The sequence below is a fragment of the Nicotiana attenuata genome, unplaced genomic scaffold, assembly GCF_001879085.1.
Source record: "Nicotiana attenuata strain UT unplaced genomic scaffold, NIATTr2, whole genome shotgun sequence".
In the NCBI taxonomy this organism is placed as follows: Eukaryota; Viridiplantae; Streptophyta; class Magnoliopsida; order Solanales; family Solanaceae; genus Nicotiana; species Nicotiana attenuata.
In genome coordinates, this window is record NW_017672429.1 from 57,504 (window position 1) to 129,592 (window position 72,089).

Here is a 72,089-nt window from a genome sequence, read left to right on the forward strand (position 1 = left end):
TCGTCCTCTCTCGAATCACTTAACATTCGACCTCGCTCGAATCACTTAACATTCTACATCGCTCGAATTACTTAACATTCAACCTCGCTCGAATCACTTAACATTCGACCTCGCTCGAATTACTTAACATTCGACCTCGCTCGAATCGCTTTACACTCTACCTTGCTCGAGTTACTAAGATCTACGATCGATTGTGCCAAAACATTACACACAAGCGGCCGAAAAGCAAACAAAAATAACAATTCGGAGGTACACATCAAAACGATAATCATTCCATTACAACTATTATATTACCAAAACTTTTTACAAAGGGCTCAAAGACGCCCTCACAAAAATAGCAAGGCAAAACTAAATAAATACAACAGCCCTAAGCTGCATCATCCCCCGCGGCATACTCCTCGTTATACCAAGAATAAGAGGCGAGCTTGTCCGCATCATCATCGACTTCGTCCCCGCCAGGCATACCGGGATCATAACCACAGGTTTCACGGGCTGCACGTGCTTTAACACGAACACCCTCGAGTTCTGCCTCGGAAACCTTCCTGTTAGCCTTCAGGGACTTGTACACATCAAGCTGAGCCTCGGCATGAACCCACATCTCTTACAACTCCCGCGACACGACGGGATCAATAGAAGTATGAGACGTGGATGGTTGCAACTACCATCGCACTTCCTCTGCCTTCAAAGCAACAACATGTTCGGTCAATTCGGACAACTACTCCTCCAGATCTTGGATCCTCTCTTCTAACCTCACCACCTTGAGCGCCGACGTCTCCACCTCATTATCCCATTCATATCTACAAACACGGAGGGCATCTTCCAGGGCTGCTACTTGAGATATAGCGGCCACCCTGTCCTTTTCGGCACGAGCCAATTCATCAGCCTTAACGCTCAACTCACCCCTCAGATCGACAGCCTCCGCTTCCCTTCGCCCAAGCTCAGTAGTTAAGGTGGTAACCCGCGCCTGAAGATCGGCGTTCTCGGCCATCACCCCCTTGCTCACCTCGAGCTCATCATCCTTGGCCTTAAGAGCTGCCTCAAGTTCACTGCATTGACCAATGGCCTTCATCATCTCATCATCCCGCTCTTTCAGCTCTTCGACTTTCTACGCCAACTCTTCCTCGTTCTGCTTAAGCCCGACGCGAAACAGCTGAAAATCGCTATCTTGAGTGAAGACATCGGCCAACGTATGGTGATTGGTGCGGTACTCTTTTTACTTGGAGGCAACCTTCTTAAAAATGGTCGTCCTTCGCTCATCCCTCCGGTCGCGCTCGATCTCCATAATGAGAGTCTGACATGTAGAGGAAAGAAAGTCAGCATAAGTAGATTATGCATGTGAAACAATCCTAACAGGAAAAGAAAAAACACTTACTCGCAAAGCTATGCCAGAAATACTCCGCGATAGGTCCGCGTCACTCATCGCCTGAAGCGTCGCGTTCTCAGAAGCGGCACAAGGGAGCAAAGGCTGACACAGCCTGCTCAGAGTTCGTCAAAGATCGTAACCCACGGGAATGATTACGTGTCGTTTAGGACCCTCCGTCCTCACCTCCACGCGGGTATTTCTCTCCAAAAAGGCCCGCACCTCTTCGGGACCGATGTCCGAGCCTGAACCATCATCCTCCCCAAGCACCGGTCCATCTCCTCAGGCAGCCGACGACGCGCCACCTTCAGCAGCCCATACAGGTTCCCCGCCTTGGCATGTCCCCTCGGCCCTAGGGGACCTCCCTGCCATAATAGCATCCACCATAAAAATGGCCCCTGCATCCAACATAGGCTAGTACGCCACTCTCGAAGTAACGACCTTCTTCTTTTCAACGCCGGTGGTGACGGTCTTCCCGAGATCCACCCTCCTCCTCTTTCTCGATGGCGACTCCTCCCCGTTTGAGGACTCATCTACGAGGTGGTAGACAGGCCAGAAAGAGATCTCGTCCCGTACAGTGACATTCTGAGGAAGGGGGTCCCTTGTTGATAAAGTTTGAGTGCGACCTCCGCGAGCGGACTCGGCCAAAGTAAATTGCATCCCTGCCGATGCAACTGCCTAGCGAAATGCCGGCACTAGAGCTTTCTTTTTGGAAACCCGGCGACTTGTCACCACAAAGGTCGTATGAATAAATGACGGCAAGCAGCTGAAGATCGAAACAAAAGTAATACTTACTAGACGGAACCTTTGGTCGAAAGCGTTTGTAGAAAACCGCACAATCTCGAATCCCTACCATGTGAGGTAACACGGGAGCCACCTAATCCTCAATGTCGACGATAGGAAAGGGTGTACGCCTCTCAGCTACACAGAAAAATCACAGATGAATAAAAATCAAAAAGGATGAAAGTAGATAACAAGTGTATGCCATCGACACCTACGATTATGATTCCACTGCTCAGGAAATCCAGCAGGGTCCGACACCAAGTGCTCCATTTTGATAAAAAGTATTTGTGCCAAAACTTCCGGCTCGCCCTGTCATCCATTCCAACTATCAGCCCCCTTCTCCCGCGATGTCGCAAATGTATCATGGTGCCTCAGTGAAAGCTTGGTGAAAACAAATGTAATAGATGGTGGATGTCGACCTCACAACCAGCTAACTCCGCGTACTTTGTCAGCATCAGAAAACTTTTATACAAATACGGAGACAGTTGTGCCGGGCAGACGTTGTAAAATCGACAGAACTCCTCCGCCAGTGGAAGAAGAGGGAGAGTATAACCAATTATGAAAGGATAAACAAAAAAAAGAACAGCACCCAGGTCTATGGACCTCTACGATGTCGCCCCCAGCTGGAACCATCTCGACGTGAGACGGAATACGGTATGTAGATCGGAGTTCACCTATATGAGGCGGCCCGATTTCGGAGACCATTGAAACGGGAGAAGGAGCGGGTTCCTAATGGAAATCGCTTCTAGATAAGGGGTTTCTGGGAAGTATCTCTTCTACGGTAGGAAAACTCTCACCCTCCTCAGCCACGATATCCTCACCACCGGAAGGAGGAGCCACCGACAACAGAGTGGCGTCAGAAACTTCGTCATGTATGTGAAGGGTTCGGGACATCTCGACAACTAAAGGTGTGCTATTAAACCTAAAGAAAGAGGTGATGACTAAACAGGAAGGTGAGAAACAGAATCGCAGAAACAGAGCTGATAACGAGAACTGACAAATAAGATCGAAGAAAGATAATGTACATGCAAGGAAGGAAATGGCGGAAACTTCTGAAAAAACAAAACCCTCATCTATTATAGGGCTGGATGGCGCGAGAATTGAAGCGAAGCATTGTCAATGGCACTAAAACCAAAGCGACAAGCACACAGACGGTGTCTCGAGAAGATGCGTAATGATGATGCGAGTGGCAGTGACATCACATCATGGTAACCATGCCAATCATGACTCCTCTATTTGTGTCGTTCTCTCGATCTTTGTCGACCCGGTGTGATTTAATAGCCAAATTCTCCCACGACGAAAACGAATGATGTCCACTTATCGAGGACGTGCAGGGCTACGACCTCAACAAGCGGAGGGACTAACTGTATAGGTCCAAATTTGGTATCTACGGTAACGGATAAGCAAGACAAAGGACGGGGTAGACCACGACAGAACGACTGAAGGTCGTTCTCATAAAGGCTGATGAGAAGCGGGCAGCTAAGATAGGATAGTAACGGTAACTTAAGTTTAGAAGTGCACATACAGAATATTCCTTTGGATATTCTTTATGCTGTACCTTTTAGGATTTTTGGGGAATGTCCCTTATAAATAGGAAGATATAGGGAACAAAAGGGGGATCTTCCTTTTCGAACTGGAACATATTGTAAAAGTTGAAAGAAGAATATACGAAAGAGTTGTCTTATTCATTTATTCAAGCACATGTTGTCCAACCTTTATCCATAAATCTCAAGATCCCATATACATTTTTGGGACCTCTCGCTTTTCCATGCCGCCGTCAGAGAAAAGGAACATCCCAATCATTGGGTGATAGTTCCTTTCACATTACTCCCTTCGGTCCACAATAAGTGACCAATTTGCTTTTTTATTCTGGTCCAAAATAAGTGCCCATTTATATAACCAAGAAATAATTTAATTTGTTATTACAGAATTACCCTTAACATATCCCTAAAAAGTTTACTTACTCCTCACATTAAATATTTAATTAAGGGTAGTTTAGTCATACTAGGAATTTTTGAATAGAATTTAGTATTTTCTTAATGGGCGTGCCAAAAGCAAATTGGTCACTTATTGTGGACCGGAGGGAGTATAATATGTGTCATTGTTTATATTTATTATACATTTATGCTTTTGTCAATCATAACAAATTAAGTCCACTATTTAATGCTCATAAACTCTACTCGTTATACAAAAGCTTTATTTTATTTTATGTAGAATTTGTTAAGTTCAACTGAGATTCACCATTTAACTCATCATTAATTGTTTTAGCATTTATTTGCTCAAACAGTTTGGTTAGCTTAATGTTTTGGAAAATAGTTTCTTCATGAATTCATTTTCCTCCAATTGGAGAAAAATATTTTTCCTATCAAGAGAAAGGAAAATATTTTCCAAAACTCTTTTTCAACTTCCCCACCCTATTCCCCATCCCCACCAACCCACCCCAAACGCCCACCTACCCATCCCACCCCTCCCTACACACCCAAATAGAAATATTATTAATAATACTTTCTTTTCATATTATAGATAGAGTACTTTTTTTTCATTTCAACAAATGAGTATTTCTTTTCATGATATAATTATTTTTTAAAATTTAACAAGAAAGTATTTCTTTTCATGATGTAGGAAAAGTATTTTCTTTTATTTCAACAAAATGATGTAGTGAAAAGTATTTTCTTTCATTTCAACAAAAATAATATTTTCTTTTCAGGATGTAGAAAAATATCTTTTTTTTATTTTAACAAATAGTATTTTCTTTTCATGATGTAGAAAAAGTATTTTCTTTTATTTCAATAAAATGAGTACTGTATTTTCAACCAAAAAAAATATCTTTTTTTAAATTATAGGGCACAAATTCTAATATTATTTTTGCTTAGAAAAGTAAAGCAACACATTAGTTCCTTTGTGTTTGTGAGAATTTTTATAAGAATAATTAAATTCTTGAAAAAATAGAGTCCTGAAGATGTTGGGTATTTGGGGCGGGGGGTGAGAATAGTAGCATAAAAATTATTTTTCAAAAAATTATTTTTTATCGAAAACTTATTTTTTATCTCTAACCAAGCACTAGAAAAGATTTTCTGGAAAAAGTTTATCACTCATCAACCAAACAAGGGAAAGTAACTGATAAAATCACTCATTTTCATGAAAATATTTTTTAGGAAAACATTTTCCATGAAAGACATTTTTGTTTATCCGTAAAATTTTACAGTTGAATTTATACGTGGTTTATAGACAAGTGAATTAATTTGATCCCAAAATAATGAATAAACTATACAAAAATATAATACTTAGCCTCGGGATGGAGATAAAATAGCAGAAATCGTAATTCCGGGAGCAAGGCTTTTGGGGAGAATAATAATGATATAAATGAGCAAGAAGATAAAGATATATTGAGCTTTTAACAGAGTGTAGCATATGTTTCTCATAAAATTGATACCTTACAATGATGGTAGAGCTCACTATTTATAATTGTACCTAGGGAACAAGTTCCTAGGATTAAGCTCCTCTTAAATAATAATTATGAGGGTCATTGAAGAGTGTGTAACGGTAGGCAGTAAATGCCTTATTCTTTGCAACACACCGTGCACTTAATACTATATGATATCCTTCATTAAATGCCACCAGGTGGTAGACATTTACTTCACCTTTACGAATACCATTATCTCTAATAACAAGCGAGATCACCGCTCTCGGACCCGATTGTCTTCTGTCTCCGGCTCCACGCATCACTTTCTCATGCAAACATTAAATATGAACATATTTTACTCCATACAATTTTCTTTCATACCTAACACACCCAAGTGGATTTCTAAACTGCTAATTTAAAATTCAGGACATAAGATGCGAATTTCTGGATACAATTTTTGAACTTAGGACACAAGGTCCTGGAGTTTGAACTTTGAGATTGAGCGGATTAAATAATATTTAAATATAGTATAAATTGTGAATATATTTTAAACGACATACTTAAAAGTGACTATTGGTGTCATTCCGAACTGCACAAACGGTCTTCTTTTTTTCCAGCATTCAAATGTTATCCCTATTAGCTCAATAAGTTAAGTCTGCATGTGATAAGATATTCATGTAGCTACTTTAATAGGCAAAACTAGGGGTGTTCAAAACCGATCCGAAACCGAAAACCAAACCGAATCGAAGCTTAATGGTTTACCGGTAAAGGGTTAACGGCTTAACGGACGGGGAACAGATTGAATTTTTTTTATTAACGACTTATCGGTTTGGGGGCGGATTATTCAATTTTCTTAACGGATAATCCATTAACCCGTTAAGAATATATATATATATATATATATATATATATATATATATATATATATATATATATATATAAAATTTATTTTTATTTATATATATTAAATATAAAAAAACAAAAACCTTGACCCTTCTGTAATTCTGTTCCAGTAGACATGTACTCTGTCTGTCTCTATTCTCTAAGACTAACGCACCTAAACCTAATTCCTAAATAATCAAAAAGACAAAATCATAGAAACCCTAACACCTAAACCAGCAGCCACCGCCCACCAGTCCTCGTCATCGTCGACTTCCACCAGCCACCAGTCTCCCTCTCGTCGTCTCGCCTCTCCCTCTCGCGGCTTCTTCTCTTCTTATCCAGGTACTCTTAGTTACTACTACTAGTTTGCTTAAGCCATGAATATGGCACAATGATCTCTGCTTATTGCTATTCCTTCTCAGAAGTTGATCCTTATTATTTCGAGCCTTGTGTACCATTAGATTTGCTATATTGGTGCAATGGTTAAATAGGAATTCAGACCCACCATGGAACCTATATATGTAGCTGAAGGAATTTTTGCTAATATTAGAGGTCAAATCAGATCAATTGGGGAGTTCAGCATTCAGACATATAAAGACTAAAATCATAATCATTCCGGCATCGCAATACTACAAAAGGCCTATTCAAGAAATGTGGAATTTTTTCTCCAACTAATTGTTTGGTAAACATCAGTTAGTTTTATTTATTTCTTTTGAGAGATTATTGGCGGAGAATCTTCAAAAAAACTCTCTCTTTTGTCAAGGTGAACGATTTAGTGAAGAATTTCTCTTGTCTAACTTATTTTCTTACTAGGTTGTTTCTTCTTTTCTTTTTTGATGTACTCCCTGTAGATGTATATTGTACAGTATTGTAAGGGGAAAGCCTCTCTTATTTACCTTCTAGGTTCTTTTGTGAATGGAGGAGTCCTCCAATATTAGATCTTTGCTAGCTAGATAATTTACGGGTCATTTGATACAATGGTAAAATAATAAGAATATCTCATAGTGATAGTTAAATTAATTAATCAAGCTAAATATTGATCCTTAATAACTGTGTTTTCATCGTTTAGTTCATTGCTAGAACATGCTCTAGTTTTGTTTAAGGAAGGGCAAGAACTTGATGTCTTTATTCTCATTCCTTTTCTTTTCTTGTTGCAGTGACTCATACATGGCTAAAAATATACAAAGTGATAAGGTGATGATGGGTGAAAGTGGGGATTCTAATTCAAATGCAATAAGTCAAGCTCAAACAACGGAGTCAAATATAACCAAAAAAGGAGAAAAAGGTTTGTTGTGTGGGATCATTTTACAGAAATTATTACTTCGAAATGAAAAATTAAAACAACCTATTAGTGTTGAGAAAGATCTTGATAAAATCGAGCAGCTTGAATAAGGTAATTATATTGTTACTATATTTGTTGTATATAAGTGTTGTTGATATGCTTAAATTTATCGCACGACTCATTATTTTAATTTTTTTCTTCAGATTTAGCCAGCAATGGAAAAGACCCTTCCGTAATTGACGTGTAGTGTTAACATATTTGATAAGAATTCAAATTTAACCCATCGAGGCTTCAAGTATTTGTTCTTTTGTATCATTATTTGGTTACTTTGCCCTGTAGTCTTGGTTGGTTCTTCTTTTTCAGCCATTCCAGATCACTATGTAGTTTTAGAGGTGAGTTTAGAGTCAAATACTACAAGAGAATCAAAGTAGTTGAAATGACACTCTTTTGGGCAATCACATGGCAAATACAGAGGAAGACAAGTAGAAGTTGCATCATAATAAGTAGCAATTTACAAGGCAGAAAGTGCAAAATGCCAATAGGTCATATACATGTAAATGGAAAGTGCCTTTGAAAAAAACTACTGATCAAACTATGGACATGTGACATTTGTCCTCTCAAACCTTCAATTTTTATGCTTATTGGCCTTCAAGTTGGATATGATAGCAATGTAGTTTCTCTATCTGATATATTTAGCTGGTATTCTCTTAGGTAAGAGCTTTGTAGTAATAGTTTACACTACATGTGAGCTGATCCAGATACAGCAAATAATAGTTGACAAAAAAGTTTCAGCTTTTCCTTTTTATATTTATGGATCTTTGTACCTGTAGTGAAGCATGTATGTGCCGGTTGAAGTTTTGAATTTTTTTTTTCTAGAATATGCACTCTGTTTATCAATAGTTGCACACTTTACGTCTCTCAAAATTACTAAGTATCTTTTGGTTACCTACAAGTATCTTTTGGTTACCTACAAGATCATCTAGTAGTAATGCAGTTGTAATCTATTGCAATGTTTGTGAGCACGTGATTTTTGCCCTACATGAATTACTCCCATAGATTCAAAACAAAATAATTTCTTTCAGTGTTCGCAATTTTGTGGATTTTCGTGGCATTTTCTCTTAATTGTTTACATTTATTGGTGCATGTTTGTTTAATTTAAATCATGAAATAATACAAAAAATACTATACATTGCATTTAGGATTTATTTCAACATTTTTAAGGTAATTAGTAAATTAGTTGCTTTATTAAAATAAAATTCACAAAAGTTGGCTTACTTTTGCATTTTTAGCCTTTTAGCTTTAAATTGGTAATTTTCTCTTTTAATTTAAGAGTAATTAATTTTTGTAAATATTATAGTAGATAATTAGCCTAATTTTAAAGATTAGATCCATTTAGGAGTTAATTTGGGGTTGCAATTAATTATAAAAAAGAAAAAAAGAAGAAGAGAGGAATAATAGAACAAAAGAAAAGGAAAGGGAATTTGTTCTTAAAAAAACCTATTTGGGCCAAGACCAACAAAAGAATCCCCAGCCCAATTCGAATCCCCCTTTTTTTCCTTCCTATACCATATATGAAAGTTTATGACCAAAAATGTGCATATTTTGTATATTACCCGCCCAGTCCACATTTTACCTACAAAATTTGTACCATTCGAAAATCAGGCATTAATGGATCAGAATATTCCTTAAAAACGCGCTAAAATTAAGGAGAGATTCTTGGTGATAATTGATTCTACATTAAATTCAATCTTTAAAAATGGGAAAGGAGATTTCATATATCCGATTTTTTCTCCAGAACTATAATTCAAATTCTGAAGAAAAAAAAAACGAACAGATATTGAACTACTAACAGCTACAAAAACTACGAAAATATTCAACTACTAACAGCTTCTAAGATTTACCAATTAAATGGACATAAAGTGGAGAGTTCAAAGGCAGATCATTGACAATAACTTAAAGAAGGGAGAAAAAAACAAAAAGGAGAAAAAAACGAAAATGAGAAGAAAAAAATAACAGCAATAGGTCTTCTTAGTTTTATGATATTATCTACAAATTTACTACATATATCTACAATTTGACTATAATTTCTTTATTTGGTGCAGGAAAAAAATATTTTAATATTCAGTGTCTCCAGATTGTAGATAAATTGTAGGCAAATTGTAGTTTACTTATAGTTTGTAGTTAATTTGTAGATAAATTGTAGATAAAATGTAGATATATTGTAGATACTATATTTTTAATATTGTAAATTTTTTTTCTTTGTGTTTGTTCTGAAAATGTAGGTGAGGGCTTCAACAGATCATATACGTACTGTGTTGGATGGTGTGAAGCGGTACATTGTGTGTCTAGAAAACAAGAAATGTAGTTGTGGCCAATTCCAACTTGAAGAACTTCCATGTGTAAATTGTTTCCAGATTGTAGTTATAATGTAGGTTAAATGTAGTTAATTTATAGTTTTTGTAAAATTTTGCAGACAATTTGCAGATTAATTGTGGATGTCACATTTCTACAATTTGCTCTTCATCTACAAAATTTCTACAAAAAACTACAAATATTTACCTAGTTTTTTGGGTGATTATATTTTTTTCAAAATTGAAGTGTTTGGCCAAGGTTTTAGAAGAAAAAACAATATTTTTGAGGAGAAGCAGAAGCAATTTTGGAACAGAAAAAATAGCTTTCCGAAAAATAATTAGAATTAGTTTTTAAAAGCCTGCCCAAATACTAATCGATGGTCAAAATGCTTTTCAAATTAATTAATTAAAAAATAATTATTTTTCACCTAAAGTATTTTTAATAAAAATACTTTTAAAAAAAAACTAATTTCGGTCGACATGAGAAAGTAATTAAAAATCAATAACAAAATAAGCCAAATGAAAGTGCAAAACAGAAAAGAAGAAGAAAATAGAGTAAAAGTTTGAACGCCTAAAGAGAGGAAAGGAAGGAGGGTGCAAAGAAAACTTGTCAAGGTTGGTCTACAAACGTTCGTTCTATGGTTAATTCTGTTTTGTTCATTTTGCACTTGTTTAAGCGTCATTATGGATGATTTTCCCGTTCTCTGTTACTGTAAGTAGCTCCGTAATGTTGATTGAACGAGCAGTAATTTTTCTTTTACACTGTTTCGTCTTCACTAAAGGAATTCTGTGATAATCTTCCACGAGTTTCGTTTTGATAATTATTTGGAATGGAAGATATGTAGTTTCTGTAATTCGGTTAGTCATTGCGTTTTAAAACACTAGTGTGATTGTGTATACGTCCGCGTAACACAATTACACTTCTAAAAACAAAACCGGAGTATGCGTTCGCGCAACTTCGGCCCAAATTTTCTTAAATAAAATAAAGCGTTGTTAATTGTGGACACGTTCGCGTGACATGATTTTTGACCCGCCAAACAAATGGGTATACATACGCGTAACCCATTTCAAGATAATTTTTCTTATTTAAAAGCGGTAAGAAGTAAATGCATGTAGGTTCTAAATGAGTAGTTAGACAATTTAATAAGTCAAGTATGATCAAAACGACCGTGCTAGAACCACGGAACTCGGGAGTGCCTAACACCTTCTCCCGGGTTAACAGAATTCCTTACCCGGATTTCTGTGTTCGCAGACATAAACACAGTCAAATCTTTCCTCGATTCGGGATTCTAAACCGGTGACTTGGGACACCATAAATCTCCCAAGTGGCCACTCTGAATTTTCAATAAATAAAGAATCCCGTATCGATTGTCACTTGAATTGGAAAAAGTAAAAAAGGAGGTGTGACAATGTTGAAATCATATCAGTGAGATTTAATATCTTCAGAAACTATGTTTGTGTTAATATAGGTTTTCAATCCCGATGATTTTCTTGTGTTTTTCATGTAATTGAAATAGGAGAAGAAGAGATGGAAGTTGGAACTGGATGATTTGGAATGGAATAATATCGATTCATACAGAAGAAAAGGTTCTCTTCATACAGAAGAAAAGGTTCTCTATTGATTCAAACACTGTACCTAACCTATGGGATAGGGATCGAGGAAGGGGAAAAATCGAAGATTTCACATGGTACTTTTATCAATCTGATTTATTTCGTACCTTTCGTTCAATGAGAAAATGGGTCAAATTCTACAGGATCAAACCTATGGGACTTAAGGAATGATATAAAAAAAGAGAGGGAAAATATTCATATTAAATAAATATGAAGTAGAAGAACCCAGATTCCAAATGAACAAATTCAAACTTGAAAAGGATCTTCCTTATTCTTGAAGAATGAGGGGCAGACCTGATCAATTCGATCAGGCACTCGCCATCTATTTTCATTGTTCAAATCTTTGACAACACGAAAAAACCATTGTTCAACTCTTTGACAACATGAAAAAACCAAAAGCTCTGCCCTCCCTCTCTATCTATCCAAGGGATGGAAGGGCAGAGGCCTTTGGTGTCCCCTCCAGTCAAGAATTGGGGCCTCACAATCACTAGCCAATATGCTTTTCGGGGGGGAGTTATTGTCTATCGTTGGCCTCTATGGTAGAATCAGTCGGGGGACCTGAGAGGCGGTGGTTTACCCTGCGGCGGATGTCAGCGGTTCGAGTCCGCTTAGTGGGACGCAGAAATAGTTGCAGAAAATAAATGTGTACAATTTTAAAATGGACAGTGTTCATTTTAATACTCTGCTTTGGGATGTTCTGTACAGTGTACAATTGTACACATTTGCATAACACAAGTATTCTTGAGAACAAATGTGTACAATTTTAATACTCTGCTTAATGCTTTGGGACAGTGTTCATTTTAATAAACTGTAGCGTACAATTTAGTGATTTACAAATGTGTTCTGCTTTTTCACTCATTGTTATGTAGGCAGATCATGATGAGATGTTGTTCAGATGTACTATCATGGTGTGTGACTGTGGTTCCATTTCCAGACATATCATATGTAGTTCATTTTTAATCCCCTCTCTTAGTCCTGTTCACTGTTCAGGCAGTTTAGATAAAGGTCAGGAAAAATGTCCCAAAAAGGTTATCTTGCTACTATCTCCAATTCTATTGTCATTTTTTTGTAGCGTACAATATAGGTTGAATTAGGTCGATAAACCGCCCAATAACCGCCCGATAAGAGGTAAACCGATACCAATCCGCCTGATATCTTATCGGGTGGCTAGTGGATTAATACATTTAAAAGCCGATAACCGTTAAGCCAAACCGTTAAGAGTAAATAGCCGCCCAATCCGCCCGATAAGCAGCCCTAGGCAAAACTTATCCCACTAACTTAACGGGGACATAATTTAAAGAGTGATCTTATAAAGGACCATACTGTGCAAATAATATCTTGGAATTTTTGGGATTGAACGTATTATTTCTTTTTTAAAGTTATGAGTTTCTATCTACTATTTTAAATTTTTTAATGAATGTATACATATAAATTTTTACTCCACATTAAAAATTATGGGTTTAATTGAAGTATTGAACCCTTCATTGGCACCCCGTGTTTAGGATATCGAGTTTTTGCTCCCTATAGATTTGAGACATGTAACTTAATTATGAAAGATTCGATAATTTTATTTAATTTTCCCTATGCAGCAAAAAGGAGTACTAGCAAAGACGGATTAAACATGAGCAAAAATTCTTAGCCAAGATAGAGAACTTATGAACATATGCTAACATAGATATTATAATTGATCGAAATTTATCATTAATTTTAGTTGAAAAGCCTATTGCTTTAGTTCTGGGTATTAGACTTAGAGATTGTATATGCGAAGTATATTCTTCGCCAAAATGGCTAGATGAAGCAAAATTTTGAAAACGTATCGCCTTCCACCTCCCCTCCCTCCTCCAAGAAAAGGAAGGAAAAAATTGTCTCGTGATCTGTGTTGATGATTAATTAGAGTTCGTAAGATTAACTGATTAAAAATCGCTGATAAATATTAAGTTTTGAAAACTCTCAAGTGTTGAAATCAATTTACGTGTTAGTGTAAAAATGTTGAAGCTAATGATATTAAGCTTACGTGCAAAGCACGTAGATGTTTAGTCAATTATTCATATGGAGGAACAAAAAGCTCTTGCTGTCGATATTAATATTTCTCTAAGAAATTTAACATATAATTGTCTATGTGTAAACATGTAGCAGCAAATATAGCCTAATATTTGAGATTGTGTGGTCATGTGCTTTATTTAGCTTTTCACGAAACACAGGTGTACCTAAAGTTATTCTTGGCCGTATTTAAATACTTCCGTCGTTCAATATTTAGGGAGGAACATAAAATATAAAAAATAAATAAAACAATAACATAAAAAAAAAATAGATATTAGAAGTGTAATCCGTTGATGCGATTATCAATTAATTATATGTGATTGTTTGTTGCCAGGCAATATTAATTTCATGTTACTTATGAAAATATTAAATATTTTTGAGCTAATTTGTGCTATGTATTACTTTATTAGTTACCTCTATGAGCGGATTATTTTTCTAATATGGGGCATTCTCTCGCTCAAATTTTACAGCAAGGTCACCTAGATCTTTTACCCTTATAAAAGAGTTAGATAGCGTAGTATCCTTAATCTCAAAAATATCTAAAAAAAGAACATAACCAAGTAAATTTGCATATCTCTTGAACTTAGTTTATGGGTCATGTGTCCTGTTTGTTTTTAAATTCGTAGCTGATAAGCAACTTTATGCTATGTACTTGGTATTTTTTTTCCTTTCAATTAATCATTTAATCTCCTTATGAGATTATATTAATAGTTAAATAGCATCATAAAAATCTAAAATCATTTTATCCTGACCATAGCTCTCACAATAATCAGGCTCCCCAAACTCGGATCTAACCATCGACTTCTCAAATAAATTGAGTCTAAGTAATTATAAAAATCACACAAAATAATATTTACAAAATAAAATCTCTTGATAAATTTTTTTATATTAATTTGGTTAAAATTCTATATTAAACCTATACAACATTTAATAAAAAAATAACAAATTTACACATCGTACCGCAAGTCCTCAAACCTTTGGTCAAAGATATCCAGGATCTAATATCTAGCATTAAAAGGAGGTGATTGTACAATAGACGTAATGTCTTCATATTATAAACCTGATATAGAAACAATTTGCTTTTTGTAATCTCAACAATGAACTTGATTATGAAATTATCATAAACAAAATCCTAAAACGAATTTAAATACAAAACTACCTTATCAGAGTCTACCCGTTCATATCCCTTATATATGAAGAGAAACTCAACTTAAAAAGTTGTCATGAATGAAAATCGAAACAAAACCATTATCCAAGCACGAATTGAACATTCTTTCCTTAATAAAAGAATTGTTGGACATCATTGCTGCTTCATTGCACAAGCAGCTTTCTAGAGTTAGATAGCGCAAGCAACGTTCAACATAGTCGCTGAGCGTTAATTATATTTTGTAAGGTTTGAATGATACTATGAGCGACTGCTTTCCTTCCCTTATTAAATAAACAGAAAATTAATTATGAGAGAATTCACGTCATGAAAAAAATAATTAATTTAGCTTGTAGAAACAGTGATATTCCAACAAAAAGGTACCGCTCGTTAAATAATCGCGACCTTGTTATAAAGGCAATAAATGGTTCACGGTGCTCTAGTCCAGGTGAGATTAGTTCACAGTGTTCTAGTCCAAGTGAGATTCTTCTCCCAGATATAGTTTTTGATTTGGTTTCGAAATTAATTCAGATGCCTTGTCTATAGCCTTCTTTCTTTCATGATGCTCTATTCTAGTACAGTTCTTTATCCTAACGTGTGTTATTTCAGTTTTAACCTTTCGTTGTGAGTTCTTGTAAATATTAACATAAAGAGTTAATGGTATAAAAGTCGATTAATATTTTAAGGTTATTTTAGTCGTTCAACATTTAGCGCGGAACATTCGTGCTTGTTATTTCAGTTTTATCCTTTCGTTGTGAGTTCTTATAAATATTAACATAAATAGTTAAGGGTATAAAAGTTGATTAATATTTTAAGGTTATCTTAGTCGTTCAATATTTAGTGCGGAATATTCGTGCTTTTATAATAATAAATAGATATAGATGAAGATAAGACGATAAGATGACCTCCTGTCGGGCATTGCAAAAGAGGGTGATGAGCTGTGCTGGCTAAAATTTAGCTTTAGTCCATTAGTTTTGTTGAATTTAAGTTGTAAATATTGCACGGGGCATCCTATTTGGTCGCCCCCATTTAACTTAAATTCACTTTTTATAAAAGTTTTAACTTGTACCCACTTTTTAAACAACTTGAGGCTTTATAAAAATTGTTCCTGATGATATTTGGGGGTTATGTTACAAATTTGAGCTCATTTGGAGTAGATTTAGGTATTAAATCGTATATTGGATTGTTATAATTTGAAATACAAATTTCTATTTCTGGGCAATTTGCACTTCAACCCTATTTGGCCTTAAGTGCATAAAAACGTTGGTTGCACTTCAGACCTTTTCACTACTAGAAATTCGTGAAAAACCGACCAAAGTAGGTCAGTAATGGCCAATAACCATCCAAAATGCGACAATTAACGCGTGATTGGTAATTTGAAGGTCGGAAGAGCATACCGACCAAAGTTGGCCAGAAATTACCGACCAACTTTGGTCGGTCAATTAAATTAAAAAAATTACCAAAAAAACCGACCAAAGTTGGTCGGTATCTTTATTATGTAATTAAAAAATGCATCATCTAAAAATCGAACAGGGGCCTGTACTGTGGCAGGATACTATTCTACCACTAGAATTTTAGTGCATTTTATTTTAAGACTGTCTTTTATTTCATTTATACTCTTTAATTGTATTTTCGCACGAAAATAACTGACCAGTGTCGGTCGAGTTTATTAAAAAATAAAATTACCGATCGAATTCGGTTGGTTTTTTAAAATGACCGGCCGAATTACCAACCGATTTCGGTAAGTTTTTTTAATATTAATATAATTTATTTTAAATGAAAAACCGACCAAAGTTGGTCGGTTCGTAAAAAAAAAATTAAAATTAAACTATTTTAAACCGACCGACTTTGGTCAGTTTTTTGGCCGTATTTTGACCGACCAAAATAGGACGGTCGACCTTGGTCGGTTTTTGCCGAATTTCTAGTAGTGTTTGGCCTTAAGTGCATATGAAATGTAATTTTTCACTTCAGACTTATGTGCCTTAAGTGTAGCAAAATGTTTGTTTCACTTCAGATATTTTGGCCTTAAGTGCAACTTGAAGTGCAATTTTTCACTTCAGACTTATTGGCCTTAAGTGTTGCAAAACGTTTGTTGCACTTGAGACCTTTTGGCCTTAAGTGCATCTGAAGTGTAACTTTTCACTTCAAACTTATTAGCCTTAAGTGAATGAAGACGTTTGTTTTCAGACTTTTCGGCCTTAACTGTGTCTGAAGTATAATTTTTCACTTCAAACTTATTAGCTTTAAGTGCATGAAACCATTGGTTGCACTTCAGACCTATTTGGCCTTAAGTGCATTTGAAGTGCAATTTTTTCACTTTAGACTAATTTTTTTTAACTTCACACCGGATAAGTCTGAAGTTGATCATAAAGTGGCTACGCTTGCAAACTTTTTTGCAAAGTGGGTATAAGTTCAATTGTGGCCCCAACCGAGAATAGATGTAAAAGCCCCACCTAAGTTAGAAAAGGTCCTGAGTTCAATTCTACTTAATCACTCAAATATTTGCAAAAAAATAGGCGTTAGTTGCGATTCAAACCTCTAACCTGAAAAATCAAGCACATAACCAACACGCCAGAAGACAGTTTGTGTTAAGTGGTGTCATTTTTTTCCTATTTATCCGTTTCTTCACTATATTGATACATATATTTATAAGTAAAATTTCTGACAAATCGGTGTCGCGGGACACCGTTTCGCTTAACATGCGTCCGCCTTTGCGAGAGGACATCTTTACGACTTGGCCGACAAATACTTCTTATATTATGAAAGAAATTTAGAATTAGGGTGATTTACAATTGCTAATTAAAAATTAGTTATAGTTTTAAAATTAGTTGAAATATAGCCAACTTTTTATGCAAAAATAAATTTTGGACAAAAACACCTTTAGTTAAAATCTGAAAAAATCATAACATAATATACTGGAGCTCGAATTTTTTACACGTGAAATTCTAACATAATATGCTGGAATTTTAACATAATCTGCAGGAGTTCTACTGATACAGCATATTAATTATTCTTTTTTTTTTGTGTGTGTGTTTTCGGTTAAGGATATTTTATCTAGATTTTATCTCTGCATCAAATAGTTGCTAATTTTTAATTATTTTGCCAAGCTCACACTATTTTAACTATTTATTATTAATACTCCTACAACTCGTGACAAACTTTGATATAGATTTTTTGTATAATAGCGAGACATATATTATAAACACCAGAAGATGTTCAGTTTGTTACACATAGTAGGAAAATTACCACACATTGGTGGATTATCATAAGTAATTTTTTGATTTCCTAGAGTTCTAAGCATATTACAAACATTAGTTGCTAAAGTTTTTACAAAAAGACAGGCTCCATTTTCTTCCATAGACAGTTGTTGCTTCAAAAAAAGAGGAGGTGTTGCATGGAATTTTGGATTGTGCGGAGAAAGTTGCTTGAAGTTTTCTTTGTTGGCGTCTTTAGCTAGGAGATGCGCCACTTGATTGCCTTCACGGAAGTTATGTCGTAGCAGGAGGTCCTTCTGCTGGTGCATTAATGATCGGCGTGCATAAAAAATGTTAGAACAAACTAAATGGCCATGCTGTATTGCATTGATCGCTTTAGTTGAGTTAGTCTCCACTTCAAGGGGAAAGAGTTGGAGTTTTTCTGCAATTTGGAGATCCTCGCGAATTTCCTGTAACTCAGTATGAAGCGGGGAAATCGTCGTGTGCTGCATCTGGAAGCCAACGATCCACTTACCCATGTGATTTCTAATCACTCCACCTAGACCTGATATTTTTGCACCAACTTTGTATGCACCATCATTGTTGAGTTTATACCAATATTTTTGTGGCTATGCCAAGTTATGTTAGCAGTCATTTTTGATTGAAATGGGCCACCCTTTGAGTTTAGAAAAATGAATTCTCTAGCTTAACCAATCAAAGTTTTCAGTATGAAGGGAAATTGGTGTTGTTGTAATTATTTTTGTTACCGTTAGTCCAAATCTCCCATAAAAGGAAAGTAAATAGGTTGCCTCATTCATTGTTGGAGACTTGGTTATAAGGTTCAATTCTTTTAAATTGATCAGCCAATGGTTATGTCTAATGATATTTTGGACGTTGATGCCTAATGATTTCCAAATATAATAAACTTTAGGGCAAGTTAGGAATATGCGTGTAATATTTTCTTCTTTTCTACGATATATAGTACATTGTAGATCAATATTAATACCAATGTGATGAAGATATTGACGACTAGGGATTCTATCATGGAGACATTGCCAAATGAAGAATTTTATTTTATTTGGGCAGTGTAACTTCCATATCCAGCTTCCATATCAAGAGAAGGGAAAATATTTTCCAAAACCCCTTCTCAATCTTCCCCACCCTATTTCCCATCCCCACAAACCCCCACCAACGCACCCCACACCTAACACCAACCCTCGCCCCACCCCACCCCTTCCACCCTAAATAAAAATATTATTAATAGTACCTTCTTTTCATGTTATAGATAGATTTTTTTTTTAATTTTCAACAAATGAGTATTTTTCATGTTCGATCCTTCTTCGAACCCCGCGTATAATGAGAGCTTAGTGCACCGGGCTGCCTTTAAAAAAAAAGAGTTTATAACTATTACCCTGAGAAATTTGCTCACAAGTATTACAGTAGTAAAGAAGTATCAAATACCTGTGATGACAGGAGATAAGATATTCAATAAAATATTCAATGTGTAGGCACGGTGATTCGAACACTACCATCTAAACAGATAAAATAAAATAAAATAAAATAGTGAGAGGAGCAATATTAATAGAGCAATTTATGCTATATACCAACTAAACCTTCTCTCAAAATAGTTACACTATACACCTAGCCGACCAAAACTATTTATCCGTGTACCCATTTTTCTTATTTATTCTTCTACTCCAACTATGCAGTTTAAAGTTGCCTTGTACTTTTCCTCTATATTTTTCTTCTCCCTTTCTCTTTCTTCACTTTCTCTAATTGGATTATTTACCTCCCTATAATCTCTGATCAATCCACTTTTTCTATCCTCTCTTTTTCATGTATTACAGAAAAACAAAGCTAGAAAGTAAATCTATAAAAAAAATAATTAGGGTTTCAATAGTTTCTTTTCAAAATTCTCAATCTCATTGAGTTCGGTAGATTTTGACTTTCTCTATATGAGATTTTTATTCAACGTCACGCGTGATCCTCGTACTAATCACCTAAAAATACCGGATTACTTAATTGGATGTTGTGTTCAAAGTTGTTTTTTTAGAGATTTCTTATTAAACTCTTTTTCAAACTCCAGATCTGGACTTTTGTGTGTGTTTGAAGACGCACCATTGTTGAACTTGAAACTCTTGAATTTAAAAATCCTTTTTGAAGTTTTGTTGTTTGATTGCATAAGCTCTCATTGAGTTAATTAGATTATGTGACAACTGATATTATTTCAGTTTAATAATTGAATTTAAAAAAATTAAACTCTTTGCGTACAATTGTATACTCTGTTTGTATAGCTATATACTATACTGGTATCATATGTTAGTTGAAACATTTTTTGGTTGTATTAGCTACATTTGATTGGTACACTATTTGATTTTTCTTTAGTAACAGTAGAATAGTATACTATCTTGATTTTTTTTTTTAATTTTCCTTTATGCGTGTGTTTTATGTAATCATTTTAATTTTTTCTTTATGCGTTTGTTTTATATAACAGTATTATAGTACAATATCTTGAAATACATTCTTATATTAATATGTGGTACACTATTTTTTTATTTTTCTCTTTATGCATGTGTATTATGTAATAGTATTATAGTCATATATAGTTGCCTGAATTAATTAGTAGAATTGTATACCCTATTGGTATAATTATATGTCATATTGGTATCATATGGTAGTTGAAATATTTTTGGTTATTTTAGGTACATTTTTAAGTGAATTCTATTCTGAAATGATTAATATGATCATGTTTTGCTGTGTTAGATTTTCTTGTACCTATGGATATAGATTTTATGTATTATGTAATAGCTTTTATAGTTACGTGCAGTTGTTGGAACGACCCCGTACAACTATATATACTATTAGTATAGTTATATACTATATTGGTATCATATGATAGTTGAATTATTTTTTGGTTGTATTAGCTGCATTTAATTGGTACACTATTTGATTTTCTTTTAATATTAGTAATATAGTACAATATCATGAAATACTTTACTTTATTAATATGTGCTACACTTTTTTTTCCTCTTTATGCATGTGTGTTATGTAATAGTAGTATAGTCATATAATTGCCGGAAATTAACCAATAAAGTTGTATACCATGTTGGTATAGTTATATAACACATTGGTATCATATGGTAGTTTGAATATTTTTTTTGTTGTTTTAGCTACATTTTTAAGTGATTACTATTCTGAAATTATTTATATGAACATGATTTGCAGTGCTGGAACTTTTTTGTGTCGATGGACATAGATTATGTGTATTATATAATAACTTTTATAGTTATAGGCAATTGTTGGAACGACCCACAATTATATACCCTGTTAGTATATAGAATGAGCAAGTTGCTTTGCGAATATTTAGCTTGCAATGCGAGCATGTAATTTTCTCATACTTTTATTGCATCCTTTGAAGTTGGTACAGTAGTATAGTCGTAAATAGTTGTAGCAATATTCTAGAGCAATCATATACTCTGTTGATATACATGTATACCATATTGGTATCATATGATACTAGCAGTCTTTTTTGTTGCTTATACTTTTATTGCATTTTTTAATATTTTATTATCATTTCTATTCTAACTAGTATATATGGAGATTTGATGGTCATAGATTATGTTTTTCTGCTCCATAATTGATTGTGTTACTGCTAATGGTAGAGTGTGTACTGATATTTGTCGGGAAGGAGATCAAGGTTTGCATGACAATCACATGTTGAACTTTAGACTCTAATTATGTAATTTATGATGCTCACCAGCAGTCATTGTAATATTCAGTGAATTAGATCAAGTGACAACTGATATATTTCAGTTTAATAATTGAATTTAAAAAATGAGAAAAAAGACAAAAGGTATATTATACTAGTTATATTAAAAAAGGTGAATAAATATTTACTATATTAATTATGTTTTCTTATTGTATAAAAAAAAGAACAATAAAAAATAGTGAGAAAATAAAAATAGATTATAAAGAGAAAAAGAATATGAAAAAAAGAAGTTAAATGTAATTAGAAAAAGAAAAAAGAGAAGAAAAAAAGAAGAAAATGAGGAAAAAGAAAAGGAGAAAAGAAAGAGAAAAAAAAGCATAGAAATAAAGAAGAATTGGAGAAAAAAGAGAAAATTCTCCATGAAAATTATTATGGGTAGGAAATGTAATTAGTTTATGGATAAAAAAACAAATGTATAAACAAAGATAAATAATTTTGTATTTGTGGGTAACTGTATCATTCATCCCTAATAATATAATATAGAGAAGAAAGGAAATATGCAGCTGATTAGGGTCGGCCGGGCCAACTCACACGCTGTTTGGTCGTCTGGTGACGTGGCCTTCCTGGTTGTTAGGCTCGTTAAATCTCAGCATTTCCAAAAGAACCTGAAAGCTTCGATTTAACGGCGTTAAATTGCTCCCGTGTTTCACGTTTACTAAATAGTCCCCGCGTCACAGTGAAAATTTGAAGAAGCAGAGGAAGAAAGACCATATTACCGAAGCTTCCAACAAACAGACTAACTTTATGGGTTTTTAGGAGAGGGAGGAAACAAGAATTCTCTGAAACTATTTTATTTGTTCTTTAATTGTTTCAGATCTCCCTCTCCCAATTCCCAACAAACAGTAGTTCTTGCAACTTGCTCAGTTTTTGTAATTTTTTAGAAGGAACAATTATTCTTTCAGATTCTGTATTTAATGCGTTTTTGACCGTGTATATATATAAAGAAGAAGTTAGAAGAGTAAAGTGAAGCAATTATTCTTACAGATTGAGTATTTGATTGTGTGTATAAATATTGGAGAAGTAAGAAGAAGTGACAGGGAGAGAGGATGGGGTTTTCGGAGAATAGTAGAGGATTAGTTCTAGCAATAGTATCAAGCTTGTTCATTGGAACGAGTTTTATATTGAAAAAGAAAGGTCTCAAACGTGCTGCTGCTGCTGCTGCTGCTGGAACTCGTGCAGGTCTGAAATGCTCTCTCTCCCTCTGTGTGTCTTAGATTTTTACTTCCGTTTATTAGACAACTTACAAATTGAAAAGGCACAATCTGTTCGCTTGCCTGAAGTTGAATTACTTGTGTGGATGCACAAATCCAGTAATTAAAGGTGAAATTGTGTTGTTGACAGTGCTATGTGTGATATTAGTGAAAATATATCAATCAACAGCGCCTTCAATACCAAATTAGTTGGGTTTCAACTGTATGAATCTTCGGTATCCATTCCAGCTTTATTGAGGCCTGTTCAAATAGTCAAAAGATTCATTATAGTCAAATTACTTTAAGCTGACCATTCTGTGAAACTCACATAGGAGAAATTATACTAGTGAAGGAATATACTATTCTCTATTTGGTAAACATTGCAAGTTTATGTATCTAATACCTGGGCATGCTCTTTACATTGTATTTCAACATAGGGGAGAATTGTTCTGTTCAATTTGTTGTATTTATGTTGGTTCTTCTTTGATTCATCAGGTATTATAGGGTGTGTAATTTGTTGTTCATTAATAGGGTCTATAGTCACCATCTGATAGACTATATGCTAAGGGCATGCAGTTACTCAAGAGCTAAGCTTACCAGGATTTTTAATCATTTAGGTGGTGGAAACAATATCCTTCGGGATCAATTTTAGTTCAGGCCTGTGTTGGAATGCATAAATGAAGTGGGAGATGGTCACATGAATAAAGAAGAGAAAATCTAGAAACCCATTATTTGAATGTGGATAGGGAAATGCTAAAATGACTAATATGAGGTCTAAAGGCAATTAATGCATCTCAATGTTTTTCGTGCTGAGTCTGTTGACAACCTTTCTAGCCCCATTAGATCCAGTCTTCTTCTAGTAGCACTTACTAGTTGGGAATTGCCGATTTGGGTTCTTCACATTTAGGTTTCTTCTTCTTCTTCCTGTTGTCATTTTCTTTAATTTAAGCCATGAGTAGGAGATTGACAAGTTCTAGCCGGCTAAAACACTGCAACCCAATGCTTATATTCCAATAGTTTCTATTCTTATTCATGATCTTGCCAACCCATACATAATACTAGAAGAACCATCTTTGGTTGGACATTCTAGTGGGTGCTGAAGCTTTTGTCCCTGAAATACTTGTGAGTTTCACATGGAGTAATCTATGCCAGTACTTCTAGCTGATCATATTTTGCTTATAAGTTAATATAGTTTTTTTATTTTTAGACCGTAGTCTAGTGTGCCAATTATCTGGTTAGTACTTAATTGATAGCAGAACAACAAACATCGTTTTTAGTACCCTTTTTCCTCATTAAATACTCTGTCAACTTCAATTCACCTAGCTAAACAGTTGTTGTAATCTTCACTGCAGGAATTGGAGGTTATACTTATTTGCTTGAACCCCTTTGGTGGTCAGGCATGATCACAAGTAAGTGGATCATGAGATGTCTCCATAAGTTAACCTCTTTCCAGGAATGTGTTACATTGTTCTGGTCTTAATGTCATTTGGATTTGGGTATGCAGTGATTGTTGGGGAGGTTTCCAATTTTGTGGCTTATATTTATGCTCCGGCGGTTCTTGTGACCCCTCTTGGTGCATTGAGTATAATTATCAGGTATGATTTTGAAGTTCTTTTAGCTGTTTTAAAATTCTGATAAGGAACTCCTGCTGATGTTTGCGTAACTAACCTTGGTTAATTTGAATAGTGCTATCTTGGCGCACTTTATGTTGCGGGAACGATTACAACTGTTAGGTGTGGTGGGATGCATATTGTGCATTGTAGGATCTGTGGTAATTGTTGTACATGCACCTCAGGAGCATATGCCGACTTCTGTGCAAGAAATCTGGATTTTGGCAATTCAACCAGGTCTGGACTTTTGGTATTATTCCTGTTTATCTAGCTATAGGTTATAAGATATTTCTCCCTTTTGCAGAGCTTATTACTAATTTCTCCTTGCTTCTTTTGTCAGCAGCATTTTTGATTTATGTAGCAGCAACAATATCCATAGTAGTAGCTTTGATGTTGCATTTTGAGCCTCGTTATGGGCAGACGAACGTACTGGTCTATTTGGGAATATGTTCCTTAATGGGTGCACTTACGGTAATTATTTTTTTATTCTAGTCTACTTCCGTCATCTTCTTTTATTCTTTGTTGGAATGTGTACACTACATTCTTGTTGTTGGACAAGATGCAGTTTTGCACATGTGAACGTTTTGCTAGCCTGTCAGGATGTTTCTGTAGCTTTTTGTTCAAAAAATTATTTCTGCAGGTTGTCAGCATAAAGGCTATTGGAATTGCAATAAAACTTACTTTGGAAGGAATTAGTCAGATTGCCTATCCGCAGACTTGGTTTTTTCTAGCTGTTGCAGTCATCTGTGTCATCACACAGTTGAATTATCTAAACAAGGTAATGTCTATATGGTACTTTCCCAGCTTGACTGAGACTTTCATTAATCCATATGATCATTCATTTACATTACCTTGACTAGCGCGAAGTCCCATTTCTTTCAATAACATGCTTGTCATTTAAGGTGTTAAAATTCAGAATGCGTCTATATTGACGATGACCTAGCAATGCATCCAGGATCAGCTCAGCTCATGCATCATGTGTATATCTGGTGTCAATTCCTCTGAATTTAAATATTAGATCAGTTATTGGATTTATGATCTCCATGTAATGATATCAATTCTTGCACAAGGTGTTTCATGTTAAATGACGATAAAACAGAGAATCAATACTTGATACCAACTATGCTACAATGTTTTCCTGAGGTCTTTAAGTTATGTTTCTGTTTTCTACTTTTGTACAACAACAAAAAAACCCAGTATAATCCCACTAATGGGGTCTGGGGAGGGTAGTGTGTACGCATATTATCCCTACCTTGTGAAGGTAGAGACGCTGTTGCCGATAGACCCTCGGCTCGAAGAAAGCATGGAAAAGAAAAGAAGCAGTAACAATAGCAAGATAGCTGAAACAAAAGAAACAACAGATAGTTTATACTATAAATATTAGAATAAAAGAATGCAATAATTATTATTATTATTATTATTATTATTATTATTATTATTAATAATCTACAACCCTAATTCTCGACCCGTCCTATCAAGGCCTTAAGGGTCATGTACTCGGTAAGCTGAAGATATGTCATATCCAGTCGAATCAATTCTCCCTAGTACTTCTTCAGCCTGCCTCTACCTCTCCTTAGACCCCCCACGACCAATCTCTCACACCTCATCTCAACCTCCTTCCTGCATCTTGTCCGCCACCAAGGCCATTCTCACCTTGTCCCGAATATCCTCATTTTTAATCATATCTCTCCTGGTATGGCCAAACATGGAGTTGCACCAGGGATCAGCTGTTCCTATTTGCCTTGGTGATGGATGAATTGACGTGACACATTCAAAGGGAGGTGCCATGATGCATGTTATTTGCAGATGACATAGTACTGATTAATGAGACACGGGGCAGAGTTAACACTAGGCTGGAGGTTTGGAAGCAAACTCTTAAGTCTAAAGGTTTCAGGTTAAGTAGGACTTAGACAGAATACTTGGAGTGCAGGTTCAGTGACGTGACTCATGAGGCTGACGTGGAGGTGAGGTTTGATACACAAGTCATCCCCAAAAGAGGAAGTTTCAAGTATGGGGAGATTGACGATGATGTCACACTTCCTATCGCATCCGATTTCTTGTGCAATAAGAATATGCCACTGAGACTTAAACGTAAGCTTTATATAGTGGTTGTTAGACCGACTATGTTGTATGGAGCAATGTGTTGGGCAGTCAAGAATTCTCATGTCCTGAATCTTCTCCCATTGTCCTCTCCCGGGTCTTAGCTCCACCATACATGTCCTTAGTCGCCCTAGTGTATGCAATAGGTACCTCTCTAGCCTTCAATCATTTTCGTAGAACCTCCCTTGGGGCCTCGTCGTATGCTTTTTCTAGGTCAACGAACACCATATGAAGATCCTTCTTCCTCTCCTTATACTGCTCCACCAACCTCCTAACGAGATGAATAACTTCTATAGTCGATCACCCTGGCATGAATCCGAACTGGTTTTTAGAAATAGACACACTCCTCCTCACCCTCATCTCCACTATCCTCTCCTAAGCTTTCATAGTGTGGTTCAGCAGCTTAATACCCCTATAGTTGTTGCAATTTTAAATATCGCCCTTGTTCTTGTACAACGGAACCATTGTACTCCACCTCCATTCTTCAGGCATCTTTGCCGTCCTAAGAATGACATTGAACAACCAAATAAGCCACTTCATACCCGCCTTACTCACGCTCTTTCCAAAAATCCACCGGGATCTCGTCCGGCCCAGTCGCTCTTTCCTTACTCATCCTACACATAGCCCCTTCATCCTCCACAACCTTTATATGCCTACAATACCCGAAATCTCTACGACTCTCAGAGTGCTCCAAAGCACCCAGCATAATATTCATGTCTCCCTCTTCTTTCAGGAGCTTATGGGAGTAAGTCTGCTATCTTCGCTTTATGTGTCTCTCCTCCACCAACACTTTGTTTTCAACTTTTGTGATTTGGCAATAAAAGCAGCTTCTAATTTAGATCTTTATGTCACTTAGACAAATAAGTAGAGTACTATGAAACTGAAGGTGTCCATAAATGATGCATTGCTCTACTCCTAAGTTGAGATGAAGGATACTACGGTTCAGTTTCTCGTTTCCTTTGTAGCTCTCTTGCATGCTTGATATGTGAGCAGTTTTAATATCTGCAACGAGTGCTTTGGTTGGTAATCTAGCAAAAGAAATTTTCTACAATAGTTGGTACTGCTTCATATTGAGATTTTCCTTATCAAATGAACCTTGAGATGCTGGTTGACCATTATAAAGTGCAGTTACTAAGAACTGCATGCTATTACGCCTAATCTTAGTTTTGCAGTTTAGCAATACGCATGATTTTTTTTAGGGATAATTTACATTGCTTTTCTTTTGGGTGTTTGAACCATTTTCTGACGTTTATGCATCATTTGGATAGGCACTGGATACATTCAATGCTGCAATTGTTTCTCCAATATATTATGTAATGTTCACCACTTTGACCATCATGGCAAGCGCAATAATGTTCAAGGTATGTTGTCAATTAAGCTATTCTTAATTGTGGTCCTCCTTCAATATGTTTACGGAGTAAAATGCGAACCCATCATTTGCTTTATGATATTGCTCTGCAGGATTGGGCTGGACAAGATGCTAGCAGTATAGTATCTGAGATATGTGGATTTATCACAGTACTTTCAGGAACAGTCGTACTTCATGTGACTAGAGAACAGGAACCAGCAACTACACCAGGTAAAAATTGAAGTTGCAGCATGCACCCCACCTTTAGATGCTGTAGGCCTCTCATATCAATGTATATATCCTTGATATTATGCAAGCTAAAATCTGCCAACACTAAAGAATTGGCTCATTCTATCTGCAACACTTGAAAGCATATTTTGACTTAGGTGTAGTTATCTGATATCTCCTGCTTCAGGTCAATCTGACTTATTTTAGTGTACAAATTTCTCGATACTGCTAAATTTTGTTTTTGTAATTTTCTGATTTCAGCGGAGATAGTAAGTAAACACTGATAAAATAATCGAGCCTGGTATTCTGCTTTATTTTACTCGACTTTTGATAATGATTTTTCTTTTTGTGATGGCCAATGGGGCTAGATCACGAAGGGAGTATGTGTTTTTACAAAGTTGCATATGTGAGATAGTGAGATTAGCTGTTCCTACTTTGCTCAATTCAGGTGTACAGATTCAAATGCCCTTCTGATTTTGGGTACTTGGTGTCCCAAAAGATCACGTGTTTTTACATTGTTGCCCATGTGGCACATAGGTACCTTACATTGGTGTTGGGACTGATGACCTTTTTGAGTTGAGACTGGACTTTACTTTTTAGAAGTGATTCTTTAAAAGCTACTGTACTTTGAAGTCCAAATTGAGGCCTCAATATCATTTTTCTACTCAAATTTTACTACAGGTTTGTGCTTATAATACATTGGTTTATGCAGGAAATATATCGTGGTATGATGGCGAAGATATAAAGGTTATGGAGAATGGACATTACATAATGTTGAATGATTCAAACTATTTCCGCTGAGTTGATCTCGTGGCTATCGATTCTAGATCTTGATCGCAAAAGTTGAAGTTGTATCCGTAACTGATGCTTGATTTATTTTTTTTGTGGAATGAGAATTCTTCTTTAAGCTCAGAAATGTCGAGCTTTACAATTGGGAGGAAAGTTTTCCTACGAGCACAATTTTGGGAAAAGGCTACTAGTCGAGGTCACCTTGTATATGAAGCTTGGAATGGATTCTTGAAGAAGCCTTGACCAAAATGTACACTTGGACATGCTTTTCTTGCAGACCTGCTGTTCGAATGGTGGTGTCATTTCTTTGAGCTTGTTTTGTGGAGTATTTTAGTTGATTCATGTTGTAATTTATTGAGCCATCTTATTGTTGTAACATATTAGTCATTGTTTTAGCTTGAGATTATAACATAGTGCAGAAAGTTGCAGCAGTAAGTTAGGATGGTATTCTTTTGTAAGATAGTAAACCAAGCCTTTGTAAGCATTTGTTTTGGAGACTGACACATTATGTACTTTGTGGAGTTTATAATTTAGAAGTAAGAAGATTGTTAAAGCCGTATTGTTGTAGATGCGTAGCAGCAAAGTGAAGCATTTCGCACTTACCTCAAGCATAAAGATGGACATTAGAACAAGCAATTTGGTTGGGTGGGGGGAGGTGGGGGGTTGGGGGGGGGGGGTGGGAGTTAAAATTCACGAATAGCCACTTTTCAGCTCTTGTTATTTAAAGATAACTGTTGTCATGAAATTTAGCTCCCGTTTGGCCATAAAATTTGGGAGCTTTTTTCCAAATTTTAATTTTAAATATCTTGTGTATAGATTTAGACCATTTTTTGGCAGATTTTTAAAACAAAATCTTCAAATCCCAAAAAGAGTTCTGGAGTAGTTATTGAAGTTTTCTACTCATAAAACATTTAATTTCTTTCAAGTAAAATGCATGTCCAAATGCAATTTTAACTTTCAAAAATTGTATTTCATCTCACCTCAAAAATTCATGTTTCAAGTTCCAATTATGTTCAAACGCTAGCTTAAAATTATGCAAGTGAAATCTAGAATATCGTCATATAATTTCACTTGTGAATTTGAAATTCTAGGACTGGCTAATTTCCAAAAAAACATGACCACAAATGGCCGGTCAGGGCTCTCAATTCAAGCCCATCTGTTTTGCAAGTGGACGGCCCTGGGCCAGTTATGTCTCAACCCAATTGTGCTCTTTCACACTAGGCCCCTACGTTGTTACGCATAATGTGCTACAATATCTAAATACTAATAAAACTGGAAGAATGACACAGTTACCCACAAAAACAAAACTATTTACTCTTGTCTACTCATTTATTTTTCTACCCATAAACTAATTATATTTTCTACCCATAGTAGTTTTTGTGGGGAATTTTTTCTTTATTCTCCAATTCTTTTTATTTTTATGCTTCTTTTTTTTTTCTTTTCTCCTTTTCTTTTTTCTCGTTTTCTCTTATTTTTTTCTTTTTTCATTTTCTAATTTTATTTAACTTCTTTTTTTATATTCTTTTTCTATTCATAATCTAATTTCATTTACTGTTTTCACTATTTTTTAGATCGGAAGAGNCTAATACAACCAAAAAATATTAACTAACATATGATACCAGTATAGTATATAGCTATACCAACAAGGTATACAATTGTACGCAAAGAGTTAAGAAATTTAATTTAATTATTAAACTGAAATAATATCAGTTGTCAACAAATATTTCAAAAAAATTCTAAAGGATCTAATTGTAAGAGTATATCGTTACATTATATAGCATACTATAATTTTTTAATTTTTTTTTGCATTTTCAATTTGCCTCTCACGTTGGGTAAAAGCTTAAAGCAAATTAAAAGGGAAAAGGCAAGTGAATTTACGGGTAATAAGTATACTATTATAGTATATTGTATACTATTACAACATACTGTTACAGTATATTGCATATTATTACAGTATACTATAACAATATATTGTATACTAGAATAGTATACTGTTGCAGTATAACTATATACTCCTATAGTATATTGTATATTGTAGCGGTATACTATTAGGTAACTGTGTTCTTCTTCGATTATTACAATATACCATTGCAGTATATTTTAAACTATAATAGTATACTGTTGCAGTATAGCTATATACTCCTATAACATATTGTATACCGTAGCGGTATACTATTGGGTAGTTGTGTTCTTATTCGATTTTCAGCTGAAAATGTCGATCTCAATCACCTCAAATCAGCTCCAAATGCTATCAAATTTCAGTATGAACTTCTAAAAGGTACTATAAGCAATATTTAACAGCACCCACTTTGAATCAAACAAGAAATCTTCAAAAATAAAATTGAGCTTCAAGCCCAACAATGGTGGATATTCAAATACACATAAAAATTTAGATTTGGGAAGCTTACTCGAAGATACTATAAGCAATATTTTATAGCACCCACATCAAATCAAACAATAAATCTTCAAAATAAAATTACAAAAATTCTGGAGCTTCAAGCTCAACAATGGTGGGTCTTCATACACACATAATATCAAAAATAAAAAGAACAAATATATAATATAAGACGTATATACATACAGAAAAAGTAAAAAAGAAAATAATTGTATAATTAAGTGAAATTCTATATGAATAACATAAAACACAAAAAAGCATTCAATATAGAGAGAGAAAAAAGAGGAGTAATATAGGTTGTTTCACCTTCCTTTCTTGTTTAAATTTTGTTCGTAAATAATTTTATAGATAATAAATGATAATTAATAGTTAGCAGTTGTTGTATTTAGAAGTAAACGTTATTAACAAATAGTAGTATTAATTGATGTAAGTAATAGTAATATTTATTAGAGCCTTTTAGTCTTATATGCAAGTATTGTCGCTTTTATTCCTATTTAAATTTTAGTCATAGAAGATATTATTTATTCTGTGTATATATACATAAATCGCTACCATAACCGAGACGGTCAATTTGATAGAGAAAAAGGCAAGAAGTTAACATCACAGCTTTGGAAAAGGTCCCTCGTGGTTGTGCTCTTTCAGTTTTAATTAGGTGACGACAAGAAAATATGGGACGAAATTAAAACTTTGAAGAAGAAAGCCTGTGCATGCTTGACAGTCTTTTTATATATGTCATTGTTGGCTAAACACGTTAGGGATAAATTAAAAGTGGAGAAAAGTGAAAAAATGTTCTTATCAAGAAAAGGAAGTAAATAAGCCAAATCACAGATCTTCCTAATGTGACTTGGATCCGGTATCAAGAAACCATGTGGGCCGGGTAAATAGTATTAACTGCATAGGTAGGAAAAGTAGATTGTTTAGGTTTGGGTATTTAAGGATAAATAGTTTAGATTTAATGGGTATAAAATGAGATTTATTGGACTACTAGAAAAAAGTTAAATAAGCATTATTCTCATAGTGGACAATCACTACTTCGAGTGCATCATAATTTTCCTTGTAATACTTAGTAGTTGATATTTTAGCACTTAATAATAAGGAACTCTGCATCGGAGTGTTTAGGATAGAGAGAACGTTTTAATAACACTATATAATAAACTATGTTTTGCCGGGTTTTTTAGGAATGAAATTTATAGGAAGATTAGCGGAACTGCCGGGATCAGTACTGCGTATTATTTGTGTATTGTTTGATATTTCTTAAGTTAAAAAATATTTTTTCTAGAAAAAGAGCAACACTCAAAACATTGGAAAAAGCTCGTGTAAATTAATTTAAAGAAAATTAATACGTATACGAGGTCGTACTGCCTTTCCTCTTTACTTATTTTTTTCATTAGACTCTTTTAATTCTTTGTATCCTTTGAAATAAAAAACAACTCTACCCCGGATAGGAATAAAATTTGCATACATACTTGTATTGGGAAAAAATAGATATTACACTTGAAATTAATTGGCTGACATGTCAAGATACATGGATTATTAGAAGAGTGACAGCTGGCAAAGAGTACTTAAAGAGACGCGAGTCTTAACAGGTACGAGAGAAGTACCATGAAGACAAGAAAGAACGGTCACTCGGGCCAGCAAAAAGTACAGATTCGTAATATCTACAATTAATGAGCTTAAATGATAGGAAACGTTATAGAATCTTCACGAAACCGTTACGATTGCTAATTATAATGTTTTATTAATGTCATTAAATGCTCATAATGGCTCTATTATGAGAGGAAAGAAATGTTGTACTTGGAAATAGCTATAAAAGGGAGAGAAGTAACATTTGTATGGACACTGATTATTATTGGAATATACTTATTTACATTGCTTTATATTGTTTACTCGGCTACTTCTCAGTCTAATTTTCCTTTCTCGTTATACAATTATTTCTTTATTTGATTATCAGTAACCCGAGTTCTTCTAAAAATACGCTTTGACCAAAATTCCTATTTTTTGGTTAAACAAATTGGTTCCGTTACCGGGAATCGGATATTCTTTTACTTTCTAAATCAATTCTTTTGTCAAAACAATTATGTCGAACGTTAACGACAACAACCAACAAAATCAACAACAACAGTTGAATCAGCAAAATCAACAAGGAGATGGAACTCCAATCTCCTCACCACGAAACTCTCCTTGACAGTCTCGCGAAGGGACACCTGATAGATCTGAATCGCATATGAATGACCAGCGTGGGGACGGTCAAGATATCGATGCAGCATTGAAACAATTAATTGCAGAACAAGTTAGCAATGCTCTTCAAGCTTTTGTTAGTGGGCTGCCAACCGTATCACCAACTCCACCTCCAAACAACACTGCGACCATAGAGAATCCGCGCTTGGGACTCGTTAATTCAGGCAGCGGAGGAACTCCCAGCGAATCTCGTGATAGAGGGTCAGGTAACCCAGTTAGTTCTGATTTACAAAGTTTAGTACTAACTTTGCAGAAACAGCTCAAGGAACAGAGCGATCGCATAGAGCAAATACCTGGAGTACCGCCCGTAATCAAGGGGATAGATATGGAAAAATACTCTCAACAACCTTGGAAGCCAAGTGCCGCTCCTTTACCAATTTCGAAGAAATTCAAGATGCATGATATCCCGAAGTACGATGGAACAACTGTTCCACGGGATCACATGACTGCATTTACAACTGATGTAAAGGGCAACGATTTGACCAAGCAAGAAATTGAATCGGTGTTGGTCAAAAAATTTGGAGAAACACTCACGAAGAGAGCGTTAACATGGTATTCTATTTTACCTGAAAATTCTATTAATTCTTTTGCTGAGCTTGCATATTCATTTATCAAAGCACACTCGGGAGCTCAAAAAGTTGAAAAAAGAATTGAGGACATTTACAAAATAAAACAAGGAGATACGGAACTGCTCAAGGAATTCGTAGACAGATTCCAGCGTGAAAGGATGATGTTGCCACGTGTACCTGATAATTGGGCGACTATGGCCTTTGCTAATAATCTGAATGAAAAAAGCTCAGAAGCCATGAGAAGACTCAAAAAAAGCTTACGAGAATTCCCTGCAACAACTTGGAATGATGTTTACAATAGATAGAGCACAAAAGCTGCGGATACAAGAAGATACCATCACTCAGTCTTGGAAAGATGAAAGAGTAAGTTCAAGGCGGGTAGAAACTGAAAAAAGGTCTGGTAAAAACAGGTACGAACCTTATATGGGACCAGTAGGAAGGGATTCGCGTTCAAAACAGGAAAACCCAAGGTATGATCCTAGATCAAGGGAGAGAGAATCAGGTTCGTCGTCAAGGTTCGGAAAAGAGCGAAACATGAGAGACATGCGAGACGACGATAGAGGTTCAAAAGCAAAAATTGGTGGTTACAGTTTTAACGTAAGCACATCCGAGTTGGTGGCTATTTTAGGAAGCATGGGAGATAAGGTACGGTGGCCAAAAGAAATGAGATCGAATCCAAACAAGAGGAATCCCGAATTTTGGTGCGAGTTTCACAACGATCACGGTCACAAAACGGCGGATTGCAGATTATTACAAGGTGAAGTTGAACATCTATTAAAGCAAGGATACTTAACAGAATTGTTTAGTGAAAAGGGAAAGCAGGCATATATGAAGAATAGGCAAGAACCGCTGAAACCTCCATCACCAAAACGAACGGTTAACGTCATAAGTGGAGGAGACGAGATCAATGGCGTAACATACACGGCAGCAAAGAAGGTGTCAAAAATCACAGTCACCTACGGGAAGCGAGTCCGTCAAGTCTTGGAAGAAGACAGTATAACATTTGATGATGCAGATGCAAATGGCGTGCTGGCCCCACACAATGATGCACTGGTAATATCTTTACTTGTACACGATACTAATGTAAAACGAGTTTTGATTGATCCAGGTAGTTCTGTGAATATCATTCTGTTGAGAGTGGTGAACGAGATGCAAGCCAATGATAAGTTGATACCCAAGGCACGAACCTTGTCTGGTTTTGACAACTCGAGCGTCGTAACCAAAGGGGAAATAATACTCACCACATTCGCAGAAGAAGTAGTCAAAGACACCAAATTTCAAGTGATAGAAATGGATATGGCTTACAATATGATCCTCGGCAGACCATGGATTCACGAAATGGATGCTGTTCCATCTACCCTACATCAAGTCATCAAGTTTCCTTCACAATAGGGAATACGGCAAATCCGTGGTGACCAACAGGCTTCTCGAAGCATTAACTCCGTGGCAGACTCAAGCGCAAAAAGTGACGAAAAATAGCAATTACAGAATTCAGTTGAGGATGCAGCAACACAAGCCTCAACTGTAGACGGGCAAACAGATGTAGACTCAAGGCCTGATACTATTCAAGAACCAGAAGAAAATGAAAACATAAAAACAACAATCAAGGAATTAGAAGCTGTGGTATTATTTGTACATTGGCCGGACAGAAAAGTCTACATTGGAACCAACCTCAACCCGGAGATGAAACGTAAGTTAATTGAATTTTTAAAAGCTAACGCAGATAGTTTTGCTTGGTCGCATTCAGATATGACAGGTATACCACCGGAGGTAATGACCCACAAACCGAATGAAGATCCAACATACCCACCTGTCAAACAAAAGAAAAGGAAGCAAGGTTCCTTCAAGAATCGGGTGATTCAGGATGAGGTACAAAAGCTTTTAAAAATTGGGTCTATCTGCGAGGTAAAGTATCCAGATTGGTTGGCTAATACTGTAGTAGTACCCAAAAAGAATGGTAAGTGGCGAGTTTGTGTAGACTATACTGATCTAAATAAAGTTTGCCCTAAAGATTCTTTTTCATTACCGCACATAGATCAGCTAATTGATGCTACTGCAGGACATGAATTATTAAGCTTTTTAGATGCCTATTCAGGATATAATCAGATAAAAATGGATCCTCTAGATGAGGAAAAAACTTCCTTTATTACAGACAGGGGGACTTACTGCTATAAAGTTATGCCATTCGGCCTAAAGAATGTTGGGGCCACGTACCAGAGGCTAGTGACCAAAATGTTTCAAGAACATTTAGGAAAAACCATGGAGGTGTATATAGATGATATGCTGGTCAAATCACAACAAGCAGGGGATCATATTCAGCATCTGTCAGATATATTTCAGATTCTTCGCAAATTTAACATGAAGTTAAATCCTGAGAAATGTGCATTTGGCGTGTCATCAGGTAAGTTCTTGGGATTCCTTGTTTCTAACCGTGGCATTGAAGTAAATCCCATGCAGATTAAGGCTATTGAAGAAATTCCGGATATACTTACGAGCAAAAAAGAAGTACAGAGGTTGATAGGAAGAATAACAGCTTTGGGGAGGTTTATTTCCAAGTCATCGGAAAAATGCTTTAAGTTCTTTTCAGCCCTAAAGAAGCAAAATCAATTTGAATGGTCTGAAGAATGTCAACAAGCGCTTAAAAATTTAAAAGCATACTTGTCAAATCCACCATTGCTAGCAAACCAGAAGATGGGAAAAAATTACTCATCTACCTTGCTGTTTCGGAAGTAGCGGTAAGTGTCGTATTAGTTTGAGAGGACCAAGGTAACAATCCCAATTATTATGTTAGCTAAGTCTTATTGGATGCTGAAACTTGATATCCTTATTTAGAAAAACTTGCACTATCATTAATAATGGCATCTAGGAAATTAAGACCTTATTTTCAATGTCATCCTATCTCTATAGTAACTGCCTACCCCTTGCGTAATATATCGCATAAACAAGAGTTATCAGGTAGATTAGCCAAATGGGCTATAGAGTTAAGTGAATAGTGGCCATCACATATCAACCAGCAACTGCATAAAGTCACAGGTTTTTAGCAGATTTTGTGGAAAATTTTAGCCCAGGGATACAGAGTAAGGCAGGAAAAAGAAACTACAAGGTATTAACGAGTCTAATCCAGGTACTTGGACTTTATTTGATCCGATGGCGGCATCAAATGTAAAGGGAGCAGCGTTTAGGCATTGTTCTTGATACACCTGGCGGGAGAAACTATACGCAAGCTTATAAAATGCCATCCTATTACTAATAATGAAGCAGAATAAGAAAGTTGTGATTGCAGGTTTAGAATGGCATGAGAGCTCGGAAATAGAGCAGTGCAGTCGTAATCACAAAGCGATTCGGCAGCTCGTATTTAACAAATGCAGGGACTTATATAGCTAGAGAGCTGAGGAATGCAGACCAATTACCTGAAAAGGCACGGGACTTAAGTTTAGACAATTCCAAACTTGGAAAAGTTACGCAGATACAAAGAAGCAGAATGCGCACGCGCTGCGGACGCTTTGTCGTAATCTTGGCATCGCTGCCAGAAGTAAAACAAATGAAGAAAACGCTTCTGTAATTACATTTGTTCATCTCTGTGCTTGATCAAAGATCAAAAAGCGAGGTAAATTACATAATTTAACTTGGGATTGCGGAAACCGAGAATTGTTAATTTTTTTTGCAGTACGAGAATAGCTACCTGAAGATAAGAAAAGGCTCAGGCACTTTGTCAAGGCTGCTCGTTATTGTTTAGATCGGCAATTTATATCGAAAACGTTTGGGTGGCCCTCTACAAGATGTCTCGGCACCTTCTCCAAACGGAATACATGATGAAAGGAAATACACGAGGGACATTGTGGAAATTACGCTGTGAGGAAGATCTTTGTAAAAACTACTAATTAAGAGCAGGCTTATTACTGCCAAAAATGGAAGCCGAGTGGAAAAATTTTGTGGCTAAATGCTGACACAGTGCACACAGATATCGGTAACAACATGCATCGACCAGCTGATTATTACATTTTTTCGGGTTGTCTGGCACCATTGGCCTTTTGAAGTGGGGGATGGATTATCGTGAGGTCCATACCAACAAGCCAAAGGCAAGTCTGATTTCTATTAAGTACTCATGACTAGTGTTTCTAGAGTGGGCTAGAAGCAGGGGCCTTTTCAGACAGGTACGAGGAAAAGAGGTTGGAGACTTTCATTTTGGCGTAACATCATATGTCGGTTCGCGGTTTCCAAAAGAGATCGTTGGTGATAATGGCCCGCATTTACAGGTGCCACAAATCACAGAATTTTCCAAATTGCAAATTAAAAGGATTGCCTCGACAACTTAATCTCAGTTGGCCAATGGACAAGCCTAACATCAAAAATAAAGTTATTAATCAACAACTATAAAAAAAAGACTAGAAAGAAATCAAAAGGCAAGTGGCCAGAAGTGCTACCTGGAGTCTTGTGGGCTTACACGAACAAGACAACAAAAATAAGTACGGGAGAAACACATTTCTCCACTTGTGTACGGTGCTGAAGCCTTAAATTCGAGTTTGAAATAGGGGAGCAAAGTACGAGATAGCTCAAGCTACTGAGAGGTTAATGAAGGAAGAGATGCGGTAAATCTGGATTTGCTTGAAGAAAAGGAGAGAGAAACTGCCTTAATAAGAAATGGCGGCACTAAAACAAGTTATTGAGCGATATTACAATCGGAAAAGCTCAATCTCAGATACTCAAAGATTGGGGACTACGTACCTCAAGTGAAAGTTTCCAATCCACAAGAGCAAGCCAATGCAGGAAAAGTTGAGTCAAATTGGGAAGGACCTACAAGATTTCGTGTATCGCAGGAAAAATGTGCATATGAGCTTGAAACCATGGATGGCAAGATTTCTAGCCCTCGAGTTGGAATGTTGTTCATCTTGAAGAAGTACTATTTCTTAAGGGTAAGGAAATACCAACGGTCAGGTATCTCCAATTACGATTATTGTTTTTGAATTATTAAAGTTATACTAACAATTTTAGATGATAGGCAAAAAGCTAGGCCACACCAAATGATGAAATTAGACCTGAAAGACACGTGGAAGAAACATAATTCCGGTCTAGGGTTACAACTATTTTGATGGAAATGTAATGGGTTAAGGTCTTCATCTAAATTATACCTCCGAGTCCCGTATGTTTTTTTTTTGCAGGAAAAGGACCGCATGGAAAGAATAATCAAGCGCCCGAGATTTCATACTTCAAAGCTCAAACACTTGGGGGACTTATAACATACATATAATATATGTATAGGGAAGGCAAAGAAGACTGGAACAATTAAATTTCAAGTCAAGCCTAAAGTCTACTAAACAAATATCAAGTTCAGAGCAAAGTCACGAGCCAAAAACATAAGCCTGATTCAAAAACCTATGAAGAAAACATTCGTCGGTGTAAATCTTGAAGTTTTACGAATGTTTAGGTTAAAGGCAGTATTTAGTCAAGGGTCATAAAGAAACCCCTGGATTTTCTTTTTACAAATCTGTTGCAAAGAAAACAGTTACGAAAGAGTTATAGATAATACTTAAATACATGTAAAGTATTATTTAGTTTGACAAGTTCGAATAAAACTTTTCTCAAAGTTATTTCAAGAAACATGTGTGTTCCTATTTCTTCTTTCGTATGTTTACACCATTATGAAGTTGAGACGTCTTCTTCATTAAGTGTCGTATATAAAAGGGCCCTCTTTTATAATTCGTGCTTGATGTAAAAAGCCACGAAATTAATAAAGCATTTTTAAGTGTGAAAGTTAAAAAGGGTAAAATAAAAACCCACATATTAAAATTGAAGTGGAAAACAAAGCCCTCAACTTAAAAGAAAAGGCAAGGGCAAACCAGAAAAAGAGCAGAACAGAAACTCAAGTCAAAGGCATCATAAAAGTTAAACACAAACTTTTTGATATCTTAAATAACTTAGTTAAAACTAAGAATGAACTTAGTCTTAGCTTAATTTATCATTATAAAAAACGCCGAAAAGGACTGGAGGTATGATGTTACCAAAAAATATTACCCCTAAATGGGACTAGGGGTAAAACCACCAAGTGTTCACCAACAAAACAAACCAAAAAAACTAGTTAACTTCATAATCAAACTTTCACTATGGAGCAAGTTCTGAACCAGTATTCAAGATGGCATCATTCGCAGCCGAAGTTTCAACTTGATCAGAAGGGGCTTGAACAACCACTACATCAGGATTAGCTTCAACACCTTCGGGAGTATCAGCCATGGGCGAAGAAAAACTTTGGCTTTGCTGAGTCTTTTCGATTGTTTCTTTAATCTTTACTATCTCAGCATCCAAGTTAAAACCTTCCTGGCTTACTTCCATAAGAGTGTCATGGCGCGTGTTCAAAATGGCACAACTTACTTCAACAACAGCTTTGTCTTCAAGAGCTTCATAGTCTCTCTCCCAATGATCAATTTCATTCTCAAGCTTTTCATTCTCGGCTAAAGCGGTATCATAAGAAGCCTGTAAAGAGGCAAGTGAACTCCCCAAAAACTTAACTTTATCGGTAGACACTCGGAGATCTTCTTGGGCTTGGGTGAACGTTTGAAGAAGCTCACCTGCATAAACTTCTTTCTCATCCAACAAGGCTTTCAGACCTCTGATCTCTTCTGTAGCCTTAGAGAGTTGTTCAGCAAAAGATGACTTAAGAAGGTGCTTGTCCTTGCCCGCCTGATTGGAAGAGGCTTTCCCAACTGCAAGCTCCGCTGCCATGATTTTTATCTGCTGCTCCAAGGCACATTTGTTCTCTTCTAAAACTTCCATCTCATGCTGGAGACTTTCATATTGCTCTTTCCAATTATCGGCCTCAATCTGATAGTCATGCATCAACTGCTCCGTATGGGAAACCCTTTTCATCATCTCCGTACCGATGAGATTGATCTATGTAAAGAGAAAGGGGTGAAAATCCTAGTAAAAGGAATTTACATAAGGTAAAAAGAGAAGTCTATACCTTCAATGATGATTGCACAATGTCGTTTATCCAAGTCAAAGAACTATGACTTTCTAGTTTTGACTTTTCCATCGGACCTATCAAGGGTTTTAGCCATACATCAGCCTGGCCTGACTTCTTCAGAAGATCGATTACCATCAGCAGAAACCTCAATGGTAATTTGCTTCATTGCCCTGGTACCACTTGAAGAGCCAATTTCATTACGAGAAGTATTGGCAGCAGGAACGGTCAAAAAATTATAATAGCTTCGGGCGGAGCAGAAACAACAACGGTAGGAATGGGCACATGGGATTCCATTGTAACTGACATAGGAAAAGAGGCAATAGGCGTTTTCTCAGCAACCAAGTCAAAACTTTCATTGTCAAATCCACATGAAAATAGGTGATCAACAGAGTCTCGAGGTGCCACAGGCGTCTCTTCATCAGAACTCAATAAAGTGGCTTCAATAGGCTCGATCACAGAAACAGAACGAGGAGGAGGAGTAGCTTCGTCATCCGAAATGACACGTCTTCTAGCCCGCGGCTTACGCACTAAAGAGCTTCCATCCCGCTCCTCTTCATCTTCAAAATCCTGTAATCTATCAGCTTTTCTTTTCGATGAAGAACTCAAGATTATCTCTTGAGCTCTTGCCAAAGAAAGTCTAGAATATGCGATTGACTCAGCACTCACACCTCGAATAGGAAACCCTGATAAAAAGAAGGGTTAATAAATTCAAAAGAGAGAATGAATGAAGGAAAAAAGAGAAAATAAAATTTTTACCGTGAGTCTTAACCTTCCAACCAAACCTGTTCGAAAGGTACTTCCTAGACCTTACTTCCATCGGAGCGATTGTTAACAATACTTCTACCCAACCACGGAAATTGGGAATCTCTTCAACAGTTTCCATGGTTGCTGAAAAAGAAAAGTAAAACAGTCACGGGAAGTACAAACTCTTGAAAAAAGAAGAAGAGAAAGTTGTAAAGAAAACTTACGTGCAAAGTTCCACTTCTCAGGGAAGGGCATATTTTCTTCACCTACTAACCCTTTTGTAAGAGCAGCAACAAATCGGGCGTACCAGCCACGATCTTTAACATCCTCAGGGCTGACTAAAACTCTATTACTCCTCGCCACCAGAGTAAAAATCCCATGACGGAATAATTTAGGAGAGTAGAGATGGATTAGATGAAAAAAGGTGAAAGGCAATTGAGCCAAATTAGCCAAATACCTTAAACATGCAACAACCCTCCATATAATAGGGCCAATTTGTCCTAAACACACATTGAAGAAGCGGCAGAATTCAATAATGACTGGATCAATAGGGGGTCTAAAGTCTAATGTAAAGGGGTACGTATACACAAAAGAAAAGTTAGCTTTGAAAGAAGTAATCCTTTGATTTGCATTAGGGATCAGAATTGGGAAATCAAACATCCAATGACAATCTTTACGAACAACAGAGATCAAACCTTCAGTAATCTGTGAAGGGTAAACATCAGCACAATCATGAGAGGACATAGAGGATACCTGGTTTCTAATCGACTCTCTGTCACTATAAAAAGAGAGCTCAGCAGGAATAATCTCATCTACTATAGGCTCACGAATTGGCTCACCGGAATCCCTACCTCTAGCAGAAGACCTATGAGAAAGAGAAGGCCTAGTTCTAGAAGATGATGGAGGAGTAGGACTAGGTTGGGAAGGAAAACCTCGAAACGGAAACTGATCCTAAACTACGCAGCCTACCACCTCTCCTGCTTCTAGTAGGAGCGAGGGAAAGTTCATCATCAATAAGGACCTTTTGAGGATTAGGGTTTGAAGAAGACATAGCTATTCGAAGATGAAGAAAAGATTGAATGGCAAAGTATGGGAAACTTTTTTCGTGAAAGAAAAGACAAAGGATATATTTATACTTGGAAGCAACTGTCAAACAAAAAGGTAATGATAGAAACGTCATTATAAAAACTACGTGATTGATGCAGCCGTAAAAAATCCCTAAAAGGCGCTGAGGAGTTACAGAACCAATCATAGGTCGCCACGTGTCACACGCATTAAATGGAAGTGACATACGAAGCGTCAGTTCATAAAAAGGTATAATGGTATGTGGGAATCAGCGGCTAAAATTCCCGCTTTAATGAGATTCACTTCCCAAATATTCATTTGCTGAATAAATGGCAAGTGGGAGGACTATCTGTATTGGGGAAAAATCGATATTACACTTGGAATTAATTGGCTGACATGTCAAGATACATGGATTATTAGAAGAGTGACAACTGACAAAGAGTACTTAAGGAGACGCGAGTCTTAACAGGTACGAGCGAAGTGCCATGAAGACAAGAAAGAACGGTCACTCGGGCCTATTGATAGTTTAAAGAGACACCGGTGGAATGAATCAAGGCAGCAAAAAGTACAGATTCGTAATATCTACAATTAATGAGCGTAAATAATAGGAAACGTTATAGAATCTTCACGAAACAGTTACGATTGCTAGTTATAACGTATTATTAATGTCATTAAATGCTCATAATGGCTCTATTATGAGAGGAAAGAAATGTTGTACTTGGAAATAGCTATAAAAGGGAGAGAAGTAACATTTGTATGGACACTGATTATTATTGGAATATACTTATTTACATTGCTTTATATTGCTTACTCGGCTACTTCTCAGTCTAATTTTCCTTTCTCGTTATACAATTATTTCTTTATTTGATTATCAGTAACCCGAGTTCTTCTAAAAATACGCTTTGCCCAAAATTCCTATTTTCTGGTTAAACAACACTATCTTTCTTAGACCCAACTTGTAATTTACTAGGTTTGTTATTGTTGTCATCATCTTTTGAAACGTTTTTCTTGTTCTTTTTTTTTTCTGTCTTTATTTTTCCTGATTAATATGGTGATTACTTGTAAATTCCTAGTTAGACCAAAGATATGGAATGCAATATTTGTGGTCTACAATTACACGCTTTCAAATAAAACATAAAAGAATAGTGTAAACTCAACGCAAAGTCCATTTCCTTTGAGATGAAGGACTTAATCTCCACCGTCCAATCAAGCCGAATCTATTCCGGAAAATCGTTTCTCATTGAACGCTTACCGTTAGATCAAATCAACGCATCCTCTTATATTTATATAAAACCTATTTCTTCGCTTGAAACAGAAGCGAATACTCTCAAAAAACCTACACAGAGATAACAAACAGAGTCCAAAGAGCAATTAGCAAGAGCAAACATGGCGGCAACCGTGAGCGCGTGGGGGAAACCAGGCGCGTGGGCTTTAGATTCAGAGGAACATGAGTCCGAGCTCCAAAAGGAAGAGTCAGTAAACGGCGACAACCACTCCAACGGCGCCGCCGCTGGGCTCTCCGATTTTCCATCTCTAGCCGCCGCCGCCACCACCAAAACGAAGAAGAAGAAGCCACAAACCTTATCCCTTCAGGAGTTCTCAACTTACAGCTCCGTTAAGAAGTCTCAATCCGCCGCTGCTGCCGCCGTCAAGGGTTTAACGCCGGAGGAAGTCATGATGCTCCCCACCGGTCCCCGCGAACGCTCCGCCGAGGAACTCGACAGCTCTCGCCTTGGCGGCGGCTTCAGATCGTACGGTTACGATAGGCAAGGAGGTAGAGGTTCGTCCGACGAATCCCGGAGACCGGGAGGGTTCCGACGTGATTCCGACAGGGAAATTGCGCCTTCACGCGCCGACGAGACTGACGACTGGGGCGCAGCTAAAAAAACTTCCATTGGTAACAGTTTCGACAGAAGGGAGAGAGGCGAAAGGGGAGGTTTTTTCTCAGATTCGCATTCGAAAGCTGATGAATCTGATAACTGGGGCGCAAATAAATCCTTTGTACCCTCTTCGGGTCGAAGATTTGATAGGAGAGGGAGTTTCGGGTCAAACGGCAGTGATTCGGATTCGGATAAGTGGACTAAAAGGTCCGGTGGAGGTGGGGCATTCGACAGTTTAAGAGAGCGAAGAGGTGGGGGCTATGAGTCCAATAATAGTGGAGTGGATTCAGAAAATTGGGGAAGAGGAAAGAGAGAAGAAACTTTAGGTGGTGGTGGTGGTGGAGGTAGGCCCAAATTGAATTTGCAGCCCAGGACATTGCCTATAGCTGAAGTACAGCAGCAGAATGGTGGTAATAATGAGGCTACTGTGGTGGTGAAGCCCAAAGGATCTAATAATCCATTTGGGGCAGCTAGACCGAGGGAGGAAGTTTTGAAGGAGAAGGGGCAAGATTGGAAGGAGATTGATCAAAAGCTTGAATCTTTGAAGGTAAAGGAGGTGGTTTCTGAGTCGAGTGATAAGAAAGCTTGGGGGAATGGGAAGCCGAGTTTCATGCGTGAGGAGAGGACTGAGAAGAGTTGGAGGAAGCCTGAGCCGAATGAAGTTCGTCCTTTAAGGTAGTGATGAATTCTTATGTGTTTTAGTAGCTGTTTTTTTTGCTGAACTAATTTCAATGTGATGTTACAATAGTAATTGATTATCTATATTTGAAAGGTAGGGTCTCTGATGAATCATATTACTGGTTGCTCTTTAGCCTTTGCAAAAGTGAATCAACTGTCACTAGTTAATTGAATATAGATATTTGGTAATAGACTTTTTGAAAAATGTTGGGGTATGCTGTTTGGTCTGAAGAAGATTTATTTTTTGGGTTTAACAAGTTATCTTATGGTTAAATTTTAATTTTTTGCTGGATTGGCCTAAATTAAACTCCCTATGCGCCAATGTGTCAGAGCGTGGGGTGTTCCAAGTATCGTGTAGTCATATAGTCATGGACAATTTATGGAAAAACTACAGCTTTATATCCGCTTGTTTGGTATGGAATGAAGCCAGCTGCTTTGTACACTAAGTTTAACATTGCCTTTTTAGGGACTTGATTAAAATGCTGTTTCATCCCATATATTTGACTCAATTATTCTCCAAAATGGCCTCAGGAAAGGACGTTGCTAAAAGATATAACATTTGTTTTCGAGATCTTCTCTCCTATTTTGGAGAAATTATGAGGGGTTCAATTTTTTTGGGGGGGGGGGGGGAATGATTTAGAAATTTGAATCCAACTAATTTGAGAATGAAACATAATTGATTGAGTGATGATTCTTGCTGCTGGTCAGTGCATTCCCCGGCGAGTGAGTTGGATAAACTCTGGTTCCTGTAGAATAGGATTGTGTTTGTTAGGCCTATCGGGTCAACTATACCTCCTTCCTGTGTTAGGCTGCTGCACTAACAGTTTGCTTGTGGGGTTTGGTTCGAGGGTCGTGAATGATTTTTATTCGGTTCAACCGGGTCGGAAGTGTGACTTATTATGTACAGTCTCTCTTTTTCCTCCGTTATGTTTATGGCAGCTTGGGTTGTACATGTCTGATTTATCTGATTGTGCAGCGGTTTGACGACTTTATCTGCCTTTGTATATGTTCTACTTTCCTAGTGCACCTGAAAATTTGCTTGGTTTACCTTAGTGGCATGGTTCTTGACCCTCATTTATAAATGTACTGTAGTGCTGAGGAAACTGTAAATGGAGCTGTTGAAGAAACTGGACAGGGAGCTGCTGAGGAATCCGGTGGAGAGCCACAAATATGATGCCAAACGGAGGAGTTATTAGTGAGCTGTGTTTGTTTCCTCAGAGTTTGAAATAGTTTTACCCCGATTCATGTGATGCAAAGCATTAAGGCAATTTTGATAGAACTGCTTAGTCTGTAGTGGGTTGTGTCTTTCTTGTGTACTTACACCAACATTATTGTTTGGCTATTTATGTTTGTTCTTTTCCTGTTCATCATAGTCTAGAATTGTTTGTTCGTAAGCTAGTACACATTCATATGTGGAACACAAAGGCATAAAGACTGTGTGGAAGATTACAGATTCTTATAATTATTGTTATTTTATTTTTGACTTCTCCGTAATTCTTATTATTCTTTATCTCTCCCTTTTCTTTTCTTTTCTTCCTTCCTTGCTTTACTCCTCTTCTTCTTGCCCTTCCTGAGAGGGTCTATTGGAAACAGTCTCTCTACCTGCATTAGGTAGGGGTAAGTTCTGCGCACAGACTACCCTCCCAGACCCCACCTATTGGGATCATACTGGGTTTGTTGTTATTGTTGTCCGTAATTCTTATTATTATGTTTAGATCTTGTTTAGGATGTTCAGATGGGATTAGTAATTGTGGAAAATTGTTTACAAAAGTATGTAGCATTTTTTAAGTTCTAACTGGAATGAAGCTTAATATATTAGCGAGTATAGGCAGCAACTGAACTCTGCTCTCTTGCTTCGGGTAGTGTTTAAAGTGTTTGACCTGTAACTTATTTACCATGTATCTACTTTGTCTCGGATAGTGTTTGTAAGGTCCCTCTAGTCTTTACAGGTTTATTTTGCCTAAAAAATGTAGTCCGTTTACAGGTTTTGCAAAAATGTAAAATTGGTTAGGACGATCATCTCACGAGTATGAATATGATATTTTCATTGTGTTTGTTAAATACCCGCTAACAAAAAGAACATAAAATCACCATGACGATTTTGAAACAACCAGTCGAAAATTTGGATAAAATGATGTTCCACCATGAGTTTAGGCATGGAAAATAATTTTAAGGGTTTCTTTTGTCATTGAAGCAACAGTAAAGGCCTAAAAATGCCATTCAACTTTCAGAAATAGTCTATCCATGTCATCCGTTAAAAAAATATTCATTTCATGCCACTACCGTTAAAGAAATGGCCCATCCATGCCATTATTGACTAACAGTGGCATGGATGGGCCAAATAAAAATTGAGCCGTTAGTCAATAATGGCATGGACGGGCCATTTCTTTAACGGCAGTGGCATGAAAATAGCAATTTTTTAACGGATGGCATGGATAAACCATTTCTGAAAGTTGAGTGGCATTTTTAGTCCTTTTCCGTTGAAGCAATCAATTGTCATTTCAGAGTCAATATATGAGCTTAATAAATAATAAGGTTGATAAATGTAGAGCGCATACACAAGAATATAATCATTGACATCAATATTGAAATATGATATACTCCAAAATACTAAGAATAACAGAGCAAATGTAGGAACAGTATACGCCAAACGTCGTATTCTCGTACATGCAATGGAGCAATGACATAACATGCAGTATTGCTAAACAGTGTATAACGTGATAAGCTCAACTATATATTAAGTATACTAGGAAGAGAAAATAATTAAACCAGCTAAAATAAACCAAATTAATCACTCGCAAGGATTGAACTTGCAAGTGGCATTCCAATTGCCAGAATTAGCCCTCATAAAACTCAATGCTGTGTGCAGAACATGCTGAGTAGATCCCATTAATGCCCAATTCATATGCTGAATGACACCCAATGGATGATATGGAAACTGTACACTATTATAAGAATTCAAAAGTGCAGTTGTCCCTTCTCTTAGCAATGTCTTATAAGGTTCTCCTCTGCCTTTCATTCCTTCCCATAATGTTATATCAGTTCCATATTTTCTAGCAGCAATTAGACCAAATACAACTCCTACTTTTGAATCTGGGGTTACTACTTTCCAATAACATCTGTATTCTGGCATCATCCAGTTCCTGCAGTACAAAATGTTGTCATTGTGTTATACGTACAAAGTTTCTTTCTCTAATCTCAACACGTAAACAATGTTCCTAGCCATGTTTGACTAGGATCCACCGACATTGGAAAAATATTATACTAGTACTAGTTAAAGATGTGTACAAAATAAGGGTCCATATGTACAAACCAATAAAAACAATTCCTTTTTAACTAATTAAGTTGAGCCAAAAGGAACAGTCTTTAAAGAAAGCAGATAGTACAAGTAGATTAGTTATATACTTACTAATTCAGGGTGTGAGCTTATGTTCAGTATGAAGGCATTTTCTGAAAAATATTTTATGGAAATGACTTATTTTCTAAACATTGATAATAATATTATAAATTAGACGGTGCGTCTGTGAAATTTATTAGTACTAAATATTAATAACAATAATGTCTGGCAATTAAGTGATATGAAGTAAAGATTGAAATCAATTGTAAATGAAAATGACTACCATCTAATTTTTTTTTTTTTTTTTTAGAAAATATTTTCTGGCAACCAAACACCACAAGGAATAAATGCTTATTTTCATGAAAAAAAATCTCAAAAAAAAAGAATTTCGTCAAACTGAAAGATTGACATAAACAGTCATATACCTCTCTATAACAGCATCGCTATATAACAGTCATTTATTATAATAGCCAGCTTTTTATGGAACCAATTTTTATACTATGTTATAATATATGTTCTCTATAACAAAAAAAAAATTCGGAACGAATGAGGCTGTTATAGAGAGGTTTGACCGTATATAGAAGTTTAATACCATGAATGCATTTATAGAGACTTACTGGTGTGGGCAAGCTGAGGCTTCCAAATAGGGGAAAGGAGGCATTGGGGGTAAGTGAGGCATTGGAGGAGTAGGTGGTAGTGGTGGCAATGGAGGGATGGATGGGGAAACAGGGTTGGGATGTGGTTGTGGTTGTGGTTGTGGATATGAAGAAGATTTTGGACAGAAAGACATAGGATCTGCTGGCTGAGAAATCAAAGGATCCACTGTGTACATTTCCATATCAAACATTCTAAACATTAATCTTGGTGATTTCCCTTGACCTCCTCCTGTCCCACATCCTCTTGTCCCTTGTTCACTACTGCCAGTAACCTGTGCAATAACAACAATGTCGACCATATGAATCTTCACTGATATAATGTCGCTTCATTTAAGCTCATCTCATTTCAAGATTATGCAAAATAAAAAAGTTGGAGGAGTTTTATTGTGTGTCTCGCACAACTTACATTAGTTGTGTGAGGTTCCTTTTCGTCTCATAAATTTGTGGACCCCAATCTTATACTTCTAGGTCCACAAAAATCTGGGTCCACAAAACTGTGAGACAAAAAAGATGTCTCATACAATTAGTGTCAGTTGTACGAGACACAAAATAAAATTTTTCAAAAAGTTGTCTATATTAACCTGTGCAACACAACCACTCAAATCTGGAGTGCCATCAAATCTCATGGCAAAGTTTCCTAGCCAATTTGTTGTTTCTTCTCCCCATGTTGTCATTTGTCCATTGTTATCTGGGCATGCCATTGCTACATTTATTCCTGCACAGAATTTGGCACGCAAAACCTTAACTAACAACGGTAATAAGAAGCATTTGGACCAGATGATCTCTTTTCGAGTAAAATCAAGATTCGAGGCTGAAAGGGAGCTTTGACATAATGGAAATAGTTGTCGCCGTATAACCAAGAGGCCACAGATTCAAGTCGTGAAAACATCATTTTTTATAAATGTAAGGTAAAGCTACATATAATAGACCTGATGTGGTCCGATCCTTTCCAGGACCCTTACTGCCCTTATAGTCAAAATTCAAGACAATCTTTTTCTGCTACAATCTAAGGATATTAAGAAGCAGGACAAAGCATTGGACAAGAAATACCAAAAAACTAAGTTGATTCTAATTAATTTCATATGTGAACTCAAAAAGAAACTAAAAGAATTACTACTATATATAGGTTTAGTTACCGTTTAGAGGATAATCAAAAAGAGAGACTTGGCCATCTTTGCATTGGTCACAGAAGACAGTGCCAGAGACCATTGCATAACCATGAATTCCACGAAGGGATGCTGCTGCTGATATAATAACAATTAGAAAAGCTGTAAAATAAAGCTTTTGGGACCAATCCATGATTTTTTTTGGTTACTGAGAATGAGGGAAGAGAAAGAGACTTAAGTAGTAAAGCCAGTGGTTGGTTTTGAGTTCAATCTTGAATGAGAATAAAAAGCACTGAACATGGTGGTAGAAGAATTTATGAAGCTTGGCTATACAGCAACACTCAACTGTCTCCATTAATGAGGTTTTGAAAAAATGGTTCTTGAATTTTTTTCAGATCGGTACGGGTAAAAAATCATTATGATCCAGCTTTTTATTAGACAAACTAAAGCAATTTATTGCATTCACCAGCCTCTTATTTACAATACTGTTGTACCTTGGACTTATTATAGATGGCACATAGCTATAGACATATTTGCAATTTGCAAAACCATACTCTTTTAGAAACTTGGCTCATGAGTCATGACTACAACTGTCAAAATGGTTAAAAGAAAACATTTATCCACCCGTATTATCCATTAAAAAATGGTTGGATAATGAACTTTTTAAAAACGGGTCGGATATGGATAAGAACCATATTATCCACTTAGGAAATGGATAACCAAATGGATAACTACTGGGTTTAACTTTTACATTTGTAAAGCCTCAAATTGTGGGTTTCTCAAGCTTGCGAGACTAGTAATTCTCCCAAAAGTGATTATATTCAAGAAGCCATGGGTAATATGGATATCCATATTATCTGCCGGTTAACCCATTAAATATGGGTCGGGTCGGGTTGGGTAATTTATCTGTTTTTTTTTTTTAATTACCCGTTTTCGACCCGCTCATATCTGACCCATCCTGTCCGTTTGCCACCCTAGTCATGACCACTAAAATATCCTTCAAATTAATGTATGCAAGTGTTTTAATTAGGAACCATGAACATTATTGCTTCAATTAAAGTATCAATTTTAAAGATTCTTAATTATTTTTAAGGTTTTGAGTTAGTGACCTACCAATTTTTAATGTGCTGAATGTTCTCTAGTGTTTTTCTTTCTCTTTTTTCTTGCATATAAATTATAATAACATGTTTTAGGTGCATTAATTAAGCTTATGGAAATGTCATAGTGAATGATTGTTTTGTGTTATGCATCTGCAGTTATGTTTCATATCATGCATATGGCAGGGAGGAAAGTAGTTGCGATGCAAAGAGAACGTGGCAACCTGGAAACCAAGTTTATAGGGGACTTTGTGCTTTTACCAATCCTGCATTCAGATATGATCGGTTAAAGTTTTATAATAAGTTGCTCGGACATGGGCGTGGCTGTTCGATACATGTGTAGATCTAGTCGGATCCTTTGAAATGTAAATTTTAAGATTCGGGGATATGGATCATAGTACGGATCCAGATGCGAGGATCCGGTTAAAAATAATATAAAATAAAATAAAAATATAAAATATCTCTAAACTATGAGAAATTTTATGGAATATTTACGTATAGTTTGTAAAGTGTGGATTTTTTTTATTCTCAAGTTCTAGATAAGTAAACGGTTGATTTTCTAAGTATGCTATTTTCTTTCAAATTTACGTTTGTTTTGGTTCTGATTTCGGGAATCAAATTGTATCTTGTCTTTAATTTTTCTGTCCATCATGGTCAATGTACCCAAAATTGTTTGACCGGTACGGATCCCATACTCACACTTATACTAGTGTTGTGCCGATACGGGTGCGGCACCTAAACTGCTATATTGGAGCAACTCAGATTTTATGTACTAACACAATAAAAAATACATAATTGCATTATAAGATAATAACCGTAACAGTATTAACAACAATACAACACAGGAAAAAGGAGAGAACAATTTTTTTTTAAAATTTTCAAGTCATCACTAAATTACATACCTCACATTTGATGGTACTTTTGAGATAAGTACGTGACTAAATATTAGAATTTTTTTAATATTTTAACTAACAAAAGTTAAATTAAAATGATATAGTACGTAATACATTTAAGAGATCTTTACACAAATAATCTTCCGGATTCAATGTTTGCTATTCTTTTATATATATAAATTATACAAACAACTCAGCTCTAATTTCAGCATTCTCGTGGATTTTCAAACATAGTAAAAACCACGAATCATGTCTCATGTGACAAGAGAATTGCTCTTAAGAAATTGAATAGCACAAATGGGAAACTAAAGGATGTCGCAAAATACAGCTATATATGACTGTCAAATTGAGAAAAAAGAGAAAGAGTAAATATCCAATAAGAACAGACAACTTGTTGTTGAGTAATACAGTTTATAGTTGAGCGTTGACAAACGGAGCAAAAAGCAGCTTTCACTTTTGAGTTATAAAGGTATTGTTGATGTGAATGTAGTAATTATAGCCATGCAACCACGTTTGCCTGAAATTAAATAAATTGAAGAAGACCGCCTTTTTATTTCTGAAATTCTTTAATTTTTTACAAGTAACGTGGCAAAAACTCGATGGCATGGATATATTAGATAACCGTCCGAGTCATGTGGAGCATTCAGGAATACGAGTCCGAAAATTTTCTAATGATTTTTTTGGACAAAAAACAAGTTTGTCCAAAAAACCAGTTTTTACTATTAATTTTTTTTTTTTTACATAACTACCTAATTCGCAGTACTATACTGCAAATTACCTTAACGGAAATTTACCCGTTAAAGGAATTCGTAGTACAGTACTGCGAATTATTAAAAAATTTTTTTTTAACTAATTCGCAGTAAAGTACTGCGAATTAGTACTGTACTGCGATTTCTTTATTAATTTGGCCCCACCAATTAACTGACATAACAATAATTCAAACACATAAAACGTAGTATTGTACTGCGAATTCCTTAAAAAAATTCTGCACCCCAAACTCGGACTTGCCTTATTTAAAGGCATTTCAATTTTATGAAAATTCATTCAATACAAACTTCAAACTTCCGTGCATTTCAATTTTATGAAAATTCATTCAATACAAACTTCAAACTTCCGTTCATACTTCTCTCTTCTTCTTATCAATCATTTTTGTACAATGTCTGAAGAGCCAAAAATAAGGGTTTCATTATATTGGGGGGGGGGGGGGCGGGTGAGGTTGTGCTGGAGAATAACTCTGTGAGGTATAGCTCACCTCCACAGTGTCATGTTAAATTGCCGCTTACTATGGAGTATGATAAATTGGTTTCGTTGTTATATAAAAAAATGAGTGTGAGGAAGCGTTCGGTTAACCTTAAAGTAACTGGTAGGTTTCCGTATTCAGTGACTCCGCAGGGGTTTGCTTATTATTCTGAGTTTAACATCGAGGATGATGAAACTCTTAGAGATTTTTTGCGGATTCCGGATGAATACAGGGAATTTATTGTAATAAAATTATTGGAAATGTACGTCAAGGTGGAAGACGTTTCAATAATGAGGGCGTGCATAGTAGGGATAACCCCCAGTCATCAGGTGGTTATTCTGGAGCAGTTTTTGCCGGACAGATTGCTGATGAAAGAGCTTGCCTTGATTTAAACTTGTCACCACCGGCGAATGAGCAGCCACAAAATAATTTTTCGACTTTATATAATCCACAAGACGACTGGTAAACTTCAATTTTACTACGCTTTAGCGATGTTTATTTTATGTTTTAAGGATTTGTATTAACACTTATATTTTTCATAGGGGTACCGTCCGGATATGAATTTTACAAGTTATGACCCCGTCCCTAGTTGGAATATGCGTAGTTCTGGAGTATTGGAGCACGGTGGTCCATCCGGGAGTCATCACCAACAAGAAAATATCCATCATGAAACGTCAAGACAGTACGACTTGTAAGTAAATTGATATAGCTATATCAAATGTATTTATGTAGTTGGGTAACTTATCATTTTGTTCTTTTTGTGCAGTGAAAATGAGCTTCTTGATGTTCCTGACCTCACACAGTTGACCATAGACGACGTATTGACTCGTGATTTGGTTGATGCGCAGAGTCAAGAAGATGATAGTGATTATGACAACAATGCGGATGAGTCTGGGGATGACACACCCTTCCATGATGAGGGTGATGATGAGGAGGAAGTGAATGTTGAACCTGAGCTGGCGAGGGAGCATGTTCCTCCACCTCCCGCTAGACAAAGAGTGTACGAGTCCCACGTGCCATTTCATGAGCGGAATATTCCCTACCTTGATAATTTTCCAAGTGCCGAACGTGGATGCCCTCACAAGGGATGATGACGAAATTCAGTCAGCGATGTGGGATGAGTCTAGACCAGCTGTTCTGACAAAGGGCATATATTTCCCCGATAAAGCTTGCCTAATTAGGGCTGTAAAAATCTACAGTATAAGAGAGTGCCGTGATATGACGGTAAGTGAGTCAACTACGGAGGTATACAAGGCTGTATGCCATAGGTGGTTTATGGGTTGTCATTAGATGTTGCGTGCCGGCAAGAAGAAATCAGGTTTGTGGAAAGTGGGTAAATTTATTAGCGAGCACAGATGTGAAATGGACACATTCAATGAGAATCACTTCAACTTGGACGTGGACTTGATTTCTCTTGTCTTGATTCCATATTTGGAAGTGTCCATTAGGTTCAAGATTAAAGAGTGTATTACAGCCGTCCACCAGGAGTATGGTTGTACTATAACTAAAAGAAAGGCATATCTCGGTCGCAAACGTGCCTTTGAACTTATTTATGGCGATTGGGATACGTCTTTTTCAAATCTGCCCAGGTACATGGCCGCACTGCAACACTTTAACCCCGGCACTGTTGTTGAATGGAGGCGTGAGCGGAGTCCGGACAGACCCGAATATATTTTCAACTATGTGTTCTGGTCATTTAAAGCAGCAATTGATGGTTTTGTGCATTATCGTCCTGTAATTTCCATAGACGGTACTCATGTTTATGGAAAGTATGATATTAAGCTTTTGATTGCAGTTGCAGTTGATGCCAACGGACAAATATTTCCACTAGCTTTTGCCATATGTGCCAACGAAAGCGAAGAGACGTGGACGCTTTTTTTGAACCACTTGAAGCAGAACGTTGTCAAACAACGTTCAGGTATTTGTTTAATATCTGATTGGCATAGTGGTATTTTAAGTTTTGTACGTCACTTGCCTGAATGGCAGGAACCATATGCATACCACCGTTACTGTGTGAGGCACCTGAAGGCCAATTTCCAGAAGAAATTTCCTGACAAGGCCTTGCATGACTTAATGTGGATGGCTGCAACTGAGCACCAGCAGTGCAAATTCACGAGGCGCATAGAGGCGATCCAGCTGATAGATCCACGAGCCTATACTTGGTTGATGCGACATGAGCTTCACATGTGGACATTGCATGTTGATGTCGGCAGACGATGGGGAGCCCTCACTACAAACGTGTCGGAGTCATTCAACGGCTTGTTGAAGTCTGCCCGTGGACTCCCTGTCACTGCCATGGTCTGCATGACATTCAAACAGAGTGCGGAGAGGTTTGTTGAAAGGCATGCAACTGCATCGACATTGATGGACGAGGGTGTTCAATTTATGCCAATACCCATGAGAAGATTTGAAAGGTCCAGGAGGCGAGCACAGTGGCATTCATTTCTTCAGTACGATCATGAACGGGGTGCTTTTGAAGTTAAGAACGCTATCCGCGGACACCGTGGGAATAATCTACAGACGGTGAATGAAAATAGAAGGTTATGTTCATGTGGGAAATGGGCCATCTACCACATGTCGTGCGCACATGCGTTGAAGTGCTTTCAATAAGTTGGATATGGGGCAACAAACTATATTGATAGGCAATACAGTATTGCTGCATACGTAGACACGTATAGTGGGAAGTTGCAGCCATTAGGTGCTGAGCATTATTGGCCGCCGGAGCCTTTTAAGATGGTATGTAACAAGGACTATTTGCGCAAGCTGCAAGTGCAAAAGAGAATGCGTATACGGAACCAAATGGATGTTGGTGACACCGTTTATGCGCGTAAATGTGGCATATGCTCGCAAACAGGACACGACCGTCGTAAATGTCCTTCAGGTGGTGTGCGTGGCGGTGGTAATCCGGCTCCTGGTGCAAGTTCGTCGAATGTACCCAACTATCAAGGATACCCCTAGTCTTTTGTTTTGGTATTGTTTTTTGTAATACGTGTCTGTACTTGTGTATTTTGCAATATATATCAAATAAAATTATGTTCCACAATTTGGAATGAGTGAAGAAAAAGTTGTTTAATTGCAGGAAAATATAATATGTAAAGCGTGGTTTGATAGTTTCATATAACAACACAAGCCCTTAAACTTAACTTCCACTTCAATTAAAATAAAATTTAGTACAACAAACAAGGAAAACATTACTACAGCACAAACACAAACATAGCAGGCCAACATAATAAAAATACATGAAATATGAAAAATACACTAAACACATAGTAGGGATTGTTTAGTCCCGGTTGCCATTTATTCTCCGCTCCAACCACTTAAATCGTTCTTCCACTTGTACTTTTTCTTCTTCTACCTCTTTTAGTTTCGCATTCACCTCTGCAAGTTGCCGTTTATATTTTTTTTATGATCCTTTTGTGCTTGACAATTCCATTGTGCTTTCCATTTTTCTTCTCCCACCTCCTTCAGTTTCGCCCTCAAGTCTGCAATAATTCTATTGCTTTCCATTTCTTGTTCCCGTTGTCTTAAACATGCATTATGAAGATACTGCAGTTGTGATCTGTAGCATTCCTGATAACATGGTTCATCAGCCCATTCCTCAAACTCACAAATAGGTTCGCCGGGAACCTTGTAAAACTGGTTCATACAGTGCCAGTAGCGGCGTCCAGCTTCACCACCGTCCCAACAACTTTGCATCATGCATGATTTTCCACAGTAGCACTTTGGTGGACGAAGAGGTTGAGCCATATAATGAAATATTTGCTTTTAGTAAAAAAACCTTACTTTTAATGAAATATCTGCTTTTAGTAAATTTTGAGCATACAAAATAACTACAATTAGCCCGTTATTTATAGGTGAGACAAAATAATTAATTTGCAGTATAGTACTGCGTTTTATGGAGTTGTCTTGTCGTTCTGAAAAAGATGAAACCCATGTGAAAAAAGTTGCTTTCTTGCAGAAAAATTTAATAATTAATTCGCAGTATAGTACTACGTTTTATGGAGTTGTTTTGTCGTTCTGAAAAAGATAAAATCCATGTGAAAAAAGCTGATTTCTTTATGTTTCCTTTTAGTTCTACTGTTTGTTTTTGTGTTAGGTTTGCAAGGTTTGTGTTTGTGTTGTACTGTTTAAGTAAAATTGCTGTTCAAACACAACCAAAATAAAATGATTGTTAAAAGATAATTGTTACCATTATTTACATAATGCACTATTTACACAAAGTAAAAACATAAGTAAATCAGTGAGTCCCGTAGCCTGTGTGCTTCAGTGCTGCTGCCGGCCTAAGTCACATCCCATGTCGCCCGGGTATACTATCTGGATCATCGTCATCAAGCCGCCTCTTTATGTGAGGATGTGCACCAGCATCGACACCACAGCTGGCAGGATCGGAAGAATAGGCCGTCGGGCCGTCAGCAAGTCCGAGCTTGGGGTGCAGAATTTTTTTAAGGAATTCGCAGTACAATACTGCGTTTTATGTGTTTGAATTATTGTTATGTCAGTTAATTGGTGGGGCCAAATTAATAAAGAAATCACAGTACAGTACTGCGATTAAGAAATTCGCAGTATTGTACTGCAAATTAGTTAATTTTTTTTTTAATAATTCGCAGTACTGTACTACGAATTAGTTAATTTTTTTTTAATAATTCGAAGTACTGTACTGCGAATTAGTTAATTTTTTTTTTAATAATTCGCAGTACTGTACTGCGAATTACTTTAACGGCTAAATTTCCGTTAAGGTAATTCGCAGTATAGTACTGCGAATTAGGTAGTTATGTAACTTTTTTTTCAGTAGTAAAAACATATTTTTTGTCCAAAAAATCATTAGAAAAGTTTCGGACTCTCAGGAATACCAATTGTCAAACAAACAAACAAAAAGATGTATTGTCGTAATATCATGAAAGTTTAATTAGCACTGTAAGCATAAGTGTACAAAGGAAACCGAAAAACTGTACCAACCCGATAATCCGAGTCAATCCGAGAAAAAAAACCTGACTTTGGTTTGGTTTGATTTGGTTTGGTATTGGAAAAAAAAGACCCGACTATAAGTGGTTTGGTTTGGTTTTAACTAAAGAAAGTCAACCGAAACCAAATCAACCCGACATTACATATATAAATATTTTAGATATATTTAATATATAAATATACTTATTGTGATGTAATTTATACACATTTCTTAAACTTTTTCATAATTTTATCTTTTAAGGTATTATTTCAAGGTTGGACTTAGAACGTTTGAATATTCCAATAAGTTTATAGCCATTAATATTAGTAACTTAAACAATGCTAACAAAAGCTCAAACTAAAATCAAATCAATACTAATGCTAACAAAACACATTCAGTTCAATACTACGAATGACAATGTATTGAATATCTATTTTTTGTTTTGCAATAATTTAGATAAATATGCATAACCTATTTTTATTTTTTCTTTAGCGTTTACTCATGTAATTAATACTCTCTTATTAGTCTACTTATTTTATCATGACTTAGTACTTTTAGATTATATTTATTTTTATTATGGCTTTTAAATTAGCAATATTTATATTACATAATTTTATTGTCTTTGTTGTTGAATATTTTAGGATAATGCTATGACATATCTTATATATTGTATTATTTTCTTGGAAAATACCTTATATAGTTGTATCTTACTAGGATTAACAGAATATTTTGAGCACAAGTTATATGTTTTGTGCTACGAAGATTTTACCGAAAAAACCCGACTAACCCGAAAACCCGAGAAAAATCGAGCTTGAAAAACCGAGTTTTATTGGTTTGGTCTTTAGATTTGATAACCCGAGACAATTGTTTTGATTTGGTAATTACAAAATCCGAACCAACCGAACCTATGTACACCCCTGTTGAGATGGCTAATTATGTAAAAAGTGACTACATATTTGTAAAGTGACTAGTTAGCTAATTTGTTATTAGATAGGATATTTTGTTAATTCTTCTTAGCTAGGACATTTTGTATATACTGATACCCAATCTGTAAGAAAAGGTCGGTTGTCCCATTCCAGATCCTTCTCTCTTCTCTCACTTCGTTATGCGAATTCTGTCTCTCTCCGATCTCCATTGTAGCTCACCTCGAGCTTGAGTGAGGTGAGCACCTGAGTTTTACATGGTATCAGAGCCCGACCATCCCACTACGATCGTTTCTCTTGTTCTATTATTCTTCTCAATTCATCGTTACTTCGTCTTTGCCCTAATTTTGTTCCATCTCTGAAATTTGTTCGATTTGCCCTAGTTTGAGTGCCTAATCAAAGGCTTCTTCTTCCAACAGTGAAATACTAACATTTCTAGCTTCAACTTCTCATGGCTGTGGACGATTTGAACGAGATAAATACTACAACAGTGAATGTGGGAATTCAAGGAAATTCTGGAATCGACACTAGTGATCCTTTGTATCTATACCCGTCAGATAACCCTGGTGCGATGCTTGTGTCAACTCATTTCAGCGGAGTTGGCTATCGATCATGGAGGCGCATTGTATTGCGAGGACTCTCAGTCAAAAATAAATTAGGGTTCATAAATGGTGAATGTAAGCGCCCAGATCCCCACTCGCCCAAATTCTGTCAGTGGGAGCGATGTGATGATATGGTAACCTCCTGGATCCTCAATTCTCTCTCAAAAGAAATCGCGGATCTCGAATACGCGAATGATGCTGTGGAGTTATGGATTGAGTTAGAGGATCGATACGGGCAAACAAATGCAGCTAGATTGTATCAAATTCAGAAGGAAATCAATGATACATTGTAGACATGTGATTGTTAACCCTCCCCAAGATTTTTCATATTTTAGCATGTAAATATTTAATTTAGGCTTAATATAGCTATTTCAACTATTTTTGACTTCTTTACTTTATTTTCGTCATAAAAATGAAAATTACAAAAAAAAATTAGTTTATATATCTTTCATAAATTTAAATAAAAATATACAAAAATAGAACCTTATTTTTATTTTTATATAAGTTTGAAAACACAAAAATAGTTTCATATCTTAATTTAGTTTAATTTAATCATAAAATTAGTTTTATATTTTATATAATTGTATATAATTTTAGAAGGAGGAACTAGTGTTGGGTTGGTTTATCCCGTCTTTATGAATTTTGTAGTTTTTTTTTCTCTCTTAGTCTTTGGCCCAATTTCAAGGCCCAATAACACCGAACCCATACCCATTAAACCTAAAACCTTTCCTATATAGCTAGCTAGCTACACACTACACTCTAAGACCCTAGACCTAAAAGAAGCTAACGCCTACCATCTGAAAAGGGAACAAAATAACACCAAAAAAAATTGAAAGAAGCAGCGCCGCAGAGAGCACCATAGAGACCCCCCTGTACAAAATCTCATCTTTCTAAGGACCCTCATCTCCATCTTCTGAAACCCAACAGTCACCCTGCCAAATTCCATCGCCAACCTGACCTTTCGCCGGCGAACACATTCACACACTCACTGTCACCATTTCGTTCGCTCGCATCTGCTGCTAATCCGAAGTGGGCGAACATCCAGCAGAAGCGTTGAGCATAAAATCCCTAGAGTTTTCCGGCGCCGTCGAGGTTCGATTTGAAATCGTCGCTCTGTTTCAGATTTGAGGTTGAGTTTCAATTTGTTCAAAGGTCCGTCCCCTTTTTGTTAGTATCAGTGATGTTTATGGCCATGGTTCAGTTGCATTTCGTTAAATTGTATATTTCTTGTTAGCTTTGTTGAGTATGAATTTTATTGCAATACTTGGTGCCTATTTGTTTTGGAGAAATTTGCTCGAGTTTTGCGGCCGGACTCGTTAATTACATGAGAGTGGCAATACGAATGTTTGCTTTTGTTGTGTGCGTGATTTCGTCAATAGAACTAGGGATATATTGAAGTTGATTCCTAAGGTTTTATTCTATTAACTGTTCAAGCATAATATACGTATAGTGGCCATAGTTTTGTGATAAATTGTTTGAGGGAGAAAGATTACTGAAACTTTGGTCATGAACTAAATTAATGTCCAGAATTTTTCCATGTAAGGAGGCTATTTGGTATGATTTGCATAATAAAGGTGTTTCATCTCGTCAGCCTTCATAGAAAATTCAACATATTTGACTTTGCATCAGTTATAATAGTTATATCACTAGGATAGTGGAATTGTGTAAGTAATTTCAAAGAATAAGTAAAAACCAACCAAGCCTTTTACGTTTTATTCCTATTGGTTTTGCAATGTAACACTGCCTATAATCTTCATATAACCAGTTCAGGTCTGCATTTCATCATAGTTGCGGGTACGGTTCTCGTGGCGTAGTTGTGGTACCTAATTAGTCTTAAACATGAATATCCGTAGTTCATTTAGTTGAATGCTTTTCCTTCAATAATTCGAGGCGTGCCATTTAGCAAATTTCATGGCCCCCGCAAAGTTAAGACGCGTAATTGCTTTAGGCGCGTATTTTAATAATCTACTTCCTTAAACTCGGGTGCACATTTATGTGACCCAAATCCAAATCTCAACGATGTTAAAATATGTCAAAAACCGCGGGTGCATTTATGTGACGTGGTTCGAGACGTGTTTTAATAACGTTGCAATTTTCTATAAAAATGAATAAAAGCGGTTAAAAAGTTAAAACTTGCACATAGGTTCATAATTGTTTAAAATTAGATAATTTAAGCCGAATATGACAGTTGAGCGACCGTGCTAGAACCACGGAACCCAGGAATGCCTAACACCTTCTCCCGGGTTAACAGAATTCCTTACTCGGATTTGTGGTTCGCGGACTGTTAAACAAAGTCATTCTTTTCCTCGATTCGGGATTCTAAACCGGTGACTTGGGACACCATAAATCTCCCAAGTGGCGACTCTGAATCTTTAATAATAATCTCGTTTCGATTGTCACTTCAAGTTGGAAATAACTCCCTTTATTATACCCTTTACGGGGTGTAGTAGGAAAAATGAGGTGTGACATACATCCCAGGGGACCCTTGACATCACCGGCTACTACTCTAAACTGAAAAAGCTTTAGGAGGAATTGAGTACTTTGAGCAAGAGATCCCAGTGCAGCTGCAATTGCACTTGTGGTGCCAAGGAAAGCCTTTACAAAGCTGAACAAGATAGGTGACTAATTCAGTTCCTTATGGGTTTGAATGAGACATACATTGTGATTCGAGGAAGCATCTTGATGATGAATCCATTGCCTACTTTGGCCCAAGCCTTCTCTTTACTGATACAAGACGAGAAGCAAAGAGAAATCAAACCAAACACTCAATTGTTCATTGAGTCCACATCACTGACTGCCACCAGTTCTAGGTCAAATGCCTATAGGACCAATTACTCACCCAACAACGGTAATTATGGTGGATATGGTAGGGGAAGACCAATGTGTGACTACTACAAAAAGCCCGGTCACACTAAAGATAAGTGTTACAAATTGAACGGCTATCCTGATAACTCTGTCCACTCACGTAATCAAAATCACAATCCTAACCAAAGCTTCAATCAGAGTCAAGGCTTTAATCAAGGTCAGAACTTCAACAGAGGAAATAGGGTAGTGGCCAATGTTTACAATGACACATCTTGCAATAAGGTAGAGGAAGCCACTGACTTGGATGAAGATCAAAACATCAGCCTGTCAAAAGAACAATATGGACAGATCATGAACCTGTTGCAACACTTCCAAGCTGGGAATGGAGCAGAACATGTGAATGCTAGCAATTCCACCAATGGAGCTGTGAACTTTGCAGGTATAGTGGTCTGCACCTCCTCTATTGATTTTGGTAAATTGTCCTGTGAGTGTTTCAAAAACAAGACTGACTCTTGGATATTAGACACAGGAGCCTCAAATCATATGACCTTTAATAAATCCCTCCTTACCAATATTGTGACATTACCTTACCCTCTTCTAGTTGTCCTTCCAAATGGCTATAAAGTAAAGGTAACAGAAATTGGTAGTGCAACACTTGTCCCTGACATCATCTTGCATAGAGTAATGTTTATACCTCTTTTAAATACAATCTGATTTCCATTCATTGTCTATCCAGTTCTAATCCCAAAAGTATAGTAGCCTTCAGTAATCACCTTTGCATTCTGCAGGCCCCTTCAATGAAGAGGCCTATGGAGATTAGTAAGGCTTATGATGGTCTGTACTTTCTTTGTCCAAAGTGTCTGAGGAACAGGTATACCAATTCTGTAATCAACAGTTCATTTTATTGCCTTAATGATACGATTCACTGCACACACAATTCACACTGTCATAGTCATTCATTTGTACATCGTTCAATTTCCACAAATAAGTGTGTATCTCCTCCCATTGTAAATAGTCCAAGTTCAAGCAATAAAAATCAGAGTTCTATTTCTGTTTTGAATTCTTGTACATCTACTAGTTATGATATGAACATTTTGTGGCACAATAGATTAGGGCATGTACCCTTTGTCAAAATGAGAGGGATATCCTCTATCCCTGTCTCCTTCCCATCCAAACAACCCTTCCTCTGTTCCATTTGCCCAATGGCTAGACAAGGGAGACTGCCATTCCCTCAAAAGAGCAGCTTCACAACTGAAATTTTTCAATTACTCCACATAGACATATGGGGACCTTATCATGTGACGACACATGACAATTACAAATACTTTCTCACCATGGTAGATGATTACAGTAGGTGCACCTGGACCAACCTTCTAACTTGCAAAAGCAATAACCTACAAGTTATAAAAACCTTTGTCTCCATGGTTGAAACTCAATTCAACACTAAAATAAAAACTATCAGATCTGACAATGGCTCAGAATTCACTAGTGCAGAAGCAAACCTATTCTTTCAATCCAAAGGCATCATCCATCAAAGGAGTTGCCCCTGCACACCACAACAGAATGGTGTAGTGGAAAGAAAACATAAATACCTCTTGGAAACTGCCAGAGCCCTTTTATTCCAATCAAAATTGCCTTTCAAGTATTGGGGTGAATGTGTTTTGTGTGCAACCTACATCATAAATAGACTACCCTCTTCTCACAGTCACCCTAAATCCCCATTTGAACTACTTTATAAAAGAAAACCAGCATACTCCCATATGAAAAGTTTTGGGTGTCTGTGTTATCCTTCTGTACCTAAGGTGCATAGGGACCAGTGCGCTAATGCCACGTGTAGCCCCTTTCTAAGGAGTGATTACCGAGCATTGTACTGATACAAATATGCTTAGATTGTACTTTTTTTTTTCAAACTCTAGCTTCTCATTAACTGTTTTTCAAACATTTGTGTATTTAAACTTAAATCCCCTACTATTTGAGCCATACTTGTTTATTTACTAATTGTATAAATCTACAAAATCTGTCTGGCCGGGAACCACACTAGTGGATCCTGAGGGGTGCCTAACACCTTCCCCTTGGGATAATTTCAAGCCCTTACCCTGTCTCTGGTTACCAAACATAGTTATAAATGAACCCTATAGGTGCCCTAACGCACCTTAAATCGTTAGGTGGCGACTCTTCAAAAATGCTAAACCCCTTTCCCAAAAGGAACGAGTTGTCTTAACCAAAAATGTCATGAACCCGATTTTGCGAGAAAAAAGGGGCGCGACAGCATGACGACTCTGCTGGGGACTTTAGGATTTTACCATTTCAGACCATTTTTGTGAATTTGTGCAATTATTTGTTTAATTCCTTTAAGCGTTTAATTTCTTCTTCAAAAGCAACTGACGTATCTTTCTTGTTTCCTTACTTTATAACCATTTTAAATTATAAAAGTGCTGTATTTATCGCTTTCTTAACGTGCAAATACATGACAACATGCTTTTATTTGTTGCATAATCATGCTCAACATCATACTCCACTTGTGCCAAACAAAATACTATAGCAACGCTTGATGAGTGGTTGTGTCCTTCCTATATCACTACCCTCTAAATTCGGAAAGGCTTATTTGCGGTAAAACTAGTCGATCAGTGGTGCAGTCGACGGTTCCGTGCCTTCCCCCTTGAGTTATCCACTCAAGGGTACCAGTCTAGAACCCAAGAGAAACCTTACTCTGTTTAAATTGTGCATGCATCATGGTCAAACCTAGCCGGGTCAGTTATGTTGTCCACATAATGATCCTTTAAGATAGCCTTGTCCAAAAGTCCACTGGGTTTCCCTAAACCCAAACGAACATCATCACGTTCTGTGCATTTATTTGGAGAACTGAATGCTTCATGCTGATTGTTGATGTTAAATAGTCGAGTCTGGTGGGGGTATGAGCCTAACCTTGTTTGCCTTGCAGAAATATGAGGCACGAAGTCCCCAGATTCGGCATGGTCACCAAAATCCACCCAAGATTGCTGAGTTGGTGGGAAGATTTGCATTCTAGTGACAAAACCCTCGTCAGAAAATATCTGGGTAATCTACCATCCCTCATGGAGATCTAGCCTAACAACATGATAATATAAGCTGCTACCTTATTTTGGGATTGTAAAAAGGTCGTGTTTCGCTTTGGGGACATAGAAATGACACCTTTGCTAGAGGAGATAGGAGGACAGGCCGGTCTAGTGTGGGAAACCACGGGTTTGCTAATGCCTGAGAACCGCACAGGCAAGGGTTTCTTAAAAATGATGGGTTTGAAGAAGAACGCAGAATTGGTATGCCTAAAGGAATCATACATCCCTTTTGACTACCTGTATGAAAGGTACGGTTACAGCAAATCATTCCGTACCTACCATGACGAGTTTGCCATCACATCCTTGGGACATATCCATCGTAGAGTATTCGTCTTCATGTTTTGCTTCATGGGTCTGATCGTGTTTCCAATGAAGAAAGGGAGAATCCATACTAGGCTGGCTATGGTAACCAAGACCCTAATGGAGGGGATTGGTGGGCAGACATTCAGCATTGTACCCATGATCATTGCAGACATATACCGAGCCTTAGAGAAGTGTCAACAAGGAGCGAAACACTTCGAAGGCTACAATCTACTACTTCAGCTTTGGCTCATGGAACATCTCCAAAAGGGCGAATACCGACAAGAAATTCAGCGAGGGGCCTGGGATGACCACATCGCTTTCCACCATCCAAAGGGAATGAATTACATCCCCGACATGTTCGCTCAACCTGAGAATGCCAAAGAATGGGTTGAGCTCTTTGATAACCTGACTGAGGAACAGGTTCAATGGATGTTCGAGTGGTTTTCGATGGAGGAGTTCATCACCCGGTCCAGAGATGCACCTTTCCTGATACTGATTGGTCTAAGAGGAACATACCCTTACGTCCCTCTTCGAGTTATGAGGCAAGCAGGTAGGAAGCAAGTCATACCCAGGGTCAACAAGATGAGCCATCTTCGAGCTGACTTCCAAAATGATGATAGTCCCCACAAGTGCCAAGCCCAACACAAGTGGCACTGCAAGATCGTAATGGAGAAAGACACCATTGAGCCGGACAGATATCATGTCGGTTGTACCCCTTTCTATTCTGGTTTGTTGGAAGACAATTGGGATGGTCTGGGCCAGCCAGGGTTCGTTCAAGGCCATAGAATTATAGATGAAAAGGCCGAGGCGCAAGTCAAATACAACCAGCTGTGCAAAAGGATCCGTGAATGCGAGAGCGAACACCGCGAGATACAAGAGTCCAATAAGAAGCTGATTGAGGAATGGAAAGACATGGCTATCAGTGCCAACAAAAGGCTAGGATACTTGGAGCGAGGCATAGTAGAACAAGAGGGAAAATTTCTCAAAAGGGTTGAAGACTGTCAAAAGGTTGAAGGGACCGAAGGTGGACATCTAGCCAGAGCATACCCTTTGCTGGGACTTCGCGAATTGGGGAAGCTGTTCGAAGGAGCCAAGGATGTCGAGTCTGGGGAAGGTCCTTCTGGGACCAAATAGATAGGAATTTACTTTTTTGCTTTATGAATGTAAAAAGGCCAATGGCCATTAGTGACCTTTATTTCTTGCTTACTTAGTTTCGTTTTGGGATTCGCCTATTTTTTATCAATAAAATAAGGCATTTAGCTTTAAAAGTTCTCCAAATCAATTTGTCGCTAGGCGTACCTCGGGCACAAAGAGGTTCCCCAGATTAGGACACGCTTTATGTTCCCATACTATGTGTTTAAATATTGCCATACTTTTTATAATCCCCACTGACTCAATTACCTTTTGTTTTTATTTTTGTTTTCTTTCTTTTTATTCCCCTCCCCAAAGGTTAGTTCGGCACTCTGGCGTCATCATCTTATTTCACAAGATCCAGGGGCCCTCCACCCACTCCTTCTCTTAGTCCCTCTAAAGGCAAGAACAAAATAGAAGATTTAAACAACATCAGGAAGGAGAACACAGCTGAACGGGTAGAGGCCGCTGATGGCCAGGGTATTCGGGTTCCTAATGAGAATGCGTCACAGCTTGAACAGAAATTGTTGAAATTCCAGGAAGAGCTCGATCAGGTTTGAAATCTGGCAAACCTGTCATTTTCCTTCAACACCCCAGATATCAACTTCCCCAACGCTCAAAACCCTACACCTCCTCAAAATATCCCAAAACAGCAGAATCATCCCGCACATCACCATCACGTTGCTCCACCAAAGAACCAATGTAACACCTGCCATACCCCAAACAACACTCCACTACTCATCCCAGAATCTCAGAACTCCACAAATGACCATTTCCACACCCATACACCAGGCCACCATAACAATCCTATCTACGTGGAGACCATGCCACACTCCACCCAACCTATCTCATACACACCTGAGTCTGATGAAAAGGATCTGCTTATCAGGAACTTGGCCGAGGAACTTAAGAAACTGACCAGCCGGATTCAGGGCGTCGAGGGAAGCAAAGGAATCGAGGGGCTGAACTATGAAGACCTTTGCATACATCCTGATGCCGAACTGCCGGAGGGGTACAAACCTCCTAAGTTCGAAATGTTTGATGGCACGGGTGATCCGAGGGTCCATCTGAGGACCTATTGCAACAAGCTGGTTGGAGTAGGGAAGGATGAAAGGATCCGCATGAAGCTGTTCATGAGGAGTTTGAAAGGAGATGCATTATCTTGGTACATCAGCCAAGATCCCAAGAAGTGGTCAAGCTGGGTGAGCATGGCATATGACTTTATGGACAAATTCAGGTTTAATACAGAGAACGCACCAGACGTGATCTATATCCAGAATTTGAAGAAGAAGCCCACAGAGACATTTTGCGAGTATGCTACTCGCTGGAGGTCCGAAGCTGCTAAGGTCAGACCCGCCTTAGAAAAGAAGAAAATGAACAAGTTCTTTATCCGGGCTCAGGACCTGCAGTACTATGAACGGCTGATGATGATTGAGAACCACAAGTTCTCCGACATTATCAAATTAGGTGAAAGAATTGAAGAGGGTATTAAAAGTGGTATGGTTACAAATTTCGAAGCCTTGCAAGCTACAAATAAGGCTTCACAGTCCGGTGGTGTGTCCAAGAAAAGGGATGTGGGGGCCGTGATAGTTGCACAAAGGACCAAGTCTCCCCTCAAGTACCAAACTTACCCAACACCTCCACTCACATACCTGCCAACCCCAAATTACCAAGCACCCTCACCCTCATACCAAGCTCCACCACCAACTTATCAATCATCTCCACCCCCTACATATCAACCTACTTCACCCAGATACTCCCAACTCGCTCATGTCTACCACACTTATAATTCTCAACCATTCCATTATCAATCACCCCCTGCACGCCAAAACTTCCCTAGACCTCGACCTAATTTTGATCACAGACCTCCAAAACAATATACCACCATCGCTGAAACCATCGACCAGCTGTATGAGAAGCTCAAAGCTGCTGGTTATGTCACCCCCATCCCTGCTGCAACCCCTGAGAATCCTTCTCAATGGGTTAACCCAAACAAGTCCTGTGCATACCACTCCGGCATGAAAGGGCACACCATCGATGAATGCTGCTCTTTGAAAGACAAAATACAGTCTTTGATTGATAACAAGATCATTGTGGAAAAGGAACCTGCTCCAAACGTCCGCAACAATCCTATGCTAGACCATAAGGGTGGAGGTATTCACATGATTGAAGTGGAAGATGACTGGGATCTCGAGGGATCAATCGGGTTAATTGCAGAAGGTGATGACCCAAAGAAACCGACAATTACTCTCAATCCAATCATAGTCCAGATCCAGCCGCCTGAGGACGCTGAGGTGAATATGTCTATACCTCTCGAGTTTGAAGCAGCGCCACCCGCAAAGACACCGGTACCAATTGAGGTTGAATTCGTGTCTCCGACAAATGCACCCGCACCATTTGAGGTTGCAGTCTTGCCACCCAAGGCACATGTTCCATTCGATGTAAGGATAGCCGCACTGATCCCAGTTGCAATATCAACCACGCCACCCTTCTATACAAATATTGTACCCTGGGACTATGCAACCTAGGCGAGAAGGAAGGTCAAGGCCAGGACTGAAGAAACTGTCACAGCACAGGGTATGACAAGAACTGGTAGAGTCTATACCCCTGAACATCGAGCTGAGTCAAGCAAGCAAGCCTCCAATCGGCCACCCCTCATTGAGACAGGTCCGGACGACCTTTGGAGGAAAGTACAGGCCAAGGAGTATTCGGTCATCGACCAGTTGAACAAGACGCCAGCACAAATATCCATTCTCTCTTTGCTGCAAAATTCCGAGACGCACAGGAATGCTTTGTTGAAGGTACTGAATGAAGCGTACGTACCAAATAACATCACTAGCGGGGAAATAGCTAATATGGTAGGACAAGTGCTGGAAAGCCATAAGATCATCTTTCATGAGGACGAGCTGCTACCTGAAAGGCTGGGGCACAACAAAGCACTGCACATCATCGTGCAATGCGAAGATTATTTCATCACCAGAATCCTGATCGATGGAGGGTCCAGTCTTAACATTTGTCCGCTAATAAACCCTCAAGAAGTTGGGTAAAGAGCTGCATGAGATAAAGGATGGAGCAATCAATGTGAAAGCTTGCGATGGTTCTCAGAGGTCCACCATTGGTGAGATTAGTCTATGCCTGCAGATGGGACCAACCTGGTTCGAGGTCGATTTCCACGTAATAGATGTACCAGCTTCTTACAACTTGCTGCTGGGACGGCCATGGATCCATGCTGCTGGGACTGTAGCATTAATGCTGCATCAAGGTAGTAAAGTTCGAATGGAATCACCAGGAAGTGATCCTTCACGGCGACGGTAGCAACCCTATATACAGTCGCCAGACTATTCCGGTGATCGAGGAAAGAAGGAAGATGGGTGGGGAAACTTACCACCACATTGAACGAGTAAATGCTATCGACAAAGATAAATGGTGGGAAAATCTAGAGTATACTGAGTTAGAGTGGGTACGAGCCTGGCAAAGGGCTCGGCAAGAACCTCCAAGGAATCTCTAAACCCATAAAACTCAAGAAACATGGCACTACCTTCGGTTTGGGATATGAATACACCTGGGAAGAATTTAATAGATGGTCGCCACCATGGCGCAAACCTAACTACCCACTAGAGAAGCCAATACCGCATCTGGAGCGGAACTTCTAACAGGCCGACATTATTTATGGGTCAGATGAAGAAGAAGCACTTGCAGCAGTGAAAAACTTGTTTCTAGAGGACGGTGATATGGACTATTGCGTTATTCTCGAGGAGGAGGGGGAGGAAGGCCCTTCCATACAGGCTGTGAGCAGAGGGGCACATCTCAAGAATTGGACCATCAAGACAACCAAAGCCCGACGAGCCTCGGGGTAGCAAGACTAAAACAAGCATTATTCACTGTTTTATTTACTAAATGATTTTCTTTTCGCATTTTTCAATTCCCGCAATAAGATCTTCGACGTTCAAAACACTTATTCAATTTATCAAAAGCATTTTGATTTTTTCTAAGAATTAATATTTATTGCTATCGTTTTCTCTCATTACTTTACCTATACAACATTACTATTACTTGTCTTGATGAACCAATGACTGTGACATGCAATGAGACAACGCAACAAACGGACATGGATTCAGAGGAAGATGACATACCTGACGAGATTGTCAAAGAAGTTGAGAATTTTTTGAGAACAGACCTAAGTCCAACCTGGAGAGACCGAAATTGTCAACCTAGGAGATTCAGAAAACGTCAAGGAAACGCGAATCAGCATTCACCTGTCGCCATCAGAGAAGAAAGAATACACAGAATTTCTAAAGGAGTATGAGGACATATTCGCCTGGTCGTATGATGACATGACTGGTCTGAG

General features: G+C 37.3%; 3 protein-coding genes across 3 annotated transcripts; 2 read left to right on the forward strand and 1 right to left on the reverse strand.

The window, feature by feature from the left end:
- Window positions 1-22,493: 22,493 nt before the first annotated feature.
- On the forward strand, window positions 22,494-29,639 carry LOC109213165 (probable magnesium transporter NIPA6). Its single transcript, XM_019376921.1, has 9 exons — window positions 22,494-22,998; window positions 24,362-24,418; window positions 24,514-24,604; window positions 24,696-24,856; window positions 24,963-25,090; window positions 25,260-25,397; window positions 27,988-28,080; window positions 28,181-28,298; window positions 29,008-29,639. The coding sequence occupies exons 1-9, from the start codon at window positions 22,866-22,868 to the stop codon at window positions 29,094-29,096; spliced, it is 1,008 nt and encodes a 335-aa protein (XP_019232466.1). The 5' UTR covers window positions 22,494-22,865; the 3' UTR covers window positions 29,097-29,639.
- Window positions 29,640-44,350: 14,711 nt separating this feature from the next.
- Window positions 44,351-47,098, forward strand: LOC109213167 (eukaryotic translation initiation factor 4B3). Its single transcript, XM_019376922.1, has 2 exons — window positions 44,351-45,608; window positions 46,704-47,098. The coding sequence occupies exons 1-2, from the start codon at window positions 44,440-44,442 to the stop codon at window positions 46,783-46,785; spliced, it is 1,251 nt and encodes a 416-aa protein (XP_019232467.1). The 5' UTR covers window positions 44,351-44,439; the 3' UTR covers window positions 46,786-47,098.
- Window positions 47,099-48,228: 1,130 nt separating this feature from the next.
- LOC109213169 lies at window positions 48,229-51,144 on the reverse strand. Its single transcript, XM_019376924.1, has 4 exons — window positions 50,741-51,144; window positions 50,186-50,319; window positions 49,566-49,876; window positions 48,229-48,754 (listed from the first exon to the last, which is right to left on the reverse strand). Exons 1-4 carry the CDS (start codon window positions 50,901-50,903, stop codon window positions 48,403-48,405), a joined length of 960 nt encoding a protein of 319 aa, XP_019232469.1. The 5' UTR covers window positions 50,904-51,144; the 3' UTR covers window positions 48,229-48,402.
- Between the last annotated feature and the right edge of the window lie 20,945 nt (window positions 51,145-72,089).

Excerpts from the sequence above, each read along its gene's own strand:
- LOC109213165 (XM_019376921.1), top strand. The coding sequence starts at position 22,866 with ATGGGGTTTTCGGAGAATAGTAGAGGATTAGTTCTAGCAATAGTATCA. Across the intron at positions 24,419-24,513 it reads GTGGTCAGGCATGATCACAA|TGATTGTTGGGGAGGTTTCC; the intron begins GTAAGTGGATCA and ends TTGGGTATGCAG. Across the intron at positions 28,299-29,007 it reads GGAACCAGCAACTACACCAG|GAAATATATCGTGGTATGAT; the intron begins GTAAAAATTGAA and ends TGGTTTATGCAG.
- LOC109213169 (XM_019376924.1), bottom strand. The coding sequence starts at position 50,903 with ATGGATTGGTCCCAAAAGCTTTATTTTACAGCTTTTCTAATTGTTATT. Across the intron at positions 50,320-50,740 it reads TTTTGATTATCCTCTAAACG|GAATAAATGTAGCAATGGCA; the intron begins GTAACTAAACCT and ends AATTCTGTGCAG. Across the intron at positions 49,877-50,185 it reads TGAGTGGTTGTGTTGCACAG|GTTACTGGCAGTAGTGAACA; the intron begins GTTAATATAGAC and ends GTTATTGCACAG.
- LOC109213167 (XM_019376922.1), top strand. The coding sequence starts at position 44,440 with ATGGCGGCAACCGTGAGCGCGTGGGGGAAACCAGGCGCGTGGGCTTTA. Across the intron at positions 45,609-46,703 it reads AATGAAGTTCGTCCTTTAAG|TGCTGAGGAAACTGTAAATG; the intron begins GTAGTGATGAAT and ends AATGTACTGTAG.